The sequence below is a fragment of the Pimephales promelas genome, chromosome 20 (genome assembly GCF_988280905.1).
Source record: "Pimephales promelas chromosome 20, fPimPro1.hap1.1, whole genome shotgun sequence".
Lineage (NCBI taxonomy): Eukaryota > Metazoa > Chordata > Actinopteri > Cypriniformes > Leuciscidae > Pimephales > Pimephales promelas.
The window spans coordinates 12,754,660-12,809,597 of NC_142788.1; the positions used below are offsets into that span (position 1 = coordinate 12,754,660).

Consider the following 54,938-nt stretch of genomic DNA (forward strand, 5'->3'; position numbering starts at 1 on the left):
CCTCAATACATTGTAGATATGCTGACTGAATATAAACCGATCTCTCAGTTCATCAGGATCACATTTCTCGATGTCTCAGAAGAGACTGACAAAAATGAATCTCTGTCTTCTCCATCAGAACTGTGTTTATCTAATCTTTCTTTTCAAATTCAAATAGATTCTCGAAAGAATGGAATTGATAACATCTTAGCCCATAAACGAGATAATTGTGTCCACAAAACTCTTTAAATTGAGCAATGGTTTGACCTCTGCTCTCGGTTAATTGAATGTTCACAGCATCAAAGTCTGGTTTCCAGTTTGGCTTGTTGCTGTGCACATAATACACATGCCAGTCCAGCTGGATCTGCAGGGTCAAATGCCTTCTAAAAGATCAGTGAGATAAGTCATTCTGGACAGCAAATACAAGAATTTTTAATTTGAACTATTTTAATGTAATCAAGTTTATATTATGATCACATTATAATATAATATACATTTTGTTTACAGATGCATGAGGACAATAAAAGCAGAGAATAAAAATGATTCAATAAAACATTTAAAAATAATTAAAAGAATAAAAAAGAGGATACATATATCAGATAAAGTGCAACCAGTCAGACGTCCACATTGTGCTCATTCAGTAAATGCAGCTAAACAGTTGTGTTTTGAGTCTGGATTTGATTTTGACTACTGAAGCTAAGAGTGCTTTTCTGCAGCGATCCTCCATAGAGAAATGTGCCATCAGAATTAGTTTTACGTGTTTGACTTTGCAAAGCTGACATCCGGAGTGGGAGTATGATTTCGACAGGTGCTGGGGTAAAACATTATAGTGATTTTATGTGTGTCTCAGGACATGGTTATTGTTTATGTTGTTAATAAAAGAAACATTGGTTTTCACACTTTGCTTTGTTTTTTCTTTCTTTTTGAACACTCAAAAGGCTACCATTTGCAGTTGTGCTTAAGAGAAAGATATGCAGTGGAGAGAAGAGACCTGATGCACCTGCAGAAGTTATCTTCTACACACAATTTACACACACACACACACACACACACACACACACGCACACACACACACGCACACACACACACACACACACACACACACACACACACACACACACACACACACACACACACACACACACACACACACAGGAACCGAAAGTAATAGTAACACAAGAACCAAAATCACAAAACAAAGCAGGGGAAAACAATCATATATTAAGAACGAGTAGCCTACTAACAAACACTTAAAGGAGTAGTTCACTTAAAAAAAAAAAAAAAAAAACTTTTGCTGATAATTTACTTACCCCCATGTCATCCAAGATGTCCATGTCTTTCTTTCTTCAGTTGAAAAGAAATTAAGGTTTTTGATGAAAACATTCCAATTTTTCTCCATGTAATGGACTTCATTGGGCACCAAACGGTTCAAGGGCCAAATGAGTTTCAGTGCCGCTTCAAACGGCTTTAAACGACACCAGACGATGAATAAGGGTCTTATCAAGAAAAATTAATAATAAAAAAAAAAACTGTTCTTTTCGAACTTGTCCATCAAAATGAACTAATCCTTTTTCGAGTCATTTCTGATTCATCTTCTGGTATTGTTTAAAGCCCTAAAAGCTGTACTGAAACTCTCATTTGGACCGTTTGGTGCTCAGTCCATTTTATGGAGAACAATCCTGGAATGTTTTCATCAAAATCCGTAATTTCTTTTCGACTGAAGAAAGTAAGAGACATGGACATCTTGAATGACACGGGGGTGAGTAAATTATCAGCAAAAGTTTTTTAGTTTTTTATTTTTATTTATTTATTTTTTTTAAGTGAAGTACTCCTTTACAGTAATCCAGACAGGAATTACAGGTGTGGAAAACCAGTCGATGAACGTCATGCGCGTGCACGCGAGGGGGAGTCAGATTCTGGCAGGGAGACCAAATTGACAACTCCTCAAACTCACGCCATTGGTTGAGCGCTAACTCAAAATCGTTTTCGTCCTTATATAAGCGTGATTTTCCAGCAGAGTTCATTGTGTGATTGTGGTCGCAGATTGAGAGGATGGCAGCTCGAGTTTACTGCACTGTGTTATTGTGTCTGGCTGGATGCTGGAGCTCAACAGGACTAAACACAGGTGAGTTTCATGTTCTTTAACTTAATTACACAGCACGAAGAAATGCAACAAGTGCCTTACAAAAAATGACATCTCTGCATATTACAATTCTCAAACATACAGAGTAGGCCTAGGCTACAGACGTCCAGTTAAAGCTGAATTTTGTTGGCAAGCATCAGTTTAAATAAAAATTCCTATAAAATTCCTATAAAATGATATTTAGCCTATTTTTATATTCTTACGTTGTGTTTTATCTATTACTTTTTCTCTACATATTCCATTGTAACACATAGATATTTTTTTACACTAAAACAAGAATATTAATGTTAATAAAAAACAAAAAACGTTACAAGATACTTTGCCACCAATCAGACTTTGATCAATCCTGATTTGATTAAATAAATAAATAAATAAAGTTTTGCATTTAGTTTTAGTTTAGGGTTTGTTTTTGTAGATTAAAATGAATTTGAGAGATACAATTGGTTACAGGCTGTAACTTACAGCTCTTGTTTCATACTTTTTTTTTTTTTTTTTAATCTGACATTGATTGACACAGTTTAGGAATAAGTAGATTTCCAAACTACTTTGATTTGAAGCAGATAAATATAAATAAGTGAATAAGCTTGAGACACAAATTGCAAAACCACTGACTGTCCAGCCACCCTCCCTCATGCTCATACCATGGACAAGAACATGATCAATCACAGATTTCATCAGATATTCAAAATGTTGTCTTTGCTGATCACCTTGACCTCTGTACTTTCGGGATTCTTCCCACCGGGGCCTCGCTTTCGATTTCAAAATGGTGGCTGTGTGAAATTGTCTCAAAAAAGGTTCAAAATTGGTTCAAAAGTCTTTAGCCTAAAACATTTAAAGAACCAAAATCCATGATGAATAAAACATTTGGCTTCTTTGTCATGTGTCTGTATAACAGCAAACCCAGGAGTGTGTCCAGGCACTAGATATCCGACAGAAGAGTGTACCTGGATAAAATTCGTGTCATGTGCCGATGACAGTGAGTGTGCCAACAATCAGAAATGCTGCAACAATGGATGTGGACTTCAGTGTATGGATCCAGTTACAGGTATTATATTTTATTATATTACATTATTTAGTGCTGTCAATCGATACAACAAATAAACTAATTAATTGCACATTTCTGTAATTAATCGTTCTTTAAAAAGTCATTTGTATATTTTTATTTGTTTAATATTTGTTTGAAGATTGTAAGGTGTGCAGTTATTTTGAGGGAAACACACAGCTAAAGTGGTTTCAAGCAGGACTGACCACATTACATGTTTACATCTCTTCACCAAATGATTTCAGTTTTTTCAAAGGTCCTTACAGCCAAGAACAGCAAAAGCACCAAAACCCACGACAAATAAAACCTGAAATTTTAAAGTAGAAAGACTGAAATAGTTCTTTCAAGTAAAATATATTCCAATAACATAACGATACAACCTCCAAAATATTTTTCTACAGTGAAAAAATCATTCAGCATTCAGTGATATATTCTCTGTCATGTGTCTGTATAACAGCAAAGCCAGGAGTGTGTCCAAGGATAAACAGTGACATAAGGTGTATCATGAAGGATGACGAGTTGTGTGCCGATGACAGCGAGTGTCCCAAAAATCAGAAATGCTGCAGAACTGCATGCGGTGGAACTCGGTGTACGGCTCCAGTTACAGGTATTATATTATATTATGCTCTATTGGATTGTATTGTATTATAATGTATAGTGCTGTCAATCGATTAAAAAACCTAATTGATCACACATTTTTCTGTAATTAATTGCAATTAATCATTCTTTAAAAAGTTCTTTTATATATTTTCATATTGTAATAATTTCATATTTAATGCCCAAATGAATTTAGACACAACATAAAGACAGAAGCAAATATTTTAAACCTTTGTATAATGCGATATTTTTATAAAAAGCCATTAAAGGCACATGGAGTGTAATTGAAATCGATCAAATTTAACATTTTTTTTTTTTAGGCTTTATAAATATAAAAACCTTTAAAGGATTAGTTCACTTTTGGAAACTTTTGCTGATAATTTACTCACCCCCATGTCATCCAAAATGTCCATGTCTTTCTTTCTTCAGTCGAAAAGAAATTAAGGTTTTTGATAAAAACATTCCAGTATTTTCTCCATATAATGGACTTCAGTGGGAACCGATTTTAAAGTAGAAAGACTGAAATAGTTCCCTTTCAGTCGAGAACGTCAGAAGTAGTCAATGTGGACTGAATGGAGCTCTCTGGTGGGATTTCCTCCATTCAGTCCACGTCGAATACGTCCACCGTTTCCTCCTTTAGGGAAAAGTAGTGGGTTGCATACGCAACCAGGACGTTGTTTCTAGTAAAACGTATTCCAATAACATGGTACAACTTCCAAAATTATTTTTTTTCTACAGTGAAAAATTCATTCAGTGTTATGGCTTCTCTGTCATGTGTCTCTATAATAGCAAAGCCAGGAGTGTGTCCAAAGACAAATGGTGAATTAGTAAGGTGTAGCGAGAAGGATCTCGAGTTGTGTGTCGGTGACAGTGAGTGTCCCAAAAATCAGAAATGCTGCGGCACTGCATGCGGTGGAACTCGGTGTACGGCTCCAGTTACAGGTATTATGTTATGTTTAGTGCTGTCAAGCTATTAATTGCATCCAAAATAAAAGTTTAGATTTACATAATATGTGTGTGTACTGTGTATAATTATTTTCTATGCAAATACACACACATGCATGTATATATTTAAGAAATATTAAAGCTACAAAAGTTATTCAGTCAAGAGCGATGATTTATTTTCTCTCTTGTATTATTAACTAATGTTAATGACGGATCACAGCAGCAGGTTTGTTAGGCTGCTGTCACTTTAAGCACTGCCCTGCGTTCACTTTTGCGTCTTATTTTACCTAAACCTTTTAAAAGCATTTGCATGAATGAGAGCGTGATCATGAGCGGTGGGGGTGGGGGGATGCTCCAGTTACAGGTATTATATTGTATTCTATTATAATATACTGTATTGTGCTGTCAATCGATAAAAAGAAAAAAAACAATTAATCACAATTTTTCTGTAATTAATTGCACCTAACATACAAGTACTTTTATATATTATATATATTTTTTATATATTGTAATAATTTTGCTGATTATTTTTACTTGCGGTAATCACCATTTTAATGTAGAAACAACATAGACAGGTCTTGACTGCATTGCGTACGTCATATCACTTCGTCAAATGATTTCAGTTATTTTAAAGGTCCTTATAGTAACAGCAGCAAAAGAACCAAAACTCCTAATAAAAAGACATTCAGCATTCAGTGATTTGGCTTCTCTGTCATGTGTCTGTACAACAGTAAAGCCAGGAGTGTGTCCAAGCAAAAAATATGAACCAGCAGAGTGTACCTGGATAAAATTCACGTCGTGTGCCGATGACAGTGACTGTGCCAACAATCAGAAATGCTGCAACAATGGATGTGGACTTCAGTGTATGGATCCAGTTACAGGTATTTTTATTATATTATTTTATATACATATATTATGTTATGTTCTATAATGATATGTGTTATACCGAGCAACTGCACCAATGTGTGTGTGTTTGTGACCTGTGTTTGTGTGTGTGTGTGTGTGTGATCCAAAGATGGATTATGGCCCAGCTGAGAGGCCCATAGTGACTAGCACACAATTTATCTTGATGTAGTTGTAATATACAGTGTATTTTTCTCCATCTAGATGTCTGTAGACTGCCTGTGGACCCTGGTCCTTGTGAAGCATACATGCCCATGTGGGGCTTCGATTCTGCTGCGGGAGAGTGTGTGTCCTTCATATATGGAGGCTGCCAGGGAAATGGCAACAGGTTCAACAGCCAGGAAGAGTGTGAGGAGTCATGCGTGAGAAGGGGTAAGACACGCACATTACACTTGGGATAATACACAGGGACGGATTATGACTTGCAAAGGCTCTGGGGCCAATTATCTTCAAATTCAGGAGACCTTAGTTTATACATGTACATTTACTATACACAGGGTGTGATTTGTGGGAAGAAAAAATAAACAGAGGGGGGGATGTTTTGAAAAAAATAATATCATAAAAATAAATCATGAGAACATGAACTTCATCACTGCATTTGCAGAAAAAAAAATCGTTTTTACTCATGAAGTATTCAAACGCAATGTATTTACTCTAATAGCTTCCCACACATATATGAACTGTGATCATGCACAACAAAAAAAACGTGCAATAATTAAATCAATAGATTAATAGGGTAGGCTAATTTATATCAGCCTCTCCTGAACCATGGATTGATTGCAAAGTTAAACCATAATAGAAACGGTTTTACTGCTAAAGTGATGATGTTAACGTTACATCGGGATGCTGAGCTACAGTGAAGCTGTACCAGTCCACCAGTAAGCTGGTGTGTGGTGAGCATTCTGGCGCACTATGGCTGCTGTCGCATCATCCAGGTGGATGCTGCACACTGGTAGTGGTTGAAGAGATTCCCCCCTCTATGTAAAGCGCTTTGAGTGCCGAGAAAAGCGCTATATAAATGTAATGAATTATTATTAAATGATTGAAAAGACGGATGCATTATCCATGTTCGTCAATTCGCCTCATTCGTGTCGCAGAACCTTTAGACGTGCGTAAACGCGTCTTTTACATTGAATTAACATTGAAATCACTCATGCCAGATGTTCAAGAGTGAGTGACTAATCAAAAAACCTTTGCTTTATCTCAGTTGAGTGAAACACCGTGTGTTTAACTTCGGCCATTCTCAGTGACTGGGACACTAGCTCTGCTTGTCATCATAGAAACAGAAAATCAGATTGTGATGTTTATTCTGAATAGCTGCTGCCTTTCTTTCTACAAACAACTCCACAGCCCAGCGCGGACCTGCAACCGTCTCGCAAGTGGTGATAGGCCATTGTCCGTGAGGTGTAACCAATCAGATCGCTCCGTGGGCGGGACATTGAGCAAGTCTGCAGACTCGTGCAGAGCGGCAGCTATATGAGAGTCAGCCAAAGTAGCGCATTTAAAAATAAAATAGATTTTAATCAAACCGCGGATCCATGATAAGTTTTCTGATCCGTCTCACCATTAGTGTAGTAGCACTGATCACTTTGAGGGGGGGATAAAAATAATTAAGAAAAGGCAGGGATACATTGACCAGAAAGGGGGAAATCCCACGCATCCCCACGGCAAATCGCACCCTGCATATACATACAATCACCTAAAGGATAATTAGGAACACCTGTTTAGTTTCTCATTAATGCAATTATCTAATCAACCAATCACATAGCAATTGCTTCAATGCATTTAGGGGTGTGGTCCTGGTCAAGACAATTTCCTGAATTCCAAACTGAATGTCAGAATGGGAAAGAAAGGTGATTTAAAGGGATAGTTCACCCAAAAATGAAAATTAAGTCATAAATTACTCGCCCCCAAGCTGTACCAACCCCGTAAGACCTCCGTTCGTCTTCGGAACACAAATGAAGATATTTTTGATTAAATTTGAGAGCTCTTGACGGCCCAGAAAGTCAATGAAGAACATGTTTAAATATCCCAAGTGACTACCGTGGCTCAACTATAAGTTTATCAAGCGACGCGAATACTTTTTGTGCGAAAAAACAAACAAAAATAACGACTTTATTCGACTATTCCTTTTCTTCCTTGTTGGCCTGAAACGAGACTTCCTTCGATTTCCACGACGCATGCGCGAGAATTATCGCGAGAATTAATCTCCTTCAACTACTTCAGTTCAGTTCTCGCGCATGCGTCGTGGAAATCTAAGGAAGGGTTAGTAATGGTGGTGTAATGGTGTGGGGATGTTTTCTTATCACACTTTAGGCCCCTCAGTGCCAATTGGGCATCGTTTAAATGTCACGGCCTACCTGAGCATTGTTTCTGACCATGTCCATCTCTTTATGGCCAGATGTGAGGAGTCATGCAGAGTGTGAGTCACCGTGGTATAAGCCCAAAGGTCAATGCCCTTCGAGGTGTCCATTGTCGAGGTATTAATGGACTTCGGTGGAGGCAACGGTCGTTCATTAAGACCTCCGCTGTGCATCAGATGGTTCACACCTCGCCGTCGTCCATTTTATACATGGCAATGGACACCTCGTTGAGCATTAATCCTTACTCGAACAACCGCACCGTGACTTGTGACTGGTGTTTTTGTGTGTGTGATCCAAAGATGGATTATGGCCCAGCTGAGAGGCCCATAGTGACTAGCACACAATTTATCTTGATGTAGTTGTAATATACAGTGTATTTTCTCCATCTAGATATCTGTAAACTGCCTTTGGACCCTGGTCCTTGTAAAGCATACTTGCCCAGGTGGGGCTTCGATCCTGCTGCGGGAAAGTGTGTGTCCTTCATTTATGGAGGTTGTGAGGGAAATGACAACAGGTTCAACAGCGAGGAAGAGTGTGAGGAGTCATGCGTGAGAAACGGTAAGACACACACATTACACTTGGGATAATACACAGGGACTGATTATGACTTGCAAAGGCTCTGGGGCCAATTATCTTCAGAGAACTCCCATGTCTACAATGTTGGTGAAGACAGGGCTGCCAACTCTCATACATGTTTTTTCATTGTGTGAAAGAAGAGCGAAGCAAAGAGGACACTGACAGGGCAGGTTACTTTTGATATGAAAGTCTCAGCTTTCAAATTCTGTCAATTTTATTGCTGAAATTCTAACAAATGCCATTTTGGTGCTCTTTAATGTGAAGTGAAAGATCACCGTAGCACCAAAGTGGCACGTGAACTGATCTAAAGTTCTTCTTTAGTAGATATTAAATAAACAAGAATGAACTATATTGAAAGAAACTGTTCAACTTGAATGTGTCATGTAATCACTTAATCAGTGTTTCAACCAGTGTTGCCAGATCTCACGAGACAAATAAGCAACCAAGCCTGTGAAAACAAGCCCAAAACAAGTGACTTTTTTTTTTCTTTCTATGGATTCCCCCTAAGTTCTGGGAAGAGAAAAATAAATAAATCTTTGGGGATGGATTTTAAACTTTGGGTACAGAGTTTTAATTTTACCTCCACATGGACAGATTGGTAAACTGAAGATACAAATTTTAAATAACTATAACCCTGAAACGGGAGAAATCATTGATAATCTTGGTGTGCAGCAATAAAGTGGTGCTATGATAAACAAATTAGTGATTTAGAAAAGATTTAAATAAACTAAACTGGTTTAACCGTTCCAGTCAAATCCATTTAAACAGGTGAGGATGAGGCTTGGTCTATACATTTTTCTTAAGACGGATAACACTTTAGCCTCATATGAAAAATACCACCACTGTTAGCTCTCAAGTTGCTTCAGGTACCAAGGTGCAAATTAAACATATTTAACAGCAAAACAATTTGTCTGAACTGAACCCTTGAAATATCTCAAAATTAAATATCATTTAACATTCAACATGTTTTAGTTCTACATCCAGACGTTCTTGGTGGCCCACATTCAAACAAGAACATTATAAATAATAAAAACAAACTTAACAAAGACTTGTGAAATGAGAATGGCACCATCCTCTTGTTAGTTGAGGAGAGTGTGGTGACCTAAAAAGGGCCAATCAAAGTCAAAGTGGCACCACATGACGGGTACAGACTAGGCAGTTTCACTCTCTGTAGAACTTATAGCCTTGTACTGATGTCTAGAGGCCAGAGCTTGTGCTGCCGAATAGTGATGTAGTACTCCAGTCTGATCTCAAGAGCGATTTCTGCTTTCTCGGACCTGTTCCTTCAAAGACTCTGACTCGGCATAGGCGGTCTTGTCCCCATAACTAAAAACTGCTTAGTCTTAAGGCCTAACTATTGATTATTAACTGGGGTGATATTAAATCATGAATATCAAAACTGATATGTCGGGACAAAATCTCAACTCCGACTTGCTTCCTCAAAGACTTGGTCTTGACTCGGACTCGACTTTATTTGAAAACCAACGGACTCGGTCTCGACTCCAACTCGACCCTTCAAAGACTCGGACTTGGCATAGGCGGTCTCGTCCCCATCACTACTGTAGAAAGAAAAGGAAAGATTTTTCAAATGAGGGATGAGGTAAGATTATACTTCAGCTAGAAGATGGATACCTAGGATTCCCTAAACCCCATTTAACATTACAGTACTTTGAGGATTATCATCATTCATCAAAAACAGCTTTTCTCCCAAGCATATCCTGGCTCTAATAAAAAAGCTACGGTTACAGTGCTTGCCTTAATTAAAATCCATCTTCACTGTCTTCATCTGCATCTGTTTCCCTTCTCTCTGATGCTGCACTGGCAGTTTACATGCCACTATTGAAGCACTTGAACATCTCTTGGTTTGGGGCAAAGTCCCCAAATTATGCCTTGTCCTCTCAGTCCGTATTTTATGTGGAGTATAATGCTGCTGAGTTTCGTGTCCCATTCTGTTCGTCAGTTTGGACTTGGCCAGGCTCATCTGTGAGAATCACTCATCCCTCTGCCTTGACTCGTTCTCTTTGGAGGCCGTGAACACAATGTCCGTAAGCCTCATTGAGGAGAACGGTGCTGCCGTTTTTTTGTATTTTTTTCTGTGCTAGCGTGCTGTACGAGGTCCGCATGGTGTGCATGTATTTCACACTTACATACTCTGCATAGTGCTTTTGAGTCGTCCCCCATGACAGGTTGAATCCATTCTTTTACTCTTTTCTCGTTCTCCCAGTCTTTGTTACATTTCTTCCCATATTTTGCCCACTTTATCCCGGGCATTTGTTCCTCCAAAAACTCTCCTACAGTCCAGTCACCATCGGGTGTGACTTGTGCGTATTTTTATTTAAACGTCACTGACTGACTTTTCCTAATCAAAAAAAAAACAACCACAATTGCTCTGCCTCTGCTCTGATTGGCTTGTACTCATTAACATGTGAGTGGGGAAAAATATAGCAACTTTGTTTTAAATTCACTTAAATTTCACATCTCCACAAACTCATTGTAATGTCACATTTACCTGCCCTTCAATATTTCAGAGCTATTTTCCCCTCTGTCATGTTTAACAATAAAGCCAGGAGTTCGTCCAATCACAAACGATAGAACAATAATGTGTTTAGTGAAGGGTGAAGAGTTGTGTCCCGTTGACAGTTGAGTGTCTCAAAAATCAGAAATGCTGCAGCACTAGGTGTAATGGACTTGACTGAATAGATCCAGTTACAAGTATTATATAATGTTACATTATTTTATATTATATTAGTTTTAAGGGGAATGGAATAGAATTTTGGCCCTTCTTCCAGACCTGCTATTTTATTTATTTATTTTTACGTTTAATACATTTACGTTTATTAGTTAATGTTTTAATTTAAATACATTGTCATTTAAATATTTCTTGTGTACACTAATTACAATTTACTCTATAATTCACAGATTTATTTTACCGCAATGTTATTATTTAACATGTTTGTGTATGTAAGAAAACAATCACAAAAAAGTAATAAAATAAACTAAAGTCGTAATTTAGGCCACTAGTGTCCTGGGCCCATTTGCCTGACGTACTCTGCAAACGACCCAGTGAAAAACGCATTCAGCATTCAGTGATATGGCTTCTCTGTCATGTGTCTGTATAACAGTGAACCCAGGAGTGTGTCCAAGAAGAAAATATAAACTAGCAATGTGTCCCCGGGTAACTTTCATGCCGTGTGTCGATGACAGTGACTGTGCCAGCAATGAGAAATGCTGCAGCAATGGATGTGGACTTCAGTGTATGGCTGCAGTTACAGGTATTTTTATGTTTTTAGTTTTATTATGTTATATTAGGTTTATTAGGCTTTGAAACATGTCATTTAAGTGAACTTAAAATGCATTTTTGTGAAGACTGTTTTAACAGGCTTAATTAAAGGATAGTTCACCCAAAAATGAAAATTAGTCCATGACGTTCTCACCCTGAAGACATTCTAGGTGTCTATTCTTTCATATGAATACAATTGGAGTTATATTAAATGTTCTGGCTCGTCCAAGCTTTATTATAGCAGTGAATGGCTGTTTCTGTTCTGCATTCCATCAAAGTGCATCTATCCATCATAAAAGTAATCCACATCCGGGGGGTTAATAAAGGGCCTATCCCTTTAGGAATGAATATAACTGATCAAATATAACTATAGTTGATCAACAAATTAAGCCAACTTGTATGATTTATATTATTTTATATTCTTAAGATGCAGATATCGGATTCTTTGGAGAAAGTTGTATTGGTGCATCCAAGTCATTTTTACCTGCCCTTCAATATATCTGGACTAATATATATTAGCCCTGATATATTGAAGGGCAGGTAAATATGATTTGGATGCACCGATACCACTTTCTCCAGAACGAGTCAGATACCTAGCCTGGGTTTCCCCATGCTGCCTTGCCGCAGCCGATTTTTATTCGCGCTGCTAGGCAGTCTGGATACCATGAACCAAATTTTCCCCAGAAATAGTGAACCAATCACAGAACGGGGAGGGAGCACAGGTGCATTTGACAGACGTACAGGTGCATTTGATAGACATCCGTAGCACCCAATAATACAGCTCTGGGCATTCGTAAACCACGCCTCAAATACGAGAAATTTAACGTGGTTTCCAGACCACGTTTCATTCTCAATGATGCGTGGTCTGGCGTTAGCCAGGTTATCCGATACCTGTATTTTCACTGGATTTGTGTTTTTTAAATGTATTTGGTAGAGAAACCAGAATAATGTAAATCATACGAGTTGGCTTAATTTGTTGATCAAATATACATATATTTCCTTCAGTCATTTTCATGCTTCAAGGGATAGGCCTTTATTAACCCTCCAGAGGCATGTGGATTACTTTTGATGGATGCAGATAGATGGGGATATTTTGTTTGTTTATTTATTTATTTAATAATTTTCACATTTGTTTAATAGCAAAGCCAGGAGTGTGTCCAATCAAAAAATATAAACCAGCAATGTGTGCCCGGATACGTTTTGTGCCGTGTGCCGATGACAGTGACTGTGCCAACAATCAGAAATGCTGCAACAATGGATGTGGACTTCAGTGTATGGATCCAGTTACAGGTATTATATTATTATGCTAGGTAGAGTTTTAAGGGGGGTTATGCAAGATAATTTTGGGCCTCTTACAGTTTATTTTTATTTATTTATTTTTTTATTTTTTTTCATGTGTCTGTATTACAGTGAAGCCAGGAGTGTGTCCAGTCAGAAAACCTAAACCGTGGATCTGTCCCCTGATGACTTTCATGTCGTGTGTCGATGACACTGATTGTGTCAACAATGAGAAATGCTGCAGCAATGGATGTGGACTTGACTGTATGCCTCCAGTTACAGGTATTATATTATATTATATTATATTATATTAGCACAGCTGTGATTCGGCTAAAGGCCCGAGGCTGTTGTACGGTGTACATTATAGTACATCCTCAGACCTCGGCCATCAGACTAAAAGTCTTCAGCTATTGACTCAAACTGCTTCTTGCTTCAGGTCACAGGAAAAAAGTCAGGTTATTATATGATAACAGGTTATTATATTAAACATGTCCCACTAAGATTATTTTGTAAATTTGTGTTCACTAGCTTTAGTTGCAGGTTTAAAAACTACTTTGTATATAAAAACATTGCAACTATCTAGTTTGTATGTTGACAAAATATGAAGTTGAATATGAATACTTTTGAGCTTTTTTTACACTTTATTTATTTTTTATCATAAACAGATTTGTGTTTAGAGGTTACCAGAGAAATTGCTAAATGTATTTATGCTGTCAATCGATTTACCAAAAAAAAAAATATATATATATAAATGTATTTATCAACTAATTCTACTTTATGAAGGCCAGGATCACTGATACTAGAACTGCTCCTGATGTCTAACTGGTAGGGAATATACGGAAATTGAATAGTTATCAAACACTTTACAGTCTTAACTACACAAAGCATGAATTAACTATAGATTAAGTCTTATTAAAGCTACAACTCTTTTAGCTTTTGTTCTTTGATTTAACACTTATTTACATCACAGCAACTGGTTTATTTTAAACTAACCATGTAGCAACGTTTTAAAAATAGATTGAGTACTCGCAATACTCACAATAAAACAATATTGTGCTTTACAGTTTTATTTTACTTATTCAAAACTCTTCACAACGTTCTTCTAGCAGTTCATTTCACATTCAAAAATACACTAAAACTAGCAAAACATTTAATTCATTTATCAGATCAACTCATTCTTCCTGACCACTAGCAGTGGTTTCACACAAACGCACTCCTAAAACCCAAACATCAGGTAGCGTTATACAATGTTCTTTTTCTTTACAAACAAGAATGACACTCATACTGTAGTAAGTAAGCATTATTGTAACATTGTCTATGTTTGCATTACTAAACAATCCCTAAAAATGATCACATTCACATTAAAACCATATATATTCCTGTGTGAGTTTTCAGTGTTTAGCCCAGAACATGCCAAGCCGACGGTCGGCCGTCTGGCAGATTTTGTGTCGGCCAACTAAGTTTCCTCAGTGTGATACGCACGGTTCCGTGCCGTTGGCTGAAAATAGTCCTCGACGGCTTGTTTCGCCCGATTCGACATGTTGAATCGCCGTCGGGGAAAGAGAGAACTCTGATTGGCTGTTCAGCTTAGTGAGAGTCAGTGCACGAGAATAAAAGCAAAAATGCAAGCAAAGAAGTCAAAACGGTAAAGATAGAAGGCTGTTATTATGTTACGTCATCTCACCTGAGTGTTCCTTGGCGAATATTTCAATATTAACATGAGCGGAGTGGAATAAAGAAAGTGTTTAGCAGGATTGATATTCAAAACGGTAAGCACACGCTACTTTGTTTACGGTATGTGTATCGGCAGCCGGCAGCGTCATTTTTCCTTTCTGAATGATGAATATAGACTAATATATCTGCAGATATAGACAGTTGGCTCATTAAACACACATTCTAGCTGACCGTCAGCTGCAGTTCTCTCGGTGTGTTCAAGTGCAGCTTTTTACCTCGACGAGAGGCGACAACACAGTCTGCTTCCTCAGCGCTAATTCGTTGGCGTCTGCTTGGTGTGTTCTGGGCTTTACTGACTGAGAGAGAGCGAGAGAAAATGTAGATAAGATCCCCTCAGAGGATGGAGGTATTTGACATTGTCTTTAGAGGCCACTGGTCAGATATTTTCTCTTTAACCAGTTTACAGTCTTACAAGAGTCTTTCCTTGCCATTAATTCTTGGATAACACGCTTAGGCCTACGTCTCTTTTCATTAATAATAATGTCTAGTGTGATGGCTGTGATGTATTTAAACCTACCAACATCCGTTGCCATGATTTTTGGAATGACTGATCGCAAGAGGAATAAAATTACGTTTTAGTCGCATAACATATTTTAATGGGATCGCCGTCATTAACAAAATTAATAAAGATGAATAATACTTAAAATTTAATTCACTCTGGAAGTAAAACTAGCTTTTCATGCCTTGAGTGTCTTGTGCTGAAAATCGCTTAATGTCATTAAATTGCCAGACTAAATCTGAATCTCTATCCATACAGGCTTGCCGTAAGGGAATCCAGTGTGTGCTGAATATTGTTCCCATGATGGCCAGTTCCCTGCCGGACAGAAATGCTGCTCAACCACCTGTGATCATGCATGCAGTGAAACTCTGCCAATTTAACCACCGGAAACAGTTGTGGGAATGATTTAGCATAATACATATTTTCTTTTACTTGAATCAATTCAGTGCTTTATTTCTTTTTCTCATCTCTTGTGTGCTTAATATTATTGTGCATTTGAGAAAAATCTACCAACATTTTAACCCAAATTAGTGTGTTGAAATAACGGATGCATATGGACATGGCTAGACGGCTAACTAAATGCTGTATAACAACCCCATGATGAGTAACCAGTCATATTAGAGAAAGATAATGTAATGAGTAATGTTACCTTTGCCATGTACCTATCCTATATAAATTGTTCTTTTTGCCGGTGGGATTCTCTGTGATTGATATGAGGGCCTCCTGGCCGTGAATAAAGCATATTCAAAGTCATAATTTGGAGTCTTTCTGATCACTGCTGTGTCTAAGGCTAGACACTAGAGAAATACTTCTATTATGTGTGATAGTGTTTAGTGGAAAATAAGAGATCTTATTTTCATTCCCAAGTGATGGTGCTGAAGTGGAGCACTAGAGACCTGTGGAACAAGTGGGGAGACGTCTAGTCAAGTCACCTTTATTTACAGTATAGCGCTTTTTACAATACTGATTGTATCAAAACAGCTTCACAGTGATAACATGAAAATAATACAACACAGATCAATAATATTGTTGAATATTAAATGTCCCCAACTGAGCAAGCCAAAAGCCAGGGCAACAGTGGCAAGGATCCAAAACTACATCAGGTTACAGAATGGAGAAAAAAACACTTTGGGAAAAATCCAGCCTCAGTTGGGGGCCAATTCTCCTCTGGCCAACAAAGGAACAGTGATTACAAAACAAATTGGATCGAAACGTTAAGAGTATTTTTCCATCTGTTTGTAAGTCGAAGTAATCACGCCGGTTTGGAGATGAGATGTTGAGGATCAGTGCCGATGGCTGCCGTGTCGATGAGGTCATACTTCCTGGTTCTGGTAAAAATTCGAGCTGCTGCGTTTTGAACTCACTGAAGTTTGTTTATTAAGCACGCAGGGCAACCACCCAGAAGAGCATTACAATAATCCAGCCTCGATGTCATGAACGCATGAACTAATTTTTCCGCATTTGTCAATGAGGGCATATGGCGTAATTTAGATATATTTTTAAGATGGAAAAATGCAGTTGTACAGATACTACACATGACTTTCAAATGAGAGATTGGTATGAAAGAGCACACCCTGGTGCCTAACTGACGACGAAGACTTAACAAAGCAGCCATCAAGTGTTAGAGAGTATTCTAGGGTGTTACGTGTGGACGTTTTTTGCCCATTAATTAGAATCTCTGTTTTTTTTTTTTGTTTTTTTGTTTTTCCAGAAATTTAGTAGTAGGAAATTACTAGTCATCCAATTTTTTATATCCGCTATGCATTTTGTTAATTTTGTGAATTGGTAAGTTTCGTTAGGTTTTGAAGAAATATACAGCTGAGTATCAGCCTAGTACAGTACCTACTGAGCGTTGTGGTACGCCACACTGAACTTGTGATCGATAAGACATCTCTTCATTTACTGCTACAAACTGATAATGGTCAGATAAGTATGATTTAAACCATGCTAATGCAGTTCCACAAATGCCAACTTAGTTTCTAGTCTATTTATCTATTTAAAAGAATGTTGTGGTCAATTGTGTCAAATGCAGCATTAAGATCGAGTAACACTAATAGAGAGATACAACCACATTCAGATGATAAGAGCAGATCATTTGTGACTCTAATGAGAGCTGTCTTGGTACTATGATGTGGTCTAAATCCTGACTGAAAATCCTCGCAGATGTAATTTCTTTCAAGAAAGGAACAGTTGTGACGATTCTGTTTTTTCCAGTATCTTTGACAGAAAAGGCCGATTCGAGATTGGCCTGTAATTCTGTAGGATCAAGTTGCTTTTTTTAACAAGCAGTTTTATCATATCTAGCTTTAAGGTTTTTGCTACGTATCCTAGCGACAAAGACGAATTAATGATAAGACGAGGATCTATGACCTCTGGAAGCATCTCTTTCAGTAGTTTAGTCGGTATAGGGTCTAGCATACAAGTGGTTGATTTAGATGAATTAAAGAGTTTGCAAAATTCTTCCTCTAGCAGCAAATGAACCAAGTCTTTCCCCAGGGAGACAACAATGCACCCCCTAATGCGATACTGTAGTAGACGGTTGGTATAGTAATCATTTTGTCCCTCATATTATTCATCGTATAAGTGAAGAAATTCATAAAGTCATTACTGCTGTGTTGCTTGGACACTTCTGGGCTTGAAGCTTTCTTTTTCGTTAGTTTAGCGCCACTGTTTTAAATAGATGTCCTAGGGCTCCAGACTAACTTTTTTCACCACCGTCCTGAAACCATCCTGAAAAACAATTTGAACCGTCCTAAAGTGAAAGTCAACTGTCTCAAAATAAAAATGTTGTTTCTCTACTTTGTTATTATAATCTAAAGTTGTTAGTTGTTCAAAATAAAGTGTTTATGATAAAGTGTTTATGTTATGTTATTATATTTATTTAGCTTTATTCAAAGTAGTTATCTGAAAATAGATAAAACACAGATTTAAAAATTAATCTATTAACATATTAACCTGTTAATATGAATGATTTTAAAGTTTGAACATGCAATACAGATACAGATTTAACTACTGTGACTATCTTAAAATTAAATAAAACCATTTTTCCTAGAGTAGAACAGTCTTCTTTTCAATTAATGTTATTTGCATTCTTTTTCACTACTTGCACATCATTCTTTATTTTTTAAAGCAGCAGACATATTTATTTGTATGAATTAAATATAATGAATCCTTATTAAAGCTATTAACGAGCAGTAAATGCTTTTCTCTTTTTCTTTTGTTGCTTGAATATTAAAGGGGAAATGAAACAGTGAATCAAGTTTACATGATTTACAAGATGGATTTCCAATATAATCAACAATTATATAAGAAACATGACAAATGTAAACATTTAGAAGAAAAAAACTTTATTCGCCGCCAGGCCGCCGCCATTGTTTCTTTAAAGTGAATTTTGTTTTGTATAAATTGTATCTTCATTTTAATCAATGTTTCATCAACCAGTTACCTGGAATTAATAAATAAGAAGCAAATAGGCTATAGAAGACAATATAATCAGGCCATGGACACATAATTGTGAGAATATTGTGAGTCTTTGTACCAGGCAATTTATGGTTGTTCAATAAAGTTCTTGGTAAAAAAGAAAACAAGCAACTGCCTAATATTATTGTATAGCCTAGTATTTATTTTACTGTCATAGACTGGTCTATAGTAGCCTATAGTGGCATGCTCTAAGACTTCTTCTCGCATTTTTTGTGTATCTCTATGGCAGAATTACAGCGCCCCACATGTATACTACATCGTTTTCAGGGATAATGTATATGCAAGGCAGTTGTTAGCCTGAAGAGGTTGTATTCGCTATAACAACCGCCTCGCTTTATCCTGCTGATTACATGGCTACCTACCAAATAAATCAATAATTTGACACAAAATATTGACTTAAAAATGAGTTTATTGATTTAAAAACAATTGTATTGCTTCTGCTAAAGAAAATAGTCTGTTCCGTCTCTGAACTGCGTCCATGGCAACGCTCTGTTTTTCTATGTTTTGCTCTATTGCTAATTACTATGATGATGCAAATGCACGTAAATGCCCGACAACAACGGAGGCGGCCTGTGGTGTTGGAACGACAGAGCTCCAAACAGTTCTGGGGGATCGTGGTTCAGAGACACCTCACGGAAACCCTTTGGATGAAGTATTTTTTTGCACTTACATCTGTCTTTGTTGACACCCACCATGTGTGCACAAACAGAGCGAAAATACTGGCCGGAAATTAACTCTTCTTCTTCTTTGTTTTGTGCCGTGTTGCAACCATAAAAGGATCTAAACTTAATTGCAATTCATTAATTATTCGGCAAATAACGTTTCAATCAGCTTTTATCGCATAAGCAGTATATCGATCAAAATAAAATCCGATGAGACCGAACGTATTTCATTTGAGTTGATATTAATGAAACTCAATTGAATTTTACTGTTTCCAAGGTAATTTTCATTCGATATAAATTAATTCGGATAAAAACGTGTGGATGGAAACTGTGATCTTGCCAGTGGATGGACCCTGTATCGCATCTTTCGTTGCTTTCTCTGCTGTGGCCCATTAAGTGAATGCAACCTTTGGTGAGCCATCAAATCTGGAGAGCTGAACAATCTTGTCTTTGCAATCCTCGCATTTATCATACACGCACCTTTTCCGGGAGATGTCACAGGTCATCATTTTAGTCAAACTCTCGAGATCTGAAGTATCTGAGCCTCAAATAATGCAAATTCTTAATGACAAATATGAGATTTTCATGGATCCTACACAGACACGTGTTCTGCAGAGGGAGTGGGGTGTACAACCCGAAATGGGCGAAGCTTACAGAAGATGGAGTATGATATGTTGTTTGTGTTTTTAGTAAGACATTTTTTGTGAAGTTTTTTCATTGTGTCAGAAACCTTTTCTTCTGCACCTTGTTCTTGGTGATTTTTTGTTTTCGTCTAGTGCAAACCTGCATGATCGAACTGTCTTTGTAATATGGTCTGTGAAGGTCAGCTGGTCATCAAATGTTACTTCAAGGTTTCTGACCGACCTTGATGTGGTGATTAAGGTTCCAACCGCATCAAAGCACAGAGACAGCGCTCATAAAGATAATAAATGATATTCACCTCAATACAATATAGGCAAAATATCAGTGTTGGTACTAGTCGACTTCAGGGCTGCATTTGACACTGTCAATCACAACATACATCTTGATAAGCTGGAAAACTGTGTCAGGCTTTCTGGGATGTTTCTAAAATGGTTACGGTCATGATTAGAAGGGAGAGGTTATTATGTGAATATAGGAGACTAAGTCTGAGTGGACATCCATGATATGTGGAGTCCCTCAAGGCTCAATTCTTGCAACACTCCTGTTCAACCTGTATATGCTCTCACTGAGCCAAATAATGAGAAAGAACCAAATTGCTTTTAGCTACACAGACGACACCCAGATCTACTTAGTCCTATCGCCTAAAGACTACAGCCCCATTGACTCCCTGTGCAAATGCACTGATATTAACAGTTGGATATGACAAAACTTTCTTCAGTTAAAAAAAAAAGACAAAACTGAAGTCATTGTGTCTGAAAAACAAAGATGAAGTTCTCAAGGTGAACGTATAAATTTACTCTTGGTGTCAAACATTAAAAATCAAGTCAGGAATCTTATTTTCAGTATCTTAGTCAATTTAAGTCAGGCCTTATTTTCAGTATTAAGCAATAACTAAATCAGCATAGGTTTGTACCTACTATGTATCATCTCAATTAGATTCTTTGTTTCCTGTCAAGACTTAGAGAAAATTGTTCATTCTTTTATCATTAGCAGGGTGGATTATTGTAATGGACTCCACACTGACCTTCCCAGAAAGACCAAAAGACAGTTGCAGCTCATTCAGTTTGTTGCTGCTATATGAGCAGAACCAGAAAATATGAACATATCACCAGTCCTCAGGTCTTTACACTGGCTTCTGGTTACGTTTGGGATTCATTTTTAAGTTTTACTTGTTTATAAAAAAACCTCAATAGCCTCGGACCTCAATACATTGTAGATATGCTGACTGAATATAAACCTGTCCCTCAGTTCATCCGGATCACATTTCTCAATGTCTCAGAAGAGACTGACAAAAATGAATCTCTGTCTTCTCCATCAGAACTGTGTTTGTCTATTCTTTCTTTTCAAATTCAAATAGATTCTCGAAAGAATGGAATTGATAACATCTTAGCCCATAAACGAGATAATTGTGTCCACAAAACTCTTTAAATTGAGCAATGGTTTGACCTCTGCTCTCGGTTAATTGAATGTTCACAGCATCAAAGTCTGGTTTCCAGTTTGGCTTGTTGCTGTGCACATAATACACATGCCAGTCCAGCTGGAGCTGCAGGGTCAAATGCCTTCTAAAAGATCAGTGAGATAAGTCATTCTGGACAGCAAATACAATATTTTTTAATTTGTACTATTTTAATGTAATCAAGTTTATATTATGATCACATTATAATATAATATATGTTTTGTTTACAGATGTATGAGAAAATAAAAGCAAAGAATAAAAATGATTCAATAAAACATTTAAATATAATTAAAAGAATAAAAAAGAGTACTTATATCAGACAAAGTGCAACCAGTCAGACGTGCACATTGTGCTCATTCAGTAAATGCACAGCTAAACAGTTGTGTTTTGAGTCTGGATTTGATTTTGACTACTGAAGCTAAGAGTGCTTTTCTGCAGCGATCCTCCATAGAGAAATGTGCCATCAGAATTAGTTTTACGTGTTTGACTTTGCAAAGCTGACATCCGGAGTGGGAGTATGATTTCGACAGGTGCTGGGGTAAAACATTATAGTGATTTTATGTGTGTCTCAGTACATGGTTATTGTTTATGTTGTTAATAAAAGAAACAATGGTTTTCACACTTTGCTTCGTTTTTTTCCTTCTTTTTAAATAATTAAAAGGCTACCATTTGCAGTTGTGCTTAAGAGAAAGATATGTTGTGGAGAGAAGAGACCTGATGCACCTGCTCATAGAAGTTATCTTCTACACACAATTTACACACACACACACACACACACACACACACACACACACACACGCACGCACGCACGCACGCACGCACGCACGCACGCACGCACACACACACACACACACACACACACACACACACACACACACACACACACACACACACACAGGAACCGAATAGTTACACAAGAACCAAAATCACAAAACAAAGCAGGGGAAAACAATTATATATTAAGAACGAGTAGCCTACTAACAAACAAGGAGTAGTTCACTTAAAAAAAAAAAAAAAAAAAAAAAAAACTTTTGCTGATAATTTACTTACCCCCATGTCAAGATGTCCATGTCTTTCTTTCTTCAGTTGAAAAGAAATGAAGGTTTTTGATGAAAACATTACAGGATTTTCTCCATATAATGGACTTCATTGGGCACCAAACGGTTCAAGGGCCAAATGAGTTTCAGTGCCGCTTCAAACGGCTTTAAACGACACCAGACGATGAATAAGGGTCTTATCAAGAAAAATGAATAAAAAAAACTGTTATTTTCGAACTTGTCCATCAAAATGAACTAATCCTTTTTCGAGTCATTTCTGATTCATCTTCTGGTATTGTTTAAAGCCCTAAAAGCTGTACTGAAACTCTCATTTGGACCGTTTGGTGCTCAGGCCATTTTATGGAGAACAATCCTGGAATGTTTTCATCAAAATCCGTAATTTCTTTTCGACTGAAGAAAGTAAGAGACATGGACATCTTGACACAGGGGTGAGTAAATTATCAGCAAAAGGTTTTTAGTTTTTTTTTTTATATATATTTTTTTTAAGTCAAGTACTCCTTTACAGTAATCCAGACAGGAATTACAGGTGTGGAAAACCAGTTAATGAACGTCATGCGCGTGCACGCGAGGGGGAGTCAGATTCTGGCAGGGAGACCAAATTGACAATTCCTCAAACTCACGCCATTGGTTGAGCGCTAACTCAAAATCGTTTTCGTCCTTATATAAGCGTGATTTTCCAGCAGAGTTCATTCATTGTGATCGCAGGTGGAGAGGATGGCAGCTCGAGTTTACTGCGCTGTGTTATTGTGTCTGGCTGGATGCTGGAGCTCAACAGAAGCTGCTCCAGGACTAAACAACACAGGTGAGATTCATGTTCTTTAACTTAATTACTCAGCACGAAGAAATGCAACAAGTGCCTTACAAAAATGACATCTCTGCATATTACAATTCTCAAACATACAGAGTAGGCCTAGGCTACAGACGTCCAGTTAAAGATGAATTTTGTTGGCAACATCAGTTTAAATAAAAATTCCTATAAAATTCCTATAAAATAATTTTTAGCCTATTTTTATATTCTTAAGTTGTGTTTTATCTATTACCCTTTCTCTACATATTCCATTGTAACACATAGATATTTTTTTACACTAAAACAAGAATATTAATGTTAATAAAATGGTTTTAAAAAAAAAACAAAAACAAAAAACGTTACAAGATACTTTGCCACCAATCAGACTTTGATCAATCCTGATTTGATTAAATAAATAAATAAATAAAGTTTTGCATTTAGTTTTAGTTTAGGGTTTGTTTTGTAGATTAAAATGAATTTGAGAGATACAATTGGTTACAGGCTGTAACTTACAGCCCTTGTTTCATACTTCTTTTTTTTTTTTATCTGACATTGATTGACGCAGTTTAGGAATAATTCGATTTCCAAACTACTTTGATTTGAAGCAGATAAATATAAATAAGTGAATAAGCTTGAGACACAAATTGCAAAACCACTCGCTGTCCAGCCACCCTCCCTCATGTTCATATATTTTGAATATCTGATGAAATCTGTGATTGACCATGTTCTTGTCCATGGTATACCATGTATTGTCTTTGTTAAAGGCCAGTTAAAGGTATTATATTTTATTATATTACATTATTTAGTGCTGTCAATCGATAAAACAATTAAACTAATTAATTGCACATTTCTGTAATTAATCGTTCTTTAAAAAGTCCTTTGTATATTTTTATTTGTTTGATATTTGTTTGAAGATTGTAAGGTGTGCAGTTATTTTGAGGGAAACGCACAGCTAAAGTGGTTTCAAGCAGGACTGACCACATTACATGTTTGCATCTCTTCACCAAATGCTTTCAGTTATTTCAAAGGTCCTTACAGCCAAGAACAGCAAAAGCACCAAAACCCACGACGAATAAAACCTTTAAAGTAGAAAGACTGAAATAGTTCTTTCAAGTAAAATGTATTCCTATATATATAACTTCCAAAATATTTTTCTACAGTGAAAAAATCATTCAGCATTCAGTGATATATTCTCTGTCATGTGTCTGTATAACAGAAAAGCCAGGAGTGTGTCCAAGGATAAACAGTGACATAAGGTGTATCATAAAGGATGCCGAGTTGTGTGACGATGACAGCGAGTGTCCCAAAAATCTGAAATGCTGCGGCACTCCATGCAGTGGAACTCAGTGTACGGCTCCAGTTACAGGTATTATATTATATTATATTATACTCTATTGTATTGTATTGTATTATAATGTATAGCCTAGTGCTGTCAATCGATTAAAAAACCTAATTGATCACACATCTTTCTGTAATTAATTGCAATTAATCATTCTTTAAAAAGTTATTTTATATATTTTCATATTGTAATAATTTCATATTTAATGCCCAAATGAATTTAGACACAACATAAAGACAGAAGCAAATATTTTAAACCTTTGTATAATGCGATATTTTTATAAAAAGCCATTAAAGGCACATAATTGAAATCGATCAAATTTAACTTTTTTTTTTAGGCTTTATAAATATAAAAACCTTTAAAGGATTGGTTCACTTTTGAAAACTTTTGCTGATAATTTACTCACCCCCATGTCATCCAAAATGTCCATGTCTTTCTTTCTTCAGTCGAAAAGAAATTAAGGTTTTTGATAAACATTCCAGTATTTTCTCCATATAATGGACTTCAGTGGGAACCGATTTTAAAGTAGAAAGACTGAAATAGTTCCCTTTCAGTCGAGAACGTCAGAAGTAGTCAATGTGGACTGAATGGAGCTCTCTGGTGGGATTTCCTCCATTCAGTCGACGTCGAATACGTCCACCGTTTCCTCCTTTAGGGAACAGTAGTGGGTTGTATACGCAACCAGGACGTTGTTTCTAGTAAAACGTATTCCAATAACATGGTACAACTTTTAAAAAAAACATTTTCTACAGTGAAAAATTCATTCAGTGTTATGGCTTCTCTGTCATGTGTCTCTATAACAGCAAAGCCGGGAGTGTGTCCACAGACAATTGCTGAATTAGTAAGGTGTAGCGAGAAGGATCTCGAGTTGTGTTTCGGTGACAGCGAGTGTCCCAAAAATCAGAAATGCTGCGGCACTGCATGTGGTGGAACTCGGTGTACGGCTCCAGTTACAGGTATTATGATATGTTTAGGGCTGTCAATCTATAAATTGCATCCAAAATAAAAGTTTAGATTTACATAATATGTGTGTGTACGGTGTATAATTATTTTCTATACAAATACACACATGCATGTATATATTTAAGAAATATTAAAGCTACAAAAGTTATTCAGTCAAGAGCGATGATTTATTTTCTCTCTTGTATTATTAACTAATGTTAATGACGGATCACAGCAGCAGGTTTGTTAGGCTGCTGTCACTTTAAGCACTTTTGCGTCTTATTGTACCTAAACCTTTTAAAAGCATTTGCATGAATGAGAGCGTGATCATGTATTGTAAAGCTAACCAAAGGATGATGGGGGGGGGGGGGGGGATGCTCCAGTTACAGGTATTATATTATATTAATTATATTGTATTCTATATTATAATATACTGTATTGTGCTGTCAATCGATAAAAACAAAAAAAACAATTAATCAAATTTTTTCTGTAATTAATTGCACCTAACATACAAGTACTTTTATATATTTTTATATTGTAATAATTTCGCTGATTAATTTTACTTACGGTAATCACCATTTTAATGTAGAAACAACATAGACAATAGCCAATTTTGGAAAAGTTTTAATGGCATCTTTATTTAAAAAGGCCACTAATTTTAGCCATAATTATAGGCATTCCACATTACAGTAGCATTGAAATCTATCAAATGTAAAGGGCAGGTCTTATTATGTCCACATCATTTCACCAAATGATTTCAGTTATTTCAAAGGTCCATAAAGCCTACAACAGCAAAAGCACTAAAACCCACGACGAATAAAACATGAAATTTTAAAGTAGAAAGACTGAAATAGTTCTTTCAAGTAAAATATATTCCAATAACATAAGGATACAACTTCCAAAATATTTTTCTACAGTGAAAAAATCATTCAGTGATATATTCTCTGTCATGTGTCTGTATAACAGAAAAGCCAGGAGTGTGTCCAAGGACAAACAGTGACATAAGGTGTATCATGAAGGATGACGAGTTGTGTGCCGATGACAGTGAGTGTCCCAAAAATCAGAAATGCTGCAGAACTGCATGCGGTGGAACTCAGTGTACGGCTCCAATTACAGGTATTATATTATATTATATTATAATCTATTGGATTGGGTTGTATTATAATGTATAGTGCTGTCAATCGATTAAAAAACCTAATTGATCACACATTTTTCTGTAATTAATTGCAATTAATCATTCTTTAAAAAGTTCTTTTATATATTTTCATATTGTAATAATTTCATATTTAATGCCCAAATGAATTTAGACACAACATAAAGACAGAAGCAAATATTTTAAACCTTTGTATAATGCGATATTTTTATAAAAAGCCATTAAAGGCACGTGGAGTGTAATTGAAATCGATCAAATTTAACTTTTTTTTTTTAGGCTTTATAAATATAAAAATCTTTAAAGGATTAGTTCACTTTTGAAAACTTTTGCTGATAATTTACTCACCCCCATGTCATCCAAAATGTCCATGTCTTTCTTTCTTCAGTCGAAAAGAAATTAAGGTGTTTGATGAAAACATTCCAGTATTTTCTCCATATAATGGACTTCAGTGGGAACCGATTTTAAAGTAGAAAGACTGAAATAGTTCCCTTTCAGTCGAGAACATCAAAAGTAGCCTAGTCAATGTGGACTGAATGGAGCTCGCTGGTGGGATTTCCTCCATTCAGTCGACGTCGACTACGTCCACCGTTTCCTCCTTTAGGGAAAAGTAGTGGGTTGTACACTGTAAAATCCAATTAGTACACCTTACTTGAAAAAAGCATGCAAACCGATTGCACTCAAAAAATTGAGTAAAGTGAAATAGGAATAATATGTAGTCCTAACAAGTGCATGCCTAGTAGTGTACACTTACAAGAGAGTTCCAGTAACTTAAAATAATTTCTATACTATACTTGATCTTGTATACTTTCCAGTATCTGTGAACCGAGGAAGTGTACTCCCAGAGTGCATTGCGGCATGAATAAATTTATTGCTTTATTTTACTATTTTTGGCTTTATTACAATTTTATTTGCTATCGTTATTGGGGTTATACTGAAAAGAGACAGCAAATAAAATTGTAATGTCTAATTAATTAAATGAGTTTTTTAAATGTTACCACTGTTGTGGTTTGCATGCTGAATGTTGAAGTCTGTGTGTGACTCAACCAAAATTGCAAGATATTGTCACAAATATAAAGGAATTATATCAACCCAATTAAAGATTTATGCCATAAGCATTGGCAATAAAATGTTAAAAGATCATTATTATACATGAATATTTATGTTATATATAATTTATTAATTAATTTAAGTATGTGTGTGTGTATGTATGTATATATATATATATATATAAATTACTTCACTTCCTTTGAAATCAAATAATTATGATTTCAAGTTGCATCACTGCAAACAATTGGAAGAGAACAATAATATAAATTAAGTTCCAAGTGCCCAACCAAAGGGAACATCAATCACAATAATGGTGAGAAAGGGAAATCAACAAGTCAACTAGAGAATTTTGATGTTCTCCCAAAAATATTTAGGTGTATTGACAATAACACTCAAGATGACTGGAAAATGAGGGAATGCAAATTGAAAATGGTACTCAAACCAGTCAAGTAATGTTTACAAGGTTTTTCTGAGTAACGAAAGCACACATGCAAACAGTACAGATTACTAAGAAATTTTAAGTAAGTTCAACAAATTATTGCACTTTAAGTAAAGTTAACATAAAATTCTTAGTAAGAACAATGTTAGATTTTACAGTGCCGTTGTTTCTTGTAAAACGTATTCCAATAACATGGTACAACTTTAAAAAAAAAATTTTTTCTACAGTGAAAAATTCATTCAGTGATATGGCTTCTCTGTCATGTGTCTCTATAACAGCAAAGCCAGGAGTGTGTCCAAAGAAAAATGCTGAATTAGTATGGTGTAGCGAGAAGGATCTCGAGTTGTGTGTCGGTGACAGTGAGTGTCCCAAAAATCAGAAATGCTGCGGCACTGCATGCGGTGGAACTCGGTGTACGGCTCCAGTTACAGGTATTATGATATGTTTAGTGCTGTCAATCTATTAATTGCATCCAAAATAAAAGTTTAGATTTACATAATATGTGTGTGTATTTGTATAGAAAATAATTATACACCGTACACACACATGCATGTATATATTTAAGAAATATTAAAGCTACAAAAGTTATTCAGTCAAGAGCGATGATTTATTTTCTCTCTTGTATTATTAACTAATGTTAATGACGGATCACAGCAGCAGGTTTGTTAGGCTGCTGTCACTTTAAGCACTTTTGCGTCTTATTGTACCTAAACCTTTTAAAAGCATTTGCATGAATGAGAGCGTGATCATGTATTGTAAAGCTAACCAAAGGATGATGGGGGGGGGGGGGGATGCTCCAGTTACAGGTATTATATTATATTAATTATATTGTATTCTATTATAATATACTGTATTGTGCTGTCAATCGATAAAAAGAAAAAAAAAACAATTAATCACAATTTTTCTGTAATTAATTGCACCTAACATACAAGTACTTTTATATATTTTTATATTGTAATAATTTCGCTGATTATTTTTACTTGCGGTAATCACCATTTTAATGTAGAAACAACATAGATAGGTCTTGACTGCATTGCGTACGTCATATCACTTCGTCAAATGATTTCAGTTATTTTAAAGGTCCTTATAGTAACAGCAGCAAAAGAACCAAAACTCCTAATAAAAAGACATTCAGCATTCAGTGATCTGGCTTCTCTGTCATGTGTCTGTACAACAGTAAAGCCAGGAGTGTGTCCAAGCAAAAAATATGAACCAGCAGAGTGTACCTGGATAAAATTCAAGTCGTGTGCCGATGACAGTGACTGTGCCAACAATCAGAAATGCTGCAGCAATGGATGTGGACGTCAGTGTATGGATCCAGTTACAGGTATTTTTATTAAATTATTTTATATACATTATATTATATTAATTATGTTAGGTTCTATAATGATATGTGTTATATCGAACAACTGCACCAATGTGTGTGTGTTTGTGACCGGTGTGTGTGTGTGTGATACAAAGATGGATTATGGCTCAGCTGAGAGGCCCATAGTAGCGCACAATTTATCTTGATGTAGTTGTAATATACAGTGTTAATTTTCTCCATCTAGATGTCTGTAGACTGCCTATGGAATCTGGTATGTGTTTAGCATACATACCCGTGTGGGGCTTCGATTCTTCTGCAAGAAAGTGTGTGTCCTTCATATATGGAGGCTGCCAGGGAAATGGCAACAGGTTCGACAGCCCGGAAGAGTGTGAGGAGTCATGCGTGAGAAGCGGTAAGACACGCACATTACACTTGTTACCACTGGGCAGGCTGGTGGTGTAATGGTGTGGGGGATGTTTTCTTGGCACACTTTTGGCGCTTTTCCACTGCATAGTACGGTACGGTTCGGTTCGGTACGGCTCACTTGTGGTGCTTTTCCACTGCATGGTACGGTACAGTACGGTTCGCTTCAGGTCGCTTTAAATGGTACCTGGTCTGTTGAGGTTCCAAGCGTACCGTACCGGTACTAAAATGTGACGTGAAACACTGCAGATCACTGATTGGTCAGACAGAATCGTCACTACTAGCGTCATTGGATTTGCGACACGAGACACGAGACACTTTTTTTAGCAGTATTTTGTTTTGCTGCCATCAGCCTCATTTTTAAACACATTTTTCCGTCTAGCAGTTAAAAACAACCACATACCGAGAATCAGGAACACCATCCCCTCGATAGTCTCCATTGTTCCTGTGTTGTGGGTTTGAAAATGTGGTGCTTTTAAGATGATGTCATGGCAGTAGAGGCGCGCGCAAATAACGATCAGTCCCACACACTTTGAAGGGGTACTACTGCAGTGGAAACGCAAAGCGAGCCGAACTGTTCCGCGCCGAGTCGAAGCGTACTGAGCCGAACCGTACCGTACTATGCAGTGGAAAAGCGCCTTTTAGGCCCCTTAGTGCCGATTGGGCATCGTTTAACTGCCTACCTGAGTATTGTTTCTGAGCATGTCCATCCCTTTATGGCTAGATGTGAGGAGTCATGTGGAGTGTGAGTCACCGTGGTATAAGCCCAAAGGTCAATGCCCTTCGAGGTGTCCATTGTTGAGGTATTAATGGACTTCGGTGGAGGCAACGGTCGTTCATTAAGACCTCCGCTGTGCATCAGATGGTTCACACCTCGCCGTCATCCATTTTGTACATGGCAATGGACACCTCATTGGGCATTAATCCTTACTCGAACAACTGCACCAATGTGTGTTTGTGACTGGTGAATTTTGTGCGTGTGATCCAAAGATGGATTGTGGCCCAGCTAAAAGGCCCATAGTGACTAGCGCACAATTTATCTTGATGCAGTTGTAATATACAGTGTATTTTCTCCATCTAGCTGCCTGTAGCCTGCCTATGGAAGTTGGTCCTTGTAAAGCAGCCATGCCCATGTGGGGCTTCGATCCTGCTGCGGGAAAGTGTGTGTCCTTCATGTATGGAGGTTGTGAGGGAAATGACAACAGGTTCAACAGCGAGGAAGAGTGTGAGGAGTCATGCGGAGTGAGAAACGGTAAGACACACACATTACACTTGGGATAATACACAGGGATGGATTATGACTTGCAAAGGCTCTGGGGCCAATTATCTTCAGAGAACTCCCATGTCTACAATGTTGGTGAAGACAGGGCTGCCAACTCTCATACATGTTTTTTCATTGTGTGAAAGAAGAGCGAAGCAAAGAGGACACTGACAGGCCAGGTTACTTTTGATATGAAAGTCTCCGCTTTCAAATTCTGTCAATTTTATTGCTGAAATTCTAACAAATGCCATTTTGGTGCTCTTTAATGTGAAGTGAAAGATCACCGTAGCATCTAAGTGGCAGTTGAACTGATCTAAAGTTCTTCTTTAGTAGATATTAAATAAACACAAACTATATTGAAAGAAACCGTACAGCTTGATGAAGGTCTCATGTAATCACTTAATCAGTGTTTCAACCAGTGTTGCCAGATCTCATGAGACAAATAAGCAATCAGGCCTGTGAAAACAAGCCCAAAACAAGTGACTTTTTTTTTTCTTTCTATGTATTCCCCCTAAGTTCTGGGAAGAGAAAAATAAAATAAATCCGTGGGGACGGATTTTAAACTTTGGGTACAGATTTTTAATTTTACATCCACATGGACAGATTGGTAAACTGAAGATACAATTTTTAAATAACTATAACCCTGAAACGGGAGAAATCATTGATAATCTTGGTGTGCAGCAATAAAGTGGTTCCTACTATGATAAACAAATTAGTGATTTAGAGAAGATTTAAATAAACTAAACTGGTTTAACCGTTCCAGTCAAATCCATTTAAATCGGTGAGGATGAGGCCTGGTCTATACATTTTTCTTAAGACGGATAACACTTTAGCCTCATATGAAAAATACCACCACTGTTAGCTCTCAAGTTGCTTCAGGTACCAAGGTGCAAATTAAACATATTTAACAGCAGAACAATTTGTCTGAACTGAACCCTTGAAATATCTCAAAATTAAATATCATTTAACATTCAACATGTTTTAGTTCTACATCCAGACGTTCTTGGTGGCCCACATTCAAACAAGAACATTATAAATAATAAAAACAAACTTAACAAAGACTTGTGAAATGAGAATGGAACCATCCTCTTGTTAGTTGAGGAGAGTGTGGTGACCCAAAAAGGGCCAATCAAATTCAAAGTGGCACCATATGACGGGTACAGACTAGGCAGTTTCACTCTCTGTAGAACTTATAGCCTTGTACTGATGTCTAGAGGCCAGAGCTTGTGCTGCCGAATAGTGATGTAGTACTCCAGTCTGATCTCAAGAGCGATTTCTGCTTTCTCGGACCTGTTCCTTCAAAAGACTCTGTCTCGACTCTGACTCGGCATAGGCGGTCTTGTCCCCATTACTAAAAACTGCTTAGTCTTAAGGCCTATTGATTATTAACTGGGGTGATATTAAATCATGAATATCAAAACTGATATGTCGGGACAAAATCTCAACTCAGACTTGGTTCCTCAAAGACTTGGTCTTGACTCGGACTCGACTTTATTTGAAAACCAACGGACTCGGTCTCGACTCCAACTCGACCCTTCAAAGACTCGGCCTTGACTCAGACTTGGCATAGGCGGTCTCGTCCCCATCACTACTGTAGAAAGAAAAGGAAAGATTTTAAATGAGGGATGAGGTAAGATTATGCTTCAGCTAGAACACTAGAAGATGGATACCTAGGATTCCCTAAACCCCATTTAACATTACAGTACTTTGAGGATTATCATCATTCATCAAAAACAGCTTTTCTCCCAAGCATATCCTGGCTCTAATAAAAAAGCTACAGTTACAGTGCTTGCCTTAATTAAAATCCATCTTCACTGTCTTCCATCTGCATCTGTCTCCCTTCTCTCTGATGCTGCACTGGCAGTTTACATGTCACTATTGAAGCACTTGAACATCTCTTGGCTTGGGGCAAAGTCCCCAAATTAATGCCTCGTCTTCTCAGTCCATATTTTATGTGGAGTATTAACACAGTCTCATCCCAAATCGTCATATAACTGACGTTTTGGGACGTATTTTGACCATACGTCAATATCCGCCTTTTTAGGGCCCCCTTAAACGTCGGTAGATGGCGATCCCGGGCCGTCATACAACTGACGCTTTACCTTTAACGTCAGTAAGGTGACGGGTTAGGTTTAGGGTTAAGTTTAGGTATGGGGTAGAGTTAGGATCCCATAACCTCATCTACCGACGTTTAAGGGGGCCCTAAAAAGGCGAATATTGACGTATGGTCAAAAGACGTCCCAAAACGTCAGTTATATGACGATTTGGGATGAGACCGGGTTGGGAGTATAATGCTGCTGAGTTTCGTGTCCCATTCTGTTCCTCAGTTTGGACTTGGCCAGGCTCATCTGTGAGAATCACTCATCCCTCTGCCTTGACTCCTTCTCTTTGGAGACTGTGAACCCAATGTCTCATTGAGGAGAACGGTGCTGCCTTTTTTTTTTTTTTTTTTTTTTTCTGTGCTAGCGTGCTGTACGAGGTCCGAATGGTGTACATGTATTTCACACTTACAAACTCTGCATAGTGCTTTTGAGTCGTCCCCCACGACAGGTTGAATCCATTCTTTTCTCGTTCTCCCAGTCTTTGTTGCATTTCTTCCCATATTTTTCCCTCTTTGTCCCGTCATTTGTTCCTCCAAAAACTCTCCTACAGTCCAGTCACCATCGGGTGCGACTTGTGCGTATTTTCATTTAAACGTCACTCACTGACTTTTCCTAATCAAAAAAAAAACAACCACAATTGCTCTGCCTCTGCTCTGATTGGCTTGTACTCATTAACATGTGAGTGGGGAAAAATATAGCAACTTTGTTTTAAATTCACTTAAAATTCACATCTTCACAAACTCATTGTAATGTCACATTTACCTGCCCTTCAATATTTCAGAGCTATTTTCCCCTCTGTCATAAGAGTAAAGCCAGGAGTGTCCAATCACAAACGATGGAACAATAATGTGTTTAGTGAAGGGCGAAGAGTTGTGTCCCGTTGACAGTTGAGTGTCCCAAAAATCAGAAATGCTGCAGTACTACGTGTAATAGACTTGACTGAATAGATCCAGTTACAAGTATTATATTATGTTACATTATTTTATATTATATTAATTTTAAGGGGGAATGGAATAGAATTTTGGCCCTTCTTCCAGACCTGCTATTTTATTTATTTATTTTTACGTTTAATACATTTACGTTTATTAGTTAACGTTTTAATTTAAATACATTGTCATTTAAATATTTCTTGTGTACACTAATTACAATTTACTCTATAATTCACAGATTTATTTTACCGCAATGTTATTATTTAACATGTTTGTGTATGTAAGAAAACAATCACAAAAAAGTAATAAAATAAACTAAAGTCGTAATTTAGGCCACTAGTGTCCTGGGCCCATTTGCCTGACGTACTCTGCAAACGACCCAGTGGAAAACACATTCAGCATTCAGTGATATGGCTTCTCTGTCATGTGTCTGTATAACAGTGAACCCAGGAGTGTGTCCAAGAAGAAAATATGAACTAGAAATGTGTGCCCGGATAACTTTCATGCCGTGTGCCGATGACAGTGACTGTGCCAAAAATGAGAAATGCTGCAACAATGGATGTGGACTTCAGTGTATGGCTGCAGTTACAGGTATTTTTATGTTTTTAGTTTTATTATGTTATATTAGGTTTATTAGGCTTTGAAACATGTCATTTAAGTGAACTTAAAATGCATTTTTGTAAAGACTGTTTTAACAGGCGTAATTAAAGGATAGTTCACCCAAAAATGAAAATTAGCCCATGAAGTACTCACCCTGAAGACATCCTTGGTGTCTATTCTTTCATATGAATACAATTGGAGTTATATTAAATGTCCTGGCTCTTCCAAGCTTTATTATAGCAGTGAATGGCTGTTTCTGTTCTGCATTCCATCAAAGTGCATCTATCCATCATAAAAGTAATCCACATGACTCCGGGGGGTTAATAAAGGGCCTATCTCTTTAAGAATAAATATATTTGATCAAATAGAACTATATTTGATCAACAAATTAAGCCAACTTGTATGATTTATATTATTTTATATTCTTAAGATGCAGATATCGGATTCTTTGGAGAAAGTTGTATTGGTGCATCCAAGTCATTTTTACCTGCCCTTCAATATATCTGGACTAATATATATTAGCCCTGATATATTGAAGGGCAGGTAAATATCACTTGAATGCACTGATACCACTTTTTACGATACCTAGCCTGGGTTTCCCCATGCTGCCTTGCCGCAGCCGATTTTTATTCGCGCTGCTAGGCAGTCTGGATACCATGAACCAAATTTTCCCCTGAAATAGTGAACCAATCACAGAACGGGGAGGGAGCACAGGTGCATTTGAGAGACGTACAGGCGCATTTGATCGACATCCGTAGCACCCAATAATACGGCTCTGGGCATTCGTAAACCACGCCTCAAATACGAGAAATTTAACGTGGTTTCCAGACCACGTTTCATTCTCAATGATGCGTGGTCTGGCGTTAGCCAGGTTATCCGATACCTGTATTTTCACTGGATTTGTGTTTTTTAAATGTATTTGGTAGAGAAACCAGAATAATGTAAATCATACGAGTTGGCTTAATTTGTTGATCAAATATATATTTCCTTCAGTAATTTTCATGCTTCAAGGGATAGGCCTTTATTAACCCCCCAGAGGTATGTGGATTTCTTTTGATGGATGCAGATAGATGGGGATATTTTGTTTATTTATTTATTTAATAATTTTCACATTTGTTTAATAGCAAAGCCAGGAGTGTGTCCAATCAAAAAATATAAACCAGCAATGTGTGCCCGGATACGTTTCGTGTCTTGTGCCGATGACAGTGACTGTACCAACAATCAGAAATGCTGCAACAATGGATGTGGACTTCAGTGTATGGATCCAGTTAAAGGTATTATATTATTACGCTAAGTAGAGTTTTAAGGGGGGCTATGCAAGAGAATTTTGGGCCTCTTACAGGTTTTTTTTTTTTTTTCATGTGTCTGTATTACAGTGAAGCCAGGAGTGTGTCCAGTCAGAAAACCTAAACCGTGGATCTGTCCCCTCATGAATTTCATGTCGTGTGTCGATGACGCTGACTGTGTCAACAATGAGAAATGCTGCAGCAATGGATGTGGACTTGACTGTATGGCTCCAGTTACAGGTATAATTTTATATTCTATTATATTATATTAGCACAGCTGTGATTCGGCCAAAGGCCCGAGGCTGTTGTACGGTGTACATTATAGTACATCCTCAGACCTCGGCTATCAGACTAAAAGGCTTCAGCTATTGAACAAAACTGCTTCTTGCTTCAGGTCACAGGAGAAAAGTCAGGTTATTATATGACAACAGGTTATTATATTAAACATGTCCCACTAAGATTATTTTGTAAATTTGTGTTCACTAGCTTTAGTTGCAGGTTTAAAAACTACTTTGTATATAAAAACATTGCAACTATCTAGTTTGTTTGTTGACAAAATATGAAGTTGAATATGAATACTTTTGAGGTTTTTTTACACTTTATTTATTTTTTATCATAAACAGATTTGTGTTCAGAGGTTACCAGAGAAATTGCTAAATGTATTTATGCTGTCAATCGATTTGCCAAAAAAAAAATATATATATATAAATGTATTTATCAACTAATTCTACTTTATGAAGGCCAGGATCACTGATACTAGAACTGCTCCTGATGTGTAACAGGTTGGTAATATACGGAAATTGCATAGTTATCAAACACTTTACAGTCGTAACTACACAAAGCATGAATTAACTATAGATTAAGTCTTATTAAAGCTACAACTCTTTTAGCTTTTGTTCTTTAATTTAACAATTATTGACATCACAGCAACTGGTTTATTTTAAACTAACCATGTAGCAACGTTTTAAAAATAGATTGAGTACTCGCAATACTCACAATAAAACAATATTGTGCTTTACAGTTTTATTTTACTTATTCAAAACCCTTCACAACGTTCTTCTAGCAGTTCATTTCACATTCAAAAATGCACTAAAACTAGCAAAACATTGAATTCATTCATCAGATCAACTCAATCAGGTAGCGTTATACAATGTTCTTTTTCTTTACAAACAAGAATGACACTCATACTGTAGTAAGTAAGCATTATTGTAACATTGTCTATGTTTGCATTTCTAAACAATCCCTAAAAATGATCACATCACATTAAAACCATATTCTTGTGTGAGTTTTCAGTGTTTAGCCCGGAACATGCCAAGCCGACGGTCGGCCGTCTGGCAGATTTTGTGTGTCGGCCAACTAAGGGCCGTTACATAGTCAACGCGAGCTACGCGAGAAAGCAACGCGAGTGACGCGAGCAACGCGCTCCCTTTCATAGTGTTAAAGCAGACGCAAGCGTCACGGGCGATGCGTAAAATGCAATACACCGGTCACGCAACAGGGGGTAGTAGATTTTTCACTGCAAACCTGAAAAAGCGGTGAAGCTCGTGAAGGCGTGCGTGGCTCTCCACAACTTTCTGGCATCCACTGAAGTGGAGTGGAGGCAGCACGTTGTGGGGGACCAGAACATGGTCGACGGACCACGGTTTTCGGTCGGCAGCAGCAGACCCTCCCGGGAGAGCGGCACTTGTCAGGGAGCAGCTGGCTGATTACTTTTTATCAGATGCTGGCGTGTTTCAATAGGCTACAGTGTGCTACGATTGGGTAGCACTGACAAATAAATTGATAAAAGTTCGATTTGAAGCATGAGTTTTTTATTATTATTTAACACTTTACACATTTTAACTTATTTGGTTTTATGTGAAAACCATTACACATTTTTTTATAATTTGGTATTATTTAAATTATGTAAAAACCATTACACATTTTAACTAATTTGGTATTTTAATTCATTAATTCATATCCATAAACCATTAATTCATATAACCAGGCTGGTAAATTTGTCACGGGCACTTTTCCAGTCCGTTTTCACCTGATTCTGTCTTTCCCATCGCGATTGCAACCTCTCTCCAGGCATTTTCCAACGCAATTTTATTTGAGTGTAGCCTACTAATTGTGATTGTGAATTCTGTCGTATAAATGCGGATGATATAAATGCGGGGATAAGCTCGTATAATTTTTCCTCCTCGCCCGCCATTGTATTCAAACCTTCTTCTTCTGTTAAAGGGTAACTAAACCCCTGGTCAGAGCCTGACTCCACCCACTAGCAATATTTGAAAAATGCTGAAAAAATGGGCAGACCCCAGCGGGGCTAGGGGGCGTGCACCTGAGACCCGCCGTGAGTGACAGCTGCTGTCAGACTCTAAAATAGAGCGAGACTAGTCTGGAGTGACTCAATAGCTGCCTTTGCAACAGAGCGGCCATTTGAAGTCGAGGACTTTTCTCCCTCACCTTCACCTGAAGTGGATGAGGGTGAATTGTATGTATACAGGGCCAAATCCATTCGAGCTGCTGGCTCAAACTGCGGTCTTAACTCCCGCATCGCGACCGGCATCTGATGAGTTATGTCGTCGAGTTGATCTCAATAGCGCACGCTATTGACATTATGCCGCTATATGAAAAAATCCAGCAAAATGCACCGGCTCGTTTGTCGACCCTAGAGGATTAACTTTATCCTAACCATAAATTGTGATTAAAATATCCATGATCACTCACATCAAGACGCCGCTGCGGTGGAGGAGTCCATGCAGGACGAGCAGTGTTTGGCACTGCGTGTGCAGCTGTGTGGAGAAGCCCATGTCCACCTCTATTCCGTTACTATCCTGATCACTGTACTAAACACTGATAAATCTATGCTAACTTGAAGCTATCCTAACTGTACTATGCTACTAGCTACACAAAATAATCTAAATTATCTATATAATGCTATGCTAAATAGATGCAACAATACTCTATCCTGGTCGTTTTCAAAAATAATCTAAATAACTATATAAATGCTATGCTAACTAGATGCTATTATATGCTATAGTATCCTGATCGTTTTCAATATTCATAAATCCAACTCCTGACTCGCTACAGTAGTTTTGACGGAACCAGATGCTTTTATACCAGGGGCTGCCAAGGGCGTGGTGAGCTCGCACCAAGGGTGTGACCGAGTGCGTCTGAGAGTTCGCTACGTCAGCAAGTACCCCTACTGCAGGAGCTTTCCGTTTAACCTGAAGAGGGCAGCACTCAGACGTTTTTACACCATATATTTGAAAATCAAAACACTTTATACTCAATTGTCAAAAAATGTACTCGAATCAATGAACAGCATTTATGAAGCTCCATTCTTACAGATCATTAACTAAAAAAAGTTGTTTTGGTGTTTAGTTACCCTTTAACATGATATATTTGAATTAATGTACAATTCTTGCAATTTCGCCCCCACCGATAACGCATAGTATTGCGCGCATCAGTGCGTCGCGTATCAAAAACTAGGACGACACATTTGGCTACGCATCGACGCATAATGGCGGCCAAAGCGTAGCGATGCATAGCCATGCGGACGCGTATGCGTACCGATGCGTTGACTATGTAACGGCCCTAAGTTTCCTCAGTGTGATACGCACGGTTCCGTGCCGTTGGCTGAAAATAGTCCTCGACGGCTTGTTTCGCCCGATTCGACATGTTGAATCGCCGTCGGGGAAAGAGAGAACTCTGATTGGCTGTTCAGCTTAGTGAGAGTCAGTGCACGAGAATAAAAGCAAAAATGCAAGCAAAGAAGTCAAAACGGTAAAGATGGAAGCCTGTTCTTAGGTTACGTCATCTTACCTGAGTGTTCCTTGGCGAATATTTCAATATTAACATGAACGGAGTGGAATAAAGAAAGCGTTTAGCAGGATTGATATTCAAAACGGTAAGCACACGCTGCTTTGTTTACGGTTTGTGTATCTGCAACATCCGGCAGCGTCAGTTTTCCTTTCTGAATGACGAATATAGACTAATATATCTGCAGATATAGACAGTTGGCTCATTAAACACACATTCTAGCTGACAGTCGGCTGCAGTTCTCTCGGTGTGTTCAAGTGCAGCTTTTTACCTCGACGAGAGCGGACGAGAGGCGACAACACAGTCTTCCTCAGCGCTAATTCGTTGGCATCGGCTTGGTGTGTTCTGGGCTTTACTGACTGAGAGAGAGCGAGAGAAAATGTAGATAAGATCCCCTCAGAGGATGGAGGTATTTGACATTGTCTTTAGAGGCCACTGGTCAGATATTTTCTCTTTAACCAGTTTACAGTCTTACAAGAGTCTTTCCTTGCCATTAATGCTTGGATAACACGCTTAGGCCTACGTCTCTTTTCATTAATAATAATGTCTAGTGTGGTGGCTGTGATGTATTTAAACCTACCAACATCCGTTGCCATGATTTTTGGAATGACTGATCGCAAGAGGAATAAAATTACGTTTTAGTCGCATAACCTATTTTAATGGGATCGCCGTCATTTCGCAATAGTTTTTATCGATATTTAGAAAAAAAATTGCGCGAATCTGTAATGGAAACGCGACAGCATTTAGCATAGACTGTTTAGAGTTATAGTGTTCATTATATTAACCATTCAACTCCGGATTGATTCTGGAGGAATAAACACCGGGAACAATCCGTTCGCAATGAACGCATGATCATGTTTTGATTCAGTTCGTGCTTGAGGAGGGGTTATTCACATCTCCGTTGTCAGTTTGTGAGAGTGGGAGGGAGCCCAGCTCTAGTTTTAAGGAGGTCATAATAGAGTGCCGAAGTTACGACGTCACTCTGTAGGCCAAAACGCGGAAGTGAGTTTGCGTTTTAGTGCTCCAGGTTCCCTCGCTCTAAAGTCTATGGGATTTTTGAATGGGTTTTTGCTAAATCGCCTGAAATAAGGTCTGTGGTGAACAAAGCCTCTAAATATTTTCACGTTTTGATCTATGATATATAACACAGTTATAACCTGCTTGTGTTTTAAAAAAAACTTTATATAGGCTTCAAAATATATACATTTTGGATAAACAAAATGTGTAAGGATCACAACTCTTTGTTAATTAAGATAATCTTTACAAGTTAAACACAGATCTTATTTATTTTATTTTTTTTTTTTTAAAGTCTATGGGGAAAATGCATAGCTTTTCCATCGAGGAAACCCATGCGCCGCTAGCTTCCGAGTTGTCCTACAAAGTGACGTCATCACTTCGGCACTCTATAGCAAAATGGCCTTCTACTAAGTACTAAGTATGCTTGCCATGAAGGGGTTGAATAGTTTTGAGACTGCAGAAGTCATTAAAGTTACACTGTGTGATTTTTACCCCCATCTAGCAGTGAAAAGGTATATGACCATCCAGTGAATATTAGTTTTGGTTCCTCTTAATTCTGATTTCGTTTTAACTCCTACGGTGGCCAATGTAGTCCAAGATTAAAATGGCTTCAAGTTTGACCTCGTCCATGAGTGTTAACTGAAACGTAAAGGCGAAGCTTGAATTAACGGGTATGTCCCTCTTTGACTAATGTACTTTCAAGATGGAGGGGCAAAATGGCGACCGACATTAGAACCCCTTACCCGTATGTATGGCATATTATACACTCACGGGATTATTACTTGAACGAAGTAAATATACATTAATGAGCACATATATTTTTGAAGGAACTAAGTGTTTTTAGCTAAGAATAAACTAAAAGAGTTACACATCCCTTTAAAAGTTTCATTTCCAGTTGAATTTGAGGAAACCACTTGAAACATTTGTTGTTGAGCTATTTAAAATAAAATAAATATATATATTGTTACATGACATTCATTCAGTGATATGACTTCTTTGTCATCTGTCTGTGTAACAGTAAAACCAGGAGTGTGTCCACTCAGAAAATATGATGCTGCAATGTGTGCCCTGATACGTCTCAGGCCGTGTGCCGATGACAGTGAGTGTGCCAGCAATGAGAAATGCTGCAGCACTGGATGTGGTGTAAGTCAGTGCATGGTTCCAGGTACGGATTATATTATATTATATTATATTATATACACCTTTTTCCTACATCCCATGACTCTTTGTATGGAATGCCATACCTGACATTATAATAAATATACAAATGTAAAAAAAAAAAAACCTTATTAATGTATAATTGTATTTTTTTCATTTATTTATGCATTCACTTATTTTCACATTTATTTATTTCTACATGTATTCCTCTGTATGGTAATGAGAGAGCGTGTTTTACCTCTGATAGCAATCGAGCTCAGTGCTGAAGCTTTAAGGCCACAGTGACGCCTTGTGGTGCGACCAAACAATAAGCAAGAGTTTTGTGGACGTGCCTGTTTATGCAGGGAATTAATGACTTCGTATATGCAGTATAAGAATTAATGGCTTCTTCATGCAGGGAATTAATGAATCTAATATCATGGTTTGACCTTTAATATCACCACGGCTGCATTTATTTGATCAAAAACTGGTTCAAATTACCTGGTTTCTGTTGTCATATTTTAAACTGCAATTTAATCATTTGTTGGCACAGCTGAATTTTCCACAGAAATCTGAAGCAGCACAACGGTGCGTAATATGTTTTCTAAACCTAATGATGCACGCAATAGCTAATTGACTCCGGTCTGTTGAATTAGAGGAAAATAATGCACATTCATGACCGGATTACCATCTCGGGTGTGCATTATTTTTCTAATAATTTGACGGCTCATCGTCAATTATTCCTTACTTAATAAATGCTTTAGAGGTATTTTTCATCGTCAGTTCATGTTAACTAATGGAGTAAATGAATGTTAACAAATAGATTGTAAAGTGTTTCCATATTGTGTTATTTATATTATATTAAATTCATGTTTGAATCAATAATTATTATTTTATGCTATATTCTCTGTCAAAGTACCTGAATTCTGCCTATAGCACTGTTTCAGGCACAGGGTGGCTTTACAAAGTTAATAAAGATGAATAATACTTAATGTAATACACTCTGGAAGTAAAACTAGCTTTTCATGCCTTGAGTGTCTTGTGCTGAAAATCGCTTAATGTCATTAAATTGCCAGACTAAATCTGAATCTCTATCCATACAGGTTTGCCGTAAGGGAATCCAGTGTGTGCTGAATATTGTTCCCATGATGGTCAGTTCCCTGCCGGACAGAAATGCTGCTCAACCACCTGTGATCATGCATGCAGTGAAACTCTGCCAGTTTAACCACCGGAAACAGTTGTGGGAATGATTTAGCATAAGACATATTTTCTTTTACTTGAATCAATTCAGTGCTTTATTTCTTTTTCCCATCTCTTGTGTGCTTAATATTAGTGTGCATTTGAGAAAAATCTACCAACATTTTAACCCAAATTAGTGTGTTGAAATAACGGATGAATATGGACATGGCTAGACGGCTAACTAAATATAACAACCCTATGATGAGTAACCAGTCATATTAGAGAAAGATAATGTAATGAGTCATGTTACCTTTGCCATGTACCTATCCTATATAAATTGTTCTTTTTGCCGGTGGGATTCTCTGTGATTGATATGAGGGCCTCCTGGCCGTGAATAAAGCATATTCAAAGTCATAATTTGGACTCTTTCTGATCACTGCTGTGTCTAAGGCTAGACACTAGAGAAATACTTCTATTATGAGTGATAGTGTTTAGTGGAAAACAACAGATCTTATTTTCATTCCCAAGTGATGGTGCTGAAGTGGAGCACTAGAGACCCGTGAAACAAGTGGGGAGACGTCTAGTCAAGTCACCTTTATTTATATAGTGCTTTTTACAATACTGATTGTATCAAAGCAGCTTCACAGTGAGAACATGAAAAGAATACAACACGGATCAATAGTTTTGTTGAATATTAAATGCCCCTAACTAAGCAAGCCAAAAGCCAGGGCAACAGTGGCAAAGAACCAAAACTCTGTCAAATCAGGTGACAGAATGGAGAAAAAAACCTTGGGAGAATCCAGGCTCAGTCGGGGGCCAGTTCTGCTCTGGCCAACGAAGGAACAGTGATAACAAAACAAAATGGATCGAAACATTAAGAGTATTTGTCCATTTCCATCTGTTTGTAAGTCGAAGTAATCACGCCGGTTTGGAGGCGAGATGTTGAGGATCAGTGCCGATGGCTGTCGTGTCGATGAGGCCGGCACTTCAGGTTGGGTCCAGGCGCAGGTCCACCATAGAAGGTCCTTTGGGATAAACGGAGAAACTAATATTAGCGTAGACGTCATCCTTCTAATGATGTAAGTACATCAGGATTTATGGGACATGTTCCTGGTTCCGGCAGATCTAAACTATGCAGCCTAATTTTGAATTTAGGAAGTCTAACATAGTGTCTGCTTCCCAGACAATGTTTGGAAGATTGTTCCAGAGTTTTGGTGCTAATTAGGAAAAGGATCTCCCACTGCAGTCGATTTATATATTCTAGGTATTATCAACTGGCCGGAGTTTTGAGATCGCAATAGACCTGAAGGACTATAAAGCGTAAGAGCTCGCTCAAGTACTGCGGAGCTAAACCATTTAGTGCTTTGTAAGTAATCAGCAATATTTTAAAATGTATACGATGTTTGATAGGCAGACAATGCAGGATTGACAGAACCGGGCTAATATGGTCATACTTCCTGGTTCTGGTAAGAACTCGAGCTGCTGCGTTTTGAACTTGCTGAAGTTTGTTTATTAAGCGTGCAGGGCAACCACCCAGAAGAGCATTACAATAATCTAGCCTCGATGTCATGAACGCATGAACTAATTGTTCTGCATTTGTCAATTAGAGCATATGGCGTAATTTAGATATGTTTTTAAGATGGAAAAATGTGGTTATACAGATACTACTACTCATTGACACTACACATTCTACAGCAGAGGTATTCAATTAAAATTCTAAGAGGTCCAGTTAGAGAAAATTCCATCAAGCAAAGGTCCGCAACATCACAATGACTAACTTTATAATTTTTAAATGTCAAGCGTTATCTTTCAGTGCCACAGCCTAGTAACGTTAGTTGTATGAAAATATGTAAGAAGTCTAGTCAACAGACGACTGTCAAATAAAATAAAAGTCCAATTCAATAATATTTCAACAATATTTATTGTTAGTTTATATATTGAACTGTAGGGATCATAAATAATAAGTACTCTAATAATAAATTATCAATTTAAATGAAATAAAGGCTGCATTTAAAAATAAATTATAAATAAATAAAACACAACAGAGAGCTTTTGAAAAATGTGCGTCTCAAAATAAAGTGCTTAAATTTAGAAAATTAAAATAAAAAGTACAGCTTGAGTTTCCCTTTTAGTTTTTAGTTAACTCCCTTTCACATCTTAAGTTTAAATTAATTTTAACTTAATTTTAACATTTTATAATAAACGATCTTAACACATATTAACAATCGAACAACTTTAACACTTCCTTTTCTCTTTCTTTCCCTTTTATATCCCACTTCCTCACTTTCTCTTGCTTAGTGAGAAAAGTGAGCCCTTGCTTGTCCTGCCAGCATTTTAAATCTGGGCTGGAATGGTGTTAGGGCCATTCTCATACACATGTGTAGGTGCTCGTTGGTGAGCCTGGATCTATATTTGCTTTTAATAATGTTCATTGTGGAGAAAGCAGCCTCACAGTTGTATGTAGAGCCAAACATGGTAAAGATGTACAAGGCTACTTTCCTCAGACCTGGGAAAGCGGTCTCTGAGACCATTTGAAGCCAGAAAGTGGCAGGATCAGATTTTCCAAAATGCTCTTTCAAGGCCACATCTGCTTGGAGATCGACAAGTTGCATCTGGAGAGGCCCAGCATCTGCCCACTTGAAGAGTAGTGTGACTTCCTTTGAGAACTCCCTGACATCTGTGATGAGGAATGGGTTCTGAATGAACAGGGTGAGCTGCTGTCCAAGGCTGAAGCTGTCAAAACGCTTGCTGAAATTTACAATCAGCTTGTCAACAAAGTCAACAAAAGAAGACACCTCTCTCTCACCCTGAACCTGTTCCTTCACAGTTGGGAAGTGTGCACAGTCTCCCTGCAGGTCTTCCCTAAACAGCGCAAGTTTCCTCTGAAAGGAGCGCACAGCTGTCATCAGATCACAAACTGAATTGTCCTTGCCCTGTAGCTTTAAATTCAGTTCATTCAGGTGTGAAGTGATATCAACCAAAAAAGCCACAATATCCATCTTCTTGTCATCCTCCAAAAAGAGAGAAAATGGTGTTGCCTTCTGGCTCTTCAGCTGTGCCAAGAAAGCTGCGATTTCCCCTCGGATAGACCAAAAGCGCTCCAACACCCTACCTTTGCTGAGCCATCTTACATTGTTGTGTAACAGGAGATCATCAGCATTTGCATCAACTTCTCTGAGGAATTCCCTGAGCATGCGATGCTGATGGGAAGAGGAAGCTCTGAGAAAGTTTATCATTCTCATCATTGTGTTCATCACCTCAGCATACTCATCTGACAGGGTGGAGCACAGGACTGACTGATGAATTATGCAGTGGTAAGAGATGAGTTGAGGATTGTCCTCTTTCAGTCTTGCCACAGCTCCTCTCTCTCTCCCTACCATGGCAGGGGCTCCATCTGTGGTTATTGAAACCACTTGTTTCATCTCTATTGCCCTCTTCTTTAACATCTCCTTTATAGCCAGGTAGATGTCCTCTCCTCTTGTACTGGTCTGAAGGGGTGTGACACCTAACAGGTCTTCACAGAACTTTTCCTTGTCTATGTTAAAGAACCTTACAAAAACTAACAGCTGAGCATTGTCAGACACATCAGTGGACTCATCTACAGCTAAGCCTATGCATGGTGCCTTGTGAATTGCTTCATCCAGCTGAGCTAGCACATCCTGGGTTAATATTTCTGTTTTCTTTGTGGCTGATGATGCTGACATAGGTATTTGCTTGATTTTTACACACATGTCTTCTTTTTGTTTTCCCTCAAGTAAGGTTTCAGCCACCGCACTCATGCTCTCCTTGACAACCCCTGCATCAGTAAATGGTTTTTTATGTTGGCCCAAAATCCAAGCAACTTTAAGGGAACATTCGTTAGCACGTTGTTGGGCAGTGAATGAATGTGTTAAGATTCTGCTGGATCGATCATATTGGGCTTTTAGATCGTTTATTTTCTGTGCCCTCAGTACGGATTTAACTGGGTATGTTTGGTCAAACGATTTGTGCTTGGTCTCATAGTGGCGCTTCACATTGCCGCTCTTAATAATCGCGACAGTCTCTGAACATATGAGACATACCGGTTTTGAACTGCCCGTGGGAAGAATGAACATGAAAGAATCTGTCCATTCTTGATTGAAAGCTCTGTTTTCGCTGTCCACTTTCCTTTTTTTAGAGCACGCCATGTGAAACGTTGTCTCTCTTTCGTCTCGTCTCGTCTCTCCCTGTGTGTGTGTGTGTGTGTGTCTCTCACGCTGTCGCTGACTCGAGTAGCATCACATGACGATTTACAACGCATGCTATTGGTCTGTGACATTCCTGGGTCGCGCTAAACCAGTACCATAAATGCTAGAAAAGCTGCGCAGTTAAAATAGAAACGCTCCGTCAAACGTTAATAATTCGTTAATAATTCTCTAGTTATTGGTCCGGGTCCGGACAGAACGACGTCTGGGTCCGGATCCGGACCGCGGTCCGCCTATTAGTGACCTCTGTTCTACAGATACTACACATTTCAAATGAAAGATTGGTATCAAAGAGCACACCCAGGTGCCTAACTGACGAGGAAGACTTAACAAAGCAGCCATCAAGTGTTAGACAGTATTCTAGGGTGTTACGTGTGGACGTTTTTTGTCCATTAATTAGAATCTCTGTTTTTTTTCTTCAGAATTTAGTAGTAGGAAATTACTAGTCATCTATTTTTTTATATCAGCTATGCATTTCGTTAATTTTGTGCATTGATAAGTTTCGTTAGGTTTTGAAGAAATATACAGCTGAGTAGCTATCATCAGCATAACAGTGAAAGCTAATTCAATGTTTCCTAATGATATTACCTAATGGTAGCATGTACAGAGTGAACAGCAGCGGTCCTAGTACTGAGCCTTGTGGTATGCCACACTGAACTTGTGATCGATAAGTCATCTCTTCATTTACTGCTACAAACTGATAATGGTCAGATAAGTATGATTTAAACCATGCTAATGCAGTTCCACAAATACCAACTTAGTTTTCTAGTCTATTTAAAAGAATGTTGTGGTCAATTGTGTCAAATGCAGCACTAAGATCGAGTAACACTAATAGAGATACAACCACATTCAGATGATAAGAGGAGATCATTTGTGACTCTAATGAGAGTCTCGGTACTATGATGTGGTCTAAATCCTGACTGAAAATCCTTGCAGATGTCATTTCTTTCAAGAAAGGAACACAGTTGTGAGGATACTGTTTTTTCCAGTATCTTTGACAGAAAAGGCCGATTCGAGATTGGCCTGTAATTCTGTAGTATCAAGTTGCGTTTTTTTAACAAGCAGTTTTATCATATCTAGCTTAAAGGTTTTTGCTACGTATCCTAGCAACAAAGACGAATTAATGATATTAAGACGAGGATCTATGACCTCTGGAAGCATCTCTTTCAGTAGTTTAGTCGGTATAGGGTCTAGCGTTCAAGGGGTTGATTTAGATGAATTAAAGAGTTTGCAAAATTCTTCCTCTCCTATAGCAGCAAACGAACCAAATTTTGCCCTATAGGGAGACAACAATGCACCCCCTAATGTGATACTGTAGTAGACGGTTGGTAATAATTTTGTCCCTCATATTATTAATCTTATAAGTGAAGAAATTCATAAAGTCATTACTGCTGTGTTGCTTGGACACTTCTGGGCTTGAAGCTTTCTTTTTCGTTAGTTTGGCCACTGTTTTAAATAGATACCTATACCTAGGATTATGTTTGTTTTCTTCTAATAGGTTTGAACAATAAGCAGACCTAGCGGTTTTTAAGGCCTCTCTGTATGCAATCAAGCTCTCCTTCCATGAAATACGGAATACCTCTAGTTTAGTTTTCTTCCAGCTACGCTCCATTTTTCTGGCTGCTCTCTTAAGGGCCCGAGTGTGCTTTAAGCAACAGCTCCTGAAGGGCATCGGCCGGAAGTAAACGGTTAACTGCTGTAGATAAAGAGCGCAAAAATCACTAAGCAACAGTAAAGAGGACGGCATATGGGATAATTTAATCATCAGACAAAATTCAAAAAGAAAGTGATTTTAAAAAGTAAGAGAAGAGTTAATTTTGGCACTTAATGATATACAGAAACAATTACAATGCCACACAACCTAAACCATAACACTGACTGTCTTAATCTGTCACGTAGTAATGACTGCGGCAAATCAACTGTTCTCCCGTAGTACTAGTAGTACTACCAAATAAATCAATAATTTGACACAAAATATTGACTTAAAAATGAGTTTATTGATTTAAAAACGATTGTATTGCTTCTGCTAAAGAAAATAGTCTGTTCCGTCTCTGAACTGCGTCCATGGCAACGCTCTGTTTTTCTATGTTTTTCTCTATTGCTATTACTATGATGATGCAAATGCACGTAAATGCCCAACAACAACGGAGGCGGCCTGTGGTGTTGGAACGACAGAGCTCCAAACAGTTTGGGAGATCGTGGTTCAGAGACACCTCACGGAAACCCTTTGGTTGAAGTATTTTTTTGCTTTGTCCACTTACATCTGTCTTTGTTGACACCCGCCATGTGTGCACAAACAGAGCGAAAATACTGGCCGGAAATGAACTCTTCTTCCTCTTTGTTTTGTCCCGTGTTGCAACCATAAAAGGATCTAAACTTAATTGCAATTCATTAATTATTCGGCAAATAACGTTTCAGCTTTTATCGCATAAGCCGTATATCGATCAAAATAAAATCCGATGAGACCTACGTATTTCATTTGAGTCGATATTCATGAAACTCAATTGAATTTTACTGTTTCCAAGGTAATTTTCATTCGATATAAATTCATTCAGATAAAAACGTGTGGATGGAAACTGTGATCTTGCCAGTGGATGGACCCTGTCTTGCATCTTTCGTTGCGTTCTCTGCTGTGGCCCATTAAAGGTTCTCAAAGCGATCCTGGGTGTTGACGTTCGAATATTTTCAAACAAATCGGAGCTAGACCCTCCCTCCTCCGCATCTTATCTCCTCCCCCTCCCTTCCGTGCTTCCTGAAATAATTGTGAACGTGCATAGTTCTAGCTAATTATATCCTTGTGTGGGTTTGGCGAACATAAGCGTCAATTTAGAAAAAAAAAAACAATTTAACGTTACCCACCTGTCAAGCAAAAACAGAGCAACCTGAATGTCGGACTGGAAGCCCTTCTGCCGCCGGAGTTCTCGCCATCGTTCAAAAGCTTTGCTAGCGATGTAAATTCGGAACTTCGCACGTTCTTTATCCGACTCCTTCTTTTTAATTTGTTCCTCAGAACGACGTCTCTTTGGTCGTGTGTCGGTAATTTTTCAAACTTCCCTCTGATGCTTCGCTGCTCTCCTTCACACACACACACCCTTCATGTGCACGCGCACTAACCCCCCATACCCACCCTCAAATACTTCTTGCCAGTGATTGGCTGGAACACTGTTTGTTAGGTTTCGTGGTCCGGGTAAGACATGATTGTTTTTGTTGCCGTTTGTGGAGCTTGTGGTGTCTACAGAGACCGCGTTTTTTTACAGTGTGTTTAGGGGACAGGCAGCTAGCCGATAGTGAGGAGACGTTTGATGTATGTGACAAAAAATGTTTTGGCCCAGAATCGCTTATAGAACCTTTAAGTGAATGCAACTTTTGGTGAGCCATCAAATCTGGAGAGCTGAACAATCTTGTCTTTGCAATCCTCGCATTTATCATACACACACCTTTTCCGGGAGATGTCACAGGTCATCATTTTAGTCAAACTCTCGAGATCTGATTCTGAAGTATCTATGAGCCTCAAATCATGCAAATTCTTAATGACAAATCTGAGATTTTCATGGATCCTACACAGTCACGTGTTCTGCAGAGGGAGTGGAGTGTACAACCCGAAATGGGTGAAGCTTACAGAATATGGAGGATGATATGTTGTTTGTGTTTTCAGTAAGACATATTTTGTGAAGTTTTTTTCATTGTGTCAGCCAGAAACCTTTTCTTCTGCTTCACCTTGTTCTTGGTAATTTTTTTGTTTTTGTCTAGTGCAAACCTGCATGATCGAACTGTCTTTGTAATATGGTCTATGAAGGTCAGCTGGTCATCAAATGTTACTTCAAGGTTTCTGACCGACCTTGATGTGGTGATTAAGGTTCCAACCGCATCAAAGCACAGAGACAGCGCTCATAAAGATAATAAATGATATTCGCCTCAATACAAATATAGGCAAAATATCAGTGTTGGTACTAGTCGACTTCAGGGCTGCATTTGACACTGTCAATCACAACATACATCTTGATAAGCTGGAAAACTGTCAGGCTTTCTGGGATGTTTCTAAACTGGTTACGGTCATAGAAGGGAGAGGTTATTAAGTGAATATAGGAGACTAAGCCTGAGTGGACATCCATGATATGTGGAGTCCCTCAAGGCTCAATTCTTGCAACACTCCTGTTTAACCTGTATATGCTCTCACTGAACCAAATAATGAGAAAGAACCAAATTGCTTTTAGCTATACAGACGACACCCAGATCTACTTAGTCCTATCGCCTAAAGACTACAGCCCCATTGACTCCCTGTGCAAATGCACTGATATTAACAGTTGGATATGACAAAACTTTCTTCAGTTAAAAAAAAAGACAAAACTGAAGTCCTTGTGTCTAGAAAACAAACATAAAGTTCTCAAGGTGAACGTATAAATTTACTCTTGCGGTCAAACATTAATAATCAAGTCAGGAATCTTATTTTCAGTATCTAAGTCAATCTAAGTCAGGCCTTATTTTCAGTATTAAGCAAAATCAGCATACTATGTATGTATCATCTCAATTAGATTCTGTTTCCTGTCAAGAAAATTGTTCATTCTTTTATCATTAGCAGGGTGGATTATTGTAATGGACTCCACACTGGCCTTCCCAGAAAGACCATAAGACAGTTGCAGCTCATACTAGGATTATGAGCAGAACCAGAATATATGAACATATCACACCAGTCCTCAGGTCTTTACACTGGCTTCTGGTTACGTTTGCGATTCATTTTTAATTTTTACTTGTTTATAAAAAACCTCAATAGCCTCGGACCTCAATACATTGTAGATATGCTGACTGAATATAAACCGATCCCTCAGTTCATCAGGATCACATTTCTCGATGTCTCAGAAGAGACTGACAAAAATGAATCTCTGTCTTCTCCATCAGAACTGTGTTTGTCTAATCTTTCTTTTCAAATTCAAATAGATTCTCGAAAGAATGGAATTGATAACATCTTAGCCCATAAACGAGATAATTGTGTCCACAAAACTCTTCAAATTGAGCAATGGTTTGACCTCTGCTCTCGGTTAATTGAATGTTCACAGCATCAAAGTCTGGTTTCCAGTTTGACTTGTTGCTGTGCACATAATACACATGCCAGTCCAGCTGGAGCTGCAGGGTCAAATGCCTTCTAAAAGATCAGTGAGATAAGTCATTCTGGACAGCAAATACAATATATTTTTTTTTAATTTGTACTATTTTAATGTAATCAAGTTTATATTATGATCACATACATTTTGTTTACAGATGCATGAGAAAAAAAAGCAGAGAATAAAAATGATTCAAAAAACATATAAAAATAATTAAAAGAATAAAAAAGAGGATAAATATATCAGACAAAGTGCAACCAGTCAGACGTACACATTGTGCTCATTCAGTAAATGCATCTAAACAGTTGTTTTTTTGAGTCTGCTTTTGGTTTTGACTACTGAAGCTAAGAGTGCATATAAAAAAACATATAAAAACATATGAAGGGTCTCCTCTGCCATGGCCACCTGAAGGGTCTTCTCCACCATGCCCATATGAAGGGTCTTCTCCACCCTGGTCCCCTGAACTGCCAGCTATTTACACCATATAATATATTGATCATAAATATATGGATATATTTTGTTCTGTAAGGGATCACTTCTTTCTTGGACGTTTCCAAACTCCCTGAAAACTGAATTTTTTAAGCCCCTCCTGAAAAAGAGTAATCTGGATAAAACCATATTGAGCAACGACAGACCTATCACAACTCTTCCTTTAGGCTAGAGCATTGAAAAAGCTGTTTTTTTTTGTTTTTTTTTTTAATCAGATGAACAAATTCTTAAACTCGAATGGATACTTTGATCATTTTCAATCCGGTTCTCCCGATTGAAATCTCCCAACCGATCATTTCTCCCGATCATTTCTCCCAACCACATCCAAGCACAGAGACAGGGCTCATAAAGATAATAAATTATATTCGCCTGCGTACAAATTCAGGCAAAATATCCGTGTTGGTACTACTCAACCTCAGTGCTGCATTTGACACTGTAGATTAAAATGTCTTGATAAGCTGGAAAACTGTGTCAGGCTTTCTGGGATGTTTCTAAAATGGTTACGGTCATAATTAGAAGGGAGAGGTTATTATGTTAATATAGGAGACTAAGTCTGAGTGGACATCCATGATATGTGGAGTCCCTCAAGGCTCAATTCTTGCAACACTCCTGTTCAACCTGTATATGCTCTCACTGAGCCAAATAATGTGAAAGAACCAAATTGCTTACCATAGCTATGTAGACGACACCCAGATCTACTTTCTTCAGTAAAAAAAAAAGACAAAACTGAAGTTATTATGTCTGGAAAACAAAGATGAAGTTCTCAAGGTGAACGCATACATTTACTCTTGGGGTCAAACATTAAAAATCAAGTCAGGAATCTTGTGTGATTTTGAAGTTAAACCGTAGTTTCAGTATTCATTTAAAAGCAATAACTAAATCAACATACTATATATCATCTGAATTAGATGCTTTATTTCCAGTCAAGACTCGTTCATGCTTTTATCATTAGCAGGGTGGATTATTGTAATGGACTCCACACTGGCCTTTCCAGAAAGACCATAAGACAGTTGCAGCTCATTCAGTTCGTTGCTGCTATAGGATTATGAGCAGAACCAAAAAATACGAACATATCACACCAGTCCTCAGGTCTTTACACTGGCTTCTGGTTACGTTTAAGATTCATTATAAAGTATTACTTGTTTATAAATACCTCAATAGCCTCGGACCTCAATACATTGCAGATATGCTGACTGAATATAAACCGATCTCTCAGTTCATCAGGTTCACATTTCTCGATGTCTCAGAAGAGACTGACAAAAAATAACAAATCAAAATGAATGTCTGTCTTCTCCATCAGAACTGTGTTTGTCTAATCTTTCTTTTCCAATTCAAATAGATTCTCGAAAGAATGGAATTGATAACATCTTAGCCCAAAAACGAGATAATTGTGTCCACAAAACTCTTTAAATTGAGCAATGGTTTGACCTCTGCTCTCGGTTAATTGCAGCATCAAAGTCTGGTTTCCAGTTTGGCTTGTTGCTGTGCACATAATACATTATAATTTTAATATAATAGAGTTTATATTATGTTTAAAATATAATATACTATATATTTTGTTAACAGATGCATGAGGACAATAAAAGCAGAGAATAAAAATTATTAAAACATTTGAAGAGTTCAGATGCAAAAGCCTCTAAGTGCCATTTGAAATTTTCTTCTAGAATGATCAGTTTTATCAAGCTTGTATATTTAAGTTCAGTGATTTCACCTATTAATTGTTATTCAAGTGAAAT

General features: G+C 37.7%; 2 protein-coding genes across 4 annotated transcripts; one reads left to right on the forward strand and one right to left on the reverse strand.

The window, feature by feature from the left end:
* The first annotated feature begins 2,653 nt into the window (after positions 1–2,653).
* LOC120460919 (papilin) lies at positions 2,654–43,808 on the forward strand. 3 transcript variants are annotated; one of them, XM_089124387.1, is made up of 20 exons: positions 2,659–3,167; positions 3,622–3,771; positions 4,551–4,703; positions 5,438–5,587; positions 5,814–5,981; positions 8,363–8,530; positions 11,671–11,820; positions 12,969–13,118; positions 24,641–24,790; positions 25,567–25,719; positions 26,672–26,821; positions 28,623–28,775; positions 29,522–29,671; positions 29,895–30,062; positions 31,155–31,325; positions 34,807–34,956; positions 36,090–36,239; positions 36,342–36,491; positions 42,094–42,240; positions 43,316–43,808. In XM_089124387.1, exons 1-20 carry the CDS (start codon positions 3,152–3,154, stop codon positions 43,324–43,326), a joined length of 2,808 nt encoding a protein of 935 aa, XP_088980513.1. In that variant the 5' UTR covers positions 2,659–3,151; the 3' UTR covers positions 43,327–43,808. The 3 variants fall into 3 exon arrangements, with proteins under 3 accessions (XP_088980515.1, XP_088980513.1, XP_088980514.1); XM_089124389.1 differs by lacking the exon at positions 31,155–31,325 and having other exon boundaries at positions 2,654–3,167; XM_089124388.1 differs by lacking the exon at positions 42,094–42,240 and having other exon boundaries at positions 2,660–3,167.
* Positions 43,809–45,685: 1,877 nt separating this feature from the next.
* On the reverse strand, positions 45,686–47,095 carry LOC148970550 (general transcription factor II-I repeat domain-containing protein 2B-like). The gene has a single exon (XM_089124598.1). The coding sequence runs from the start codon at positions 47,093–47,095 to the stop codon at positions 45,686–45,688; it is 1,410 nt and encodes a 469-aa protein (XP_088980724.1).
* Between the last annotated feature and the right edge of the window lie 7,843 nt (positions 47,096–54,938).

Bases quoted from the DNA above. Each gene is read 5' to 3' on its own strand.
- LOC120460919 (XM_089124387.1), top strand. The intron at 5,982-8,362 runs GTAAGACACGCA...TTCTCCATCTAG, and splicing joins GGAGTCATGCGTGAGAAGGG to ATATCTGTAAACTGCCTTTG. The intron at 34,957-36,089 runs GTATTTTTATGT...TTTGTTTAATAG, and splicing joins GTGTATGGCTGCAGTTACAG to CAAAGCCAGGAGTGTGTCCA.
- LOC148970550 (XM_089124598.1), bottom strand. From the start codon at position 47,095: ATGTCAGCATCATCAGCCACAAAGAAAACAGAAATATTAACCCAGGAT.